We start from the raw sequence: 71142 nt of genomic DNA, 5'->3' as shown, positions 1-71142 counted from the left end.
AAGACAGTTTCTGAGACTTCTTAGGCCTTTTTCTTAGAAGCTAGAAGTCACAGCGTGCCAGCCATAACAAGAGCCAACTTACGATGATAAAAAATACAGTGAGTTAAAAAAAAAAAATACAGTGAGTAATGGCAATAACGTCCTCATAGAGGAAAACAACAGCTCATGATTTGGATATAAACCCAGGGAGTCAGTGAAACTCCCAACCCTGGAGGGGTTACAGGCTGGACTTGGAAATATCCTTACCTGTCTCAGCACTAGTGAGTTCATTTCCTGGTGAAGTTGGTAAAGTAGACACCTCGAAGGAGGTTCAATAATCAAAGAATTAGGGCTTCCCTGGTGGCGCAGTGGTTGAGAGTCCGCCTGCCCATGCAGGACACATGGGTTCGTGCCCCAGTCCAGGAAGATCCCACATGCCACAGAGTGGCTGGGCCCGTGAGCCATGGTCACTGAGCCTGCGCGTCCAGAGCCTGTGCTCCACAACGGGAGAGAACACAACAGTGAGAGGCCCATGTACCACAAAAAAATAATAATAATAATAATCAAAGAATTAGATAATCCCAAGGTTGGAAGGGACTTGGGAGGCCACAGAATCCAAAGCTTGAATTGCGTCTCTAACAGTCCTGCCAAGTAGCTGACCCTCCTCTGCTGTAAGGATTCTGGCGTTCCGAAGCTCTACCTCTTTACATAGACAGTTCCAATTTGGGCAGCCATGAGTTTTGAAAACATTTCCTAATATTGGGCTAAAGGTGTTTCTTTCTACCTTCCGCTGATCAGACCTGCTGTACTCCTTGGAGTTACGTAGAACACGGCTAAGTCCCTCCTGTATATATAACAAGACCACCTATATGATTTGCAGGGCTCAATGCAAATGAAGAGTCGGGCCCCCCTGTTAAAAATTGTTAAGAATTTCAAGGTGGTGCCCACAGAGCATTGAGCCCCGCAGGGCTGGACAGGTGAGCACCCCTGTACGTAACGTCTTGTTTCGATTCTGAACGCTGGATGTGGTAGAGTGAAAAGAGAGGGAACGTTTTTCCTCACTTTGTGTTAAATTCTTTCTCAATTCCTTCTTCCCTCCTGCAGATCCCGTAGAATATTCAGGTCATTTTCAGGTATCAAAAAGTCCAGTGCTGTCTTTTATCAAACTCCAAACTCTCCTCTGATCGCTGCCTTTGCTCCCCTGCCAGGCCTGGGGCTGGGAAGCCTGCAGAGACCCGTCCCCCTCACTGGTCTTTCTGTCCTTCCCACGATTCTTGTTGCATCAGCTTTTTGGGGGCACGAGGTGGTGGCAGAAGGGCCTTCCTTACGTGATGGGTACAGGTGTGATGGGGCAGAAGCCCCCTCTGTGCTGAGGATCCAAGGCTGCCTCTTCCTCTCGTGGGGCTTTTCTAGGTTCTTTGAGCCCCTCCCACTTGGCATGTTCAACTGCTGTTCTCTGGTGTGGGTGTCGCCTGCCTTTGCTGGCTGCTCACAACATCCTCCTAGCCTGTGGCTGGTAGCTCACCTCAGTCCTCTTCTGCTGAGGTCACCCACCCTGCACCCCAACTTCGGTGGCCCCCTTGGATAGAAAGGTTTTCAAGCTGCTTCATGGCTGGTCTCTCCCCTGGGGTTCGTATTTGGACCTTGGGAAACAGGTCTTTTTGTCCCGCCTCTGGTATCGCTGCTCAGGTCAATGCAGCTTTCTCTTCATTCAGCCAACACGGCCCTCAAACCCCCAAGCCAGAGATGGTCTTTTCCCTTCAGACTTTCTTTCACGCTCTTCCCTAATCCAAGGGACGTGTGTCAAAGCCACTGGGAGCTTCTTTAAAGCTCATCTCAGTTGACCTGAGCAGTGAAGAGTTAGGAGGGCACTTGGGCACAAAGCTTTTTTTTTTTAGAGAAACGTCACCTTTATTGCTCCCTCCTAATGGATTCTTAATCTTTCCCATCACCTGGAGGTGGGTGACAGGCTAACGTAAGCAGGAAAAAATCTTGGCCTCACACCTTGCTTTAAATTTGGGGTGCGGACACCCATTGGACAAAGTGTGGGGCTTCAACAGAAACTGAGCCCATAAGAGATGTCCCGCTTTGACATCCTGTTGCACAAGTAATGCCCTGGGAAGCCCTGGGCTGCTGTGGATTGAGGGTGTCCCCCAAATTCACAAGTTGAAGCCCCAAGCTCCAATGTGCCTTATGGAGGTAGGTTTTTTATAGAAGTAATTAGGGTCAAATGAGGTCCTAAAGGTTGGGACCTGATCCAACAGGATTAGTGTCCTTATAAGAAGAGACCAGAGAAACTTCTCTGTCTCTGCCACGTGAGGACACAGCTAGAAGGTGACCATCTGCAGACTAGGAAGGGAGCTCTCACCAGGAACCAATTCAGCCGCCTCAATCTTGGACATCCACCCCTAGAAGTGTGAGAAATCGGTGTCTATTGTTGAGGCCGCCCAGCCTGTGGTGTTCCGTTAAGGCAGCTGATGAGGGCAACGACTCTGCGCTTCCCTGAGTGTAGCCTTTTTATCTTCTATGCTGCGTTTTCTGAATAATGCAGGTGCAGAACCTATATTTACAAATCTTCTGTTTTTCCTTCAGATTCAGCCCTTCATTCCAAATTCATCAATTTATTCCAAACTTCTTACTGTGGCTTCCCTGGTGGCGCAGTGGTTGAGAGTCCGCCTGCCGATGCAGGGGACGCGGGTTCGTGCCCACATGCCGTGGAGCGGCTGGGCCCTGAGCCTGCGCATCCAGAGCCTGTGCTCCGCGACGGGAGAGGCCGCAACAGTGAGAGGCCCGCGTACCGCAAAAAAAACACTTCATACTGATCTTAAAGTACCTCCTCACACAATATTTACTAATGAAAAGGGGAAAACAGTAACAGGGGAGAAACCCGGCAGACACCACTCCATCGAGTGGTCGCAGTGCACACCACAGTGCTAAGTCACGTGAACGTCGCGCGGGCCTGAGGGGCTGCACTGAGGAGGACACGGCCTCACTGCTGTGGTCTTGCTCAAAACGCACAACCTCCATCTTACCTGGAGATCACACCGGGCAGGGCAGACCCAGACCGAGGAACATTCTATAAAATCACTAACTTGAACTCTTCAGAGTTGTCGAAGACAGACTGAGGAGCCATCTCACAGGTTCTTGGAGACTAAGGAGGCGTTACAGCTAAATGTGACGTGGGACACTGGATGGGGTGCTGGGTCAGAAAAAGGACATTCCTGGGTCTGATTCTGACACCGAATCCGATGTGTATGTTTTTTTCACACCACCAAGCAATGAATTCAGTTCTGACCCTGTCTGCCTGGAGACAGCACCAGATCCCACAGGGTAAGGGCTCAGCCCTACGAGGCCCCAGCCCCCAATCGCAAGCCGGATGGAACCCTCCTTCGGTTCCATTAATTTGCCTAAGTGGCTCATAGAACTCAGAGAAACATTTACTTCTGTTTGCTAGGTTATCATAGAAGGACGGAAGAGATGAGTCGGGCAAGATGCGGGGAGAGAGGGAGCAGCCCTCTGAGTGTCCTCTCTCCCCAAATCTCTCCTAACCCTGTCCTTTTGGGCTTTTATGGGGGCTTCATTACAGAGGCGTGGTGGATTAGACCACTGGCCATTGGTGATAAAATTCAATCTCCAGCCCCTCTCCCCTTCCCTGGAGTTAGGGGTGGGGGTGGTCTGAAAGTGACAAACATCTAATCACCATGGTTGGTTCCCCTGGCAACAAGCCCCCGTCTAAGGTGACCTGGGGCTTTCCAAAGTCACCTCATTAACATAACAAAAGACACCTTGATTGCTTTCATAGCAGAAAATTCCAAGGGCTTTAGGAGCCCTGAGCTAGGAATGGGGACCAAGACCAAGTATGTATTTCATATTATAAATTACATTATTATAGTGGAAAAATGGGTGAAGTTCAAATAAGGTCTGTACATTAGTTAAGAGTATTGGATCAATGATAATATCTTCCTTTCAATCATTTTACTATTATTTTATAAGATTTTAACATAAGGGGAGGCTGTGTGAAAGATGTATAGGAACTTTGCGTTATTTTTGCAACTTTTCTTTAAGTCTATCATTATTTCAAACAAGAAGCTTAAAAAACAGCTTCACTGAGCACCTACCTATTCTGGGCTGTTCTCTGGGCTGGGGAGATCTTGGTGAACAAGACAGATGCAGCTCTGAGGCTCGGAGCTCTGTCTGCAGAAGGACAAGTGAGCAGGTATTTTTAGTAGAGACAGTAAGTTAGGACAGGTGTATGGACACCATACAATGGAGAGAATATAAGAGGGTGAGAGCAAGCTGGAAGTGACATCTAAGCTGAACCCTGAAGACTGGGGAGGAGTTTTCCAAATAAAGTAGGGGCTCGTGGGAGTCAGATCTGGGGAGCCGTCCAGGCAGAAGGGACAAACTGTGCACAGGCGTGTCCTTTGGGGAAAGTATGTCCTGCGTGTGCTGGAGGGCAGGAAGGGTGGGTATGTGTGGTCTGGGGACAGGGGGTGAACGAAGGCGGCACGTTTATGAGAGAGAACGTCGAGGGGAGTGGGACCAGTTCGTGAAAGGTTCATCCATCCTGAGGAGGGTGTAGGCCCGGGAAGCCATTGAAGGGTTCCCAACAGGGCTTTGAAACGAGGTTTGCGATCTGGTAAAAGCTCTGGGGCTGCCGAGGAGCTGGCTGATGGGCGGGGGCGAGGGCAGAGGCAGAGGAGCCCGGAGAGGCCGAGAGGTCACGTGGGTGAGAGGCCGCGGCCTGAGGGGCCCCAGAAGTCCGCAGGTGACCAGTGTCTCTGGGTCCACTGCTGTCCCTGTAGGATGGGAAGGGATGGATGTAGTGCCTCCCGTGAGTCGCGTTCCCTGCTGGACACCTGACTCCCATCCTTCACTCTGCGCCTGCAGGAAGTGTGTGTGAGCCGCAGGTCACCCCTGTGTCACCTGCAGGTGACTCTGGTTCTGGGAGGTTCCACGGTTGACCCCCAGTCCCAGGGGAGTAAACATGCCCAGGTCTGTGTGACCCCTGAGCTCATCCTTTCTTTACAGAAAAACATCACACACAACACGACATCCCTTCAGGCGCTGGCTGTGGAGCAGCCTCACTGATGACACCCAAAGAGCGGGGGTCGTGCTCCCCGCGGAGCCTTCGTTTACCTGGCGCCGAGCAGGGCCCACGGGGCACAGAGTCTGTTCTGCCCTTTCACATGCTGTTCTGGTTAGGGGTTTATGCAATGATTTAAAATGATTTCTCTTTCAGATTTGTGTACAGTTCTTTCCCACACTCAGCTGTGTTTCATGCTCAACTTAAATCCAGGTTCAAAGTTTTTCACAAGATGTTCTTGGATTATAAACTAAAGAGACCCAAAAGGCAGAGCTTTCAAAATGAACTAGGTCTCAAATTATGCAATTTCATGTCAGGGTTAAGTCAATAAATGCATTCTTGTGTTGCTCTGGACCATCCTAACATGTCCTTGGTTTTTTAAAGTGAGCTTCTGGGTATTTATTCTCAAGGTCTTTCTCTTTGAACTCTGATGCCTTCCCTCCCCAGCTACAAAGGAGCCCTTCTTTCCCACTGGCCATTTAAACCTCCCCTCTGAGGCTACATTGTTTTCCAGAACTTTCCATTACTTATCTTTCTGCAGGCCCTTAGCTGTCTCTCTCTGTAAAGGTGCCCACCATGGCTCTCAGCTCTCCACGCCACTGAGCCTCAGAAAGGAACACACTTCCCTCAGAACCACCTACATCCAAGCTTAGGGGATCCATTGATCTCCCAGAGCCCGGGATAGACACTGTTGCTGGTAATTTGCGTTCTTCCCAGGACAGCAACAATTCTTAGGACTTAGACTTTGTGAGAAGATGGGATCCTGGCCTTCCCCAACCCCAAACACAAACAATAACAATGAACCCTCTACTCGAGTTCCTTTGGGACCAATCCACTTAAGAGGAGAATGCCTTAGAGAACATTTTCATTTTTACAACTGAGATATTTATCACTGAGAAGCATAGCCATGCCTGTGTCGCCAGGCTCACTGGGTTATTTCAGCCAGACCTCAGTGCTGGGGTGAGGCTAGGAGTTCTCAGGCCGGTCATTTGGAAGCACGACAAAATAAGACGTTACATGATAGTCTGGGCAGGTCCCAGGCAGGAGGAGAACGCCGTCTTAATCCAAGGGAATAGATTTTTAATGGTGAAAACTTCAGGTAACTTGTTAGCAGAGAGTGAAAAACTGTGCAGGAGGCTCCTGTTTTGTCCTTTTGTGATGCAGACCTTCAGAATTTTCTATCACTTCCATGTATTTTGGTACACGTGGGGATATTTCAAGGAATTTATGATGTTTAAATGGTGAATAAAATACGGTTTTCTCAAGTCAAACATTTGTTTACTTGGATACCAGATATTCAAATGTAAGTAAGACAAGAGTCCTGCACCAAGGGGGAAAGTGGGGGCCGGCGGTGGTGGTGGGATGAACTGGGAGATTGGTATTGATACGTATACACTAATATGTATAAAATAGATAACTAATAAGAACCTGCTGTATAAAAAAATAAATAAAATAAAATTTTTTAAAAATGATATGAGTCCTGCATTTGAGTAGTTTAAACTCTATCAGAGAGAAACAGATTTTAGCAGTAAACAAAGGATCACCATACAGCTCATTAACCAAGGTTGTCGCGTTATGTAGACTCGCCATGATGGCACAGAGGAAAGAGCGTGTCTGCTCCAGGGTCATAGGCAGCTTCCTGGAGATTTTTAAAAAGTAGTTTGACACCGTTGCCAAAGGTAAGGTGAGAGGTAAGGCATGGGAGAGGCATTTCACGCAGGGGCGGGTGACCAGCCGTCCTGGGAGAGGGGACTGAGGGGACCCACCGTGCAGGAACTTCTGCAGCCAGAACAGTCCCAGGTCCCAAGCAGGCCCGGTGCTCAGCCCCTGGGGAGGGATGCAAGCAGGGGATGCATCGGCCCCTCCCTTTTTTTTTTTTTTTTAACATCTTTATTGGAGTATAATTGCTTTACAATGGTGTGTTAGTTTCTGATTTATAACAAAGTGAATCAGCTATACATATACATATGTTCCCATATCTCTTCCCTCTTGTGTCTCCCTCCCACCCTCCCTATCCCACCCCTCTCGGTGGTCACAAAGCACCGAGCTGATCTCCCTGTGCTATGCGGCTGCTTCCCACTAGCTATCTATTTTACATTTTGTAGTGTATATAAGTCCATGCCACTCTCTCACTTCATCCCAGCTTACCCTTCCCCCTCCCCATGTCCTCAAGTCCATTCCCTACATCTGCGTTTTTATTCCTGTCCTGCCCCTAGGTTCTTCATAACCATTTATATTTTCTTTTTAGATTCTATATATATGTATTAGCATACGGTATTTATTTTTCTCTTTCTGACTTACTTCACTCTGTATGACAGACTCTAGTCCATCCACCTCACTACAAATAACTCAATTTCGTTTCTTTTTATGGCTGAGTAATATTCCATTGTATATATGTGCCACATCTGCTTTATCCATTCATCTGTTGATGGACAACTAGGTTGCTTCCACGTCCTGGCTATTGTAAATAGAGCTGCAATGAGCACCGTGGTGCATGATTCTTTCTGGATTATGGTTTTCTCAGGGTATATGCCCAGTAGTGGGATTGCTGGGTCGTATGGTAGTTCTGTTTTTAGTTTTTAAGGAACCTCCATACTGTTCTCCATAGTGGCTGTATCAATTTACATTCCCACCAACAGTGCAAGAGGGTTCCCTTTTCTCCACACCCTCTCTGGCATTTATTGTTTGTAGATTTTTTGATGATGGCCATTCTAACTGGTGTGAGATGATATCTCATTGTAGTTTTGATTTGCATTTCTCTAATGATTAGTGATGTTGAGCATTCTTTCTTGTGTTTGTTGGTAATCTGTATATCTTCTTTGGAGAAATGTCTATTTAGGTTTTCTGCCCATTTTTGGATTGGGTTGTTTGTTTTTTTGATATTGAGCTGCATGAGCTGCTTGTATATTTTGGAGATTAATCCTTTGTCAGTTGCTTCATTTGTAAATATTTTCTCCCATTCTGAGAGTGGTCTTTTCATCTTGTTTATGGTTTCCTTTGCTGTGCAAAAGCTTTTAACTTTCATTAGGTCCCATTTGTTTATTTTTGTTTTTATTTCCATTTCTCTAGGAGGTGGGTCAAAAAGGATCTTACTATGATTTATGTCATCGAGTGCTCTGCCTATGTTTTCCTCCAAGAGTTTCATAGTGTCTGGCCTTACATTTAGGTCTTTAGTCCATTTTGAGCTTATTTTTGTGTATGGTGTTAGGGAGTGTTCTAATTTCATTCTTTTACATGTAGCTGTCCAGTTTTCCCAGCACCACTTATTGAAGAGGCTGTCTTTTCTCCATTGTATATTCTTGCCTCCTTTATCAAAAATAAGGTGGCCATATGTGTGTGGGTTTATCTCTGGGCTTTCTATCCTGTTCCATTGATCTGTATTTCTGTTTTTGTGCCAGTACCATACTGTCTTGATGACTGTAGCTTTGTAGTGTAGTCTGAAGTCCAGGAGCCTGATTCCTCCAGCCCTGTTTTTCTTTCTCAAGATTGCTTTGGCTATTCGGGGTCTTTTGTGTTTCCATACAAATTGTGAAATTTTTTGTTCTACTTCTGTGAAAAATGCCATTGGTAGTTTGATAGGGATTGCATTGAATCTGTAGATTGCTTTGGGTAGTATAGTCATTTTCACAATGTTGATTCTTCCAGTCCAAGAGCGTGGTATATCTTTCCATCTGTTTGTATCATCTTTAATTTCTTTCATCTGTGTCTTATAGTTTTCTGCATACAGGTCTTTTGTCTCCCTAGGTAGGTTTATTCACAGGTATTTTATTCTTTTTGTTGCAGTGGTAAATGGGAGTGTTTTCTTAATTTCTCTTTCAGATTTTTCAGCATTAGTGTATAGGAATGCAAGAGATTTCTGTGCATTAATTTTGTATCCTGCTACTTTACCAAATTCATTGATTAGCTCTAGTAGTTTTCTGGGAACATCTTTAGGATTCTCTATGTATAGTATCATGTCATCTGCAAACAGTGACAGCTTTACTTCTTCTTTTCCTATTTGGATTCCTTTTGTTTCTTTTTCTTCTCTAATTGCTGTGGCTAAAACTTCCAAAACTATGTTGAATAATAGTGGTGAGAGTGGGCAGCCTTGTGATGTTCCTGATCTTAGTGGAAATGGTTTCAGTTTTTCACCATTGAGAATGATGTTTGCTGTGGGTTTGTCATATATGGCCTTTATTATGTTGAGGTAAGTTCCCTCTATGCCTACTTTCTGGAGGGTTTTTATCATAAATGGGTGTTGAATTTTGTCGAAAGCTTTCTCTGCATCTATTGAGATGATCATATGGTTTTTATCTTTCAGTTTGTTAATATAGTGTATTGATTTGTGTATACTGAAGAACCCTTGCATCCCTTGGATAAACCCCACTTGATCATGGTGTATGATCCTTTTAATGTACTGTTGGATTCTGTTTGCTAGTATTTTGTTGAGGATTTTTGCATCTATGTTCATCAGTGATATTGGCCTGTAGTTTTCTTTCTTTGTGACATCTTTGTCTGGTTTTGGTATCAGGGTGATGGTGGCCTCATAGAATGAGTTTGGGAGTGTTCCTCCCTCTGCTATATTGTGGAAGAGTTTGAGAAGGATAAGTGTTAACTCTTCACTAAATGTTTGATAGAATTCGTCTGTGAAGCCATCTGGTCCTGGGCTTTTGTTTGTTGGAAGATTTTTAATCCCAGTCTCAATTTCAGTGCTTGTGATTGGTTTGTTTATATTTTCTATTTCTTCTTGGTTCAGTCTTGGAAGGTTGTGCTTTTCTAAGAATTTGTCCATTTCTTCCAGGTTGTCCATTTTATTGGCATATAGTTGCTTGTAGTAATCTCTCATGATCATTTGTATCTGCAGTGTCAGTTGTTACTTCTCCTTTTTCATTTCTCATTCTATTGATTTGAGTCTTCTCCCTTTTTTTCTTGATGAGTCTGGATAATGGTTTATCAATTTTGTTTAGCTTCTCAAAGAACCGGCTTTTAGTTTTATTGATCTTTGCTATTGTTTCCTTCATTTCTTTTTCATTTATTTCTGATCTGATCTTTATGATTTCTTTCCTTCCGCTAACTTTGGGGGTTTTTTGTTCTTCTTTCTCTAATTACTTTAGGTTGTAAGGTTAGGTTGTTTATTTCAGATGTTTCTTGTTTCTTGAGGTAGGATTGTATTGCTATAAACTTCCCTGCAAGAACTGTTTTTGCTGCATCCCATAGGTTTTGGGTCATCGTGTTTTCACTGTCATTTGTGTCTAGGTATTTTTTTTACTTCCTCTTTGATTTCTTCAGTGATGTCTTGGCTATTAAGTAGTGTATTGTTTCGCCGCCATGTGTTTATTTTTTTTTTTTTACAATTTTTTTCTTGTAATTGATACCTAGTCTCATAGCATTATGGTTGGAAAAGATACTTGATAGGATTTCAATTTTCTTAAATTTACCAAGGCTTGATTTGTGACCCAAGATATGATCTTTCCTGGAGAATGTTCCATGAGCACTTGAGAAGAAGGTGTATTCTGTTGTTTTTGGATGGAGTGTCCTATAAATATCAATTAAGTCCATCTTGTTTAATGTATCATTTAAAGTTTGTGTTTCTTTATTTAGTTTCATTTTGGACGATCTGTCCATTGGGGAAAGTGGGGTGTTAAAGTCCCCTACTATGATTCTGTTACTGTCAATTTCCCCTTTTATGGCTGTTAGCATTTGCCTTATGTATTGAGGTGCTCTTCTGTTGGGTGCATAAATATTTACAATTGTTAGATCTTCTTCTTGAACTGATCCCTTGATCATTATATAGTGCCCTTCTTTGTCTGTTGTAATAGTCTTTATTTTAGAGTCTATTTTGTCTGATATGAGAATTGCTACTCCAGCTTTCTTTTGATTTCCATTTGCATGGAATATCTTTTTCCATCCCCTCACTTTCAGTCTGTATGTGTCCTGAGGTCTGAAGTGGCTCTCTTGTAGACAGCATATATACATATGGGTCTTGTTTTTGAATCCATTCAGCCAGTCTATGTCTTTTGGTTGGAGCATTTAGTCCGTTTACATTTAAGGTAATTATCGATATGTACGTTCCTATTACCATTTTCTTAATTGTTTTGGGTTTGTTATTGTGGGTCTTTTCCTTCTCTTGTGTTTCCTGCCTAGAGAAGTTCCTTTAGCATTTGTTGTAAAGCTGGTTTGGTGGTGCTGAATTCTCTTACTTTTGCTTGTCTGTAAAGATTTTAATTTCTCCATCAAATCTGAATGAGATCCTTGCTGGGTAGAGTAATCCTGGTTGTAGGTTTTTCCCTTTCATCACTTTAAATATGTCCTGCCACTCCCGTCTGCCTTGCAGAGTTTCTGCTGAAAGATCAGCTGTTAACCTTAAGGGGATTCCCTTGTATTTTATTTGTTGTTTTTCCCTTGCTGCTTTTAATATTTTTTCTGTGTATTTAATTTTTGATAGTTTGATAATATGTGTCTTGGCATGTTTCTCCTTGGATTTATCCTGTATGGGACTCTCTGTGTTTCCTGGACTTGACTTGACTATTTCCTTTCCCATATTAGGGAAGTTTTCAACTATAATCTCTTCAATATTTTCTCTGTCCCTTTCTTTTTCTCTTCTTCTGGGACCCCTATAATTCAGATGTTAGTGTGTTTAATGTTGTCCCAGAGGTCTCTGAGACTGTCTTTAATTCTTTTCATTCTTTTTTTTTCATTCTGCTCTGCAGCAGTTATTTCCACTATTTTATCTTCCAGGTCACTTATCCATTCTTCTGCCTCAGTTATTCTGCTAATGATTCCTTCTAGAGAATTTTTCATTTCATTTATTGTGTTGTTCATCATTGTTTGTTTGCTCTTTAGTTCTTCTGGGTCCTTGTTAAATGTTTCTTGTATTTTCTCCATTCTATTTCCAAGATTTTGGATCATCTTTACTATCATTACCCTGAATTCTTTTTCAGGTAGACTGCCTATTTCCTCTTCATTTGTTTGGTCTGGTGGGTTTTTACCTTGCTCCTTCATCTGCTGTGTGTTTCTCTGTCTTCTCATTTTGCTTCACTTACTGTGTTTGGGGTCTCCATCAAAGACTGGAGGCTTTGTGGTTTCAGGCTGCAGGTTCGTAGTTGCCATTGTTTATGGTGTCTGCCCGCAGTGGCTACGGTTGGTTCAGTGGGTTGTGTAGGCTTCCTGGTGGAGGGGACTATTGCCTGTGTTCTGGTGGATGAGGCTGGATATTGTCTTTCTGGTGGGCACAACTGTGTCCGGTGGTGTGTTTTGGGGTGTCTGTGACTTTATTATGATTTTAGGCAGCCTCTCTGCTAATGGGTGGGGTTGTGTTCCTGTCTTGCTAGTTGTTTGGCATAGGGTGTCCTGCACTGTAGCTTGCGGGTCGTTGAGTGGAGCTGGGTCTTAGAGTTGAGATGGAGATCTCTGGGAAAGCTTTCGCCATTTGATATTATGTGGACCTGGGAGGTATCTGGTGGACCACTGTCCTGAACTTGGCTCTCCTACCTCAGAGGCACAGGCCTGACACCTGGCTGGAGCACCAAGACCCTGTCTGCTACATGGCTCAGAAGAAAAGGCAGAAAGAAAAGAAAGAAAGAAAAAAGGAAGGAAGGAAGGAAAGGAAGGAAGAAGAAAGAAAGAAAGAAAAGAAAAGAAAAATAATAATTATTAAAAAGTAATGAAGGGGCTTCCCTGGTGGCGCAGTGGTTGAGAATCTGCCTGCCAATGCAGGGGACACGGGTTCGAGCCCTGGTCTGGGAAGATCCCACATGCCGCAGAGCAACTGGACCTGTGAGCCACAATGACTGAGCCTGCGCGTCTGGAGCCTGTGCTCCGCAGCAAGAGAGGCCGCGACAGTGAGAGGCCCGCGCACCGCAATGAAGAGTGGCCCCCGCTTGCCACAACTAGAGAAAGCCCTCACACAGAAACGAAGACCCAACACAGCCATAAATAAATAAATAAATAAATAAGTAATGAAAAAAAGAAATGGACAGAGAGAACCCTAGGACAAATGGTAAAAGCAAAGGTATACAGACAAAATCACACACAGAAGCATACACATACACACTCACAAAAAGAGAAAAAGGGGAAAAAATATATATATATTGTTGGTCCCAATGTCCCCTGCCTCAATTTTGGAATGACTCGTTGTCTATTCAGGTATTCCACCCGATGCAGCATACATCAAGTTGTGGGGAGTTTCTTGCCTTTTGGGAGGTCTGAGGTCTTCTGCCAGCGTTCAGTAGGTGTTCTGTAGGAGGTGTTTCCACGTGTAGATGTATTTCTGATGTATTTGTGGGGGAGGAAGGTGATCTCCACGTCTTACTCTTCCACCAATTTGAAGGTCTCTCCCTCCCATTTTTATAATGGTCTGTTCTATGCATCAGTGTTCTTTTTCTTTTTAGGGTCCCTTTTTTTTCTCTGAGCTAGCAACGATTTTGCTTATTATATGCTATTTATAGTGAGAGCTTCAAGCTCCGCTTTCAGTAACAAATTACACCTCATTTGCTCTTCTAAACAAATGCGATGCTTCGGCAAAGGCCTTAATCGGAAGAAGAGAGAGTTGAGATGCTGTTACTGTCCCTTCTTTCTCTTTCTCCCCTTTTATTGACTCCTCCCCCTCCTGGTCTCCGCCTGCTCCTTGGGCCCCAGGACCTTCATTTTAACACATCTTCCAAAGAAGTAGCAGGGAAGCCCATCTGATCCGGAGAAACTTGTTCCTGGTTCTGGAAGCAGCGATGCAAGAAGCAGCCAAACTGCACTGAGCGAATCCGCTGAGAATCTCAAGAGGGAGGCATCTGACAGAGTCATACTAACAATGATAGTATTTTGCTTCCTTTAGAAGCACTCCAAGTGCTTCACCCGTATTAGCTAATCTCGTGTGGTGAGGAGGTGGGATTACACCTAGCCAGGGGTTTATTGTCAAAGCCATCAGGCCACAGGAATTCCGTTGGTCACAGTATTTATAGTGGCTTCTTTTCCGTGTCTGATTCCCCACCCCTTCCTCTTTTTTTTTTTTTTTTTTGCGGTACGCGGGCCTCTCACTGCTGTGGCCTCTCCCGTCGTGGAGCACAGGCTCCGGACGTGCAGGCTCAGTGGCCACGGCTCATGGGCCCAGCCGCTCTGCAGCATGTGGGAACCTCCCGGACCAGGGCACGAACCCGCATCCCCTGCATCGGCAGGTGGACTCTCAACCACTGCGCCACCAGGGAAGCCCCTCCACCCCCTTCCTCTTAAAGAGCCTCAGTATTGGTGAGAATGCATTTGTATCCTCACTCTTTAAAAACTAAACACGAGGGCTTCCCTGGATTCCCAGGCCCCCAGTGCCCTCCTGACTCCCCAGAGCCGTGGTGCCCTGACAAAGCTTCTGTTTTCCAGGGAATAGCTGGTATTCCCATTGTCCCATTCCTTGTGTATTTAATAAAGATTTGGAAGAGAGAGTAAAAGCAGGTGAAAGTTATGTGTTTGAGCATCAGACACACCTGAGTTCCATTCTTGCCTCTGTCACTTATTAGATGTGTCATCTCAGGAAAATCGTTTAATAACTCAGAGCCTGTTCTTTATCTGCACAACGATGACAGCACAGACCACCTCCAAAGAGTGCTGTGCAGAGACTGGGGACATGGGGCCCCTGCTCCACATGGTCACTCAGGGCCTCAGGCTGAGGTTGCCGGGTGGCTGAACCAAAAGGGAAAGAGAGCTCCCAAGCGTCTCTCGTTAGCATTTTAAATGGGTAACAGGCCCACCTACATCGGATGGGCTAGGACCAGTCACACGGTGCCACCTACCCACCCACAAAGGTTCTGGGAAGTGCAATGCCCACGGGTGCCAGGAAAGCTGAGAGCCAGAAACAGCTGGCACCTCGTGCAGCGTGTAAAGCAGCTGGCACTATGATGGGTGTGCTCTAAGGGCTGCATCCTGGCTAGCTAGATTTTGGTTTGGATCTGTTATATATAAAATGTTGTTTATGTACTGTTTTAGTACATTCAGCAGTGTCCATGGCTGATAATTCATTGACGTATTAAGTTCTCCCTTTCAGAAGTACCCACAGTTGAAGAGAAGATTCGTGGAGATGTGAGAGTAAACCTCGAGGAATGAGTCTCACCAGTAGCTCAGACGGTGGAAGGATTCAGGTTTCCAGAGGAGGCAGCATCTGGCCTGGTTTGGGCGTGTGGGTAGCATCTCAGACACAAGGAGCCAAGGGCGACCTCAGCATGGGGCACAGAGCACCCGAGTTCTCCGCTTCGGGCCTGGGAATTTATCTACAACTTGCTCGTTTGTTTATTCATTGACTGGTTACTGAATGCTCCTGTGTGCCGGGCACCGGGGCTGCGGCCCTGAGAACAGCAGACACTGCCTTCAGACGATGCGTTTTAGGGGAGAAGACGCATGAAGCACAAGTAGGTGGTGGTAACTGCAGAGCCAAGGGTGTCGGATGTGCCGGGGTGCACAGGGTGGGAGGGTGTAGCTGCTTTATCTGGGGTGGTCAGAGAAGGAATGGAGGGAGCAGACCCTTGGGGAGCTGGGTGAAGAGCATCCCTGACAGAGGGGCTGCAGGACCAGGGAAGAGTGCCACGGTGGAGAGAACAGGACCTAGGAGTGGAGTATCAGAGCTTCGTTGGTTCTGCTACTGATTTGCGCTGGTTCTTGGACCCAGTGACAAAGCAACGTGATTGTGAGGATTGGCTAGGAGCTGGACCACGTGGATGTGAATCCCAGCTCTGCCACTTATGACTAGATGAGCCAGCAAGCTACTTAACCTTCCCAAGCTTCCATTTCGCCATCTGAAAATACGGGGAAACCCCCGTCCTCCAGGCCCTCTTTGGGAGGATTAGATGAGTTAATTCACATAGAGCACCGAAACCAGGGCCGGACCTGCGGTGAGCCCAAGCTGAGGGGAGCTATTTCTATGAGAGCAAGTTGTTTGCCCTCTGTGGGATGCAGTACTGTCATCCCAGATTGTGAGCTTCGGAGAGGTGGTCTCTTTAAGGGCTCAACCCAAAGATTCTTGGAAATCTGATGTTAATTTACATGTTATTGTATGGACCATTTCATGTCATTTGTTAACTGCTTTTTCTTTTTTTACGGTCTGCCCCCATCACTGTCCTCTTGCAGGGTTTAGCTTCTTTCCAGTGATGTTGAGTATGGGGTCCTTCACTTGTCTTTGCTAGAATTCCACTTCTCTCTGCCTCACTGGTGGGCTTTATTCCTTCTGGGATCTTTACACAGCACTCAGTGCACTTAGTTGATAAAAAACATTGTCTCTATTAATTTCAATACACTGGCAAGGGATCTCTGTAGCAGAAACTTTAAAAAATGAAATTTCATTAGGTCCCAAATTGAGCTATTTGTAATGAGGTGGATGGATCTGAAGTCTGTCATACAGAGTGAAGTAAGTCAGAAAGAGAAAGACAAATACCGTATGCTAACACATATATATGGAATTTAAGGGAAAAAAATGTCATGAAGAACCTAGGCGTAAGACAGGAATAAAGACACAGACCTACTAGAGAATGGACTTGAGGATATGGGGAGGGGGAAGGGTGAGCTGTGACAAAGCGAGAGGGAGGCATGGACATATATACACTACCAAACGTAAGGTAAATAGCTAGTGGGAAGCAGCCGCATAGCACAGGGAGATCGGGGCTCGGTGCTTTGTGACCGCCTGGAGGGGTGGGATAGGGAGGGTGGGAGACGCAAGAGGGAAGAGATATGGGGACATATGTATATGAATAACTGATTCACTTTGTTATAAAGCAGAAACTAACACACCATTGTAAAGCAATTATACTCCAATAAAGATGTAAAAAAAAAAAAAAAAAAAGAAAAAGACATTTCAGGCCTGTTTTCTGTTTGGAGACCAAGTGTCTGGATCCACAAAATCACAGACACTCATGGATGGCCCTCCCTGCAACACTGTCCTGGATGCCAACAAAGCTTTGTACGGCCCACCTGACTACTGCCCTGGCCACGGTGCCCCATACAGTGGGACACTTGAAAATCCCTCCAGTCTCTCCAGAACTCATGGTGCAGTGCGATCCTCAGTGCTGGGGACCAGCTGGTGCTCATATTGGATGGAGAGGGGGTTTAGAATGAAAACTGAAACCAGGGATCCGATATCTCTGGGTACCAGAGACGCCAGACTTCACTTCCCCAGCTGGGTGATCAGTTCCTTAAGGACCCTGGTGAGGAGGGATCGGAAAGCCCGGATGGGAGTGCCAGTGCCACCATTTATGAGCTCTGTGACCTGAGTCTCACGTTTCTTATCTATAAAATGTGGGTCTGCACCTTTGTTTTGATGAGTAAATGACAATACGTGGCTTTATAAATTCTTTACTTATTATCCTGCATAAATAATGAATGTGCATATCTATCTTGCTAAATAAATATACGGCGGCTCTTCAGTTTTAGATCCTGACAAGTCCACAACCTACTGAGTCTATTGTATTTCTTGGTCGGGTTGGAAGCAGAGAGAACAGTGCCTGGAGAGGGCTCTGGGTCCAGGTGGACCTTGTAAGGGCGTCTCCCCCTTCTCCGTCACCCTGGGGATTGCTTATTTATCAACTAGTGAGTGCAGATTCATGCACCTGTAAATAAATCATGCTCTTAGCGATTCTCCCTTGCCCAGAGCATGTGGACCCTGACACCCGGGGAGGGACATCAGGACCTAGCCTGAAGCCCCCGTCTGGTTCCGCGTCCTCACCCGGCTCCTTTCCTGCCACCTGTCACACACACGCGCCCGCTCAGCCTGCAGGCTGCCTTGGCCGCCTCTGCCCTGGCTGCCCCTCTGCCCACATCGGCTTGCAGACCGTCTAGAATCTCCCCACGTCCCTCCCCATCCTGCCCACCAAGACGCCGTCTAGCACAGGGCTTGTCCTTTTCATTCCTAAGTCGTGAGCCCACCTGGTCCCACAGTATGGCTTTAATTTGTGTTGGGCGAACACATGGAAGGTCCAAGAAGCTGCGGGGAGAGAGGACGAACGGACTTCCTTCCAGGCCTCCCGGCAAAGCAGCTGCGCAGCCAGAACCCCAAACCGAGAATCCAGTTCCTACCTGGAGCTTTCCGTCGAGTCAGGCTAGCTGGGGCCTGGCTGTGCTTCTGGGGCGGGGAAGCCGCGTTTGGCGGGGCCGCGGCGTCATCTCCTTTGGGATCGCCCTCCGCCCGCAGGGGCGCCACCTGCTCGCCACGGGGACGCTGCCCTCGCGCCCAGCTGAGACCGCTCTTCCTGCTTGTGGCTGAGGCAACAGCGCCACCTGCTGGCCTTGAGGCCCCGGCCGCGGCCTGCCTCCGGAGGTCTCGGGCGCCCTCTGGTGGGCATTCAGAAGATGCAGCGCAAAAGTGGCCTGGTTACTCCCAGGGCGCCGAGAACCATGATGTCCCTGGGGCCTTTTCCACCTTTGATGTTTGAGCCATGCTATGGGCCCGCACTGGAACCAAGCCTAGAAAGCAAGGCTTTATAGCAACTTAGGATGCAGACGATCAGAGCCGTATGATGGAACAAGTTTCCAGACACAGATGACATGGCATGCTCTCTGGTGACAGAAGGTCCACACAGCTCCCCCAAGTGGCACATAGAGCCGTGGGAAAGGCGGTGGTGGTGAGAAAGAATTGTGGAGGAATTGGGAAGTAAAAAGAAGTGGAGGGAAAGGAAGGGGTGCTATTCTGATCTCCACACCCCTCCTCCAGGACTGAAATCACCAAGGAGGCCATTTGAGAAGAGCAGGCTGCAGTGTAGACAGCCTCTCCCCAGGAGGAGGTCTGCAGCATGTCCAGTTACCCTTGTCTGAGCCCTTCAGGAACACACCCGGCCCTGAGTGTCCCCTTGTCGCTGTCCTATTACTGCCGATCATTGTTGGCTCTGCTGGAGCTCAGCCGCCCTCGGCTCCTGTGTCAGCCATGTAAGAATCTCAGAGGCTTGGGAACGTGAGCCCAGCTTGAAATATACTTCCCTGAAGGGCTTATTTTGTTTTGGGACAAGTCTCATGCCAGTCTGTTCTGCCAAGAAATGATTGGTGTTGAACCGTTGGTTTCCATTGCTGTCAAACACAATCTTACACGGAGAGTAAGGGGGCAGTCACTCTGGAGGGCCAGCTGGGAAAGAAGGCTTCTGACTGGCTGGGACTTTCTTAGAAGCCCCTGGAGAATTTTTGTTTTAAAGGAACGTCTGGAATGGCTGATGTCCGATGAGCAGGACACTTTTCCAGTGGGTCCTGTCCATCTAAAGTGGCTGCAGTCAGATTCCACTGGTGTCCAGGGAGAAGGGTGAACAGAGGCCCAGAGCCCCAGCTTAGCTTTGGGCACAGGCTTGGATTTCCTCTATTCCAAATGCAGACAGTCCTGCAGGGTCCCGCCTAGCACACAAAGGTCGGGAAGAATGCAGAAGCAATGTCCCAGTGTTTGTGCAGGTCTTAGGTTACTGAAGGGAGTCTGGACAACATTGGTAGAGAAGCTTGCTTTCCATTCATGCCTCTAAGACACCTGAAGGTGTGAGGAGGTGAAATTTGACGCTGCTGGCCTTGTTCTCGTGTTTGTTTTGTTTTTCATCCTCATACAACTTAATTGAATGCAAAACTAGTAGAAAATTCATAGCTCAGAATCTGTTCAGATGAATCGTCCCGTCAGACCCTGTTCTAGGAAGAGCTGACGGTTGGTTAGGAGTCAAAGACACCGACTTTGTGAGTGTTCACTGCATTCATTCTCCCTCCCTGGGCCTCAGTTTCCTACTCTGTACAGTTGGGGGTTGACTGACTCTCAAGGACCTTTACAGTTCCGATGCTCTTTGGTTCTTTAAAATGAAGCCTCATATCATGCCGTGGTTGACTACCCATCACATTACCACGCATAACGGCCCTTACTTTACCAAGCAATGTCCATCTGCTCATGCATTCCCCACCCATTCATTCAGCAAACGGTGAGTGCCTGCAACGTTCTGGCACTGCTGTGGGCACCAAGGACAAGCTGGGAACAAAGCGAGGTCCTGGCTCACCGGGAGCTTGCAGTCTTGTGCGGGTCAGTCACACACAATAAAAGAAAAATCTAAAAATGTGTAGCGTCGTGTACTGTCCTACAGCGTGAGATAACGTAACGACAGTCAGCTGGTAATAAGTGCTAGGAAGACAAAGCAGACAGGGGTCATGGGATGAGGAAAGCTGTTTTCTAGACAGCGTGATCAGGAAAGTCCTCTCTGAGAAGAGAAGGTGGCATTTGGCAAGAGACGACGGATGAGGGCGTGAGAACTGCACGTCCGGGCAGGCACGCGGGCGGGAGGGCCGCACAGAGGCTGGATGCGAGCGTGCTGGGCCTGGCGGGGGCAGATAAGGAGGCTGCATCCCTGGATCCCATCCTGGGTTTTGACACCAAGTGTGATGGATGCCACTGGAGCTGGTGTGTTCTTGAGTCAGTGCTGTGAGCATGCCCCCCGGCACTGGGGGCGCCGAGAGGTGAACTACAGTCTCCACATGCAAGGGCCTCGAAGGCGCCCGGGTGCCCACATGTGGCGGTAACGGGCGGTGGCAGGAACTGTGTGCGGGATGGAAGCAGCGGTGCAGGCTCCCGCCCTCGAGGAGCTCCGCCTAGGGCCTGGAGGCTGGGAGCTCCGTGCTGTGCCCATCAGGAGGCATGGCCCGGACCACCGAGAAGCGGCTCGAGCAGCCGTCTGGAAGGAGTCAGTGGGACAGAGGCAGGAGTGGGAGGGACCCGTGTGGGCAATGGCTGGGCTGCCACAGCGGTTCTCACGGCAGAGGTGGCAGAGTGAGTCAGTGAGCAGGCTGGCCAAGGAGGCCAGGGCCCACCCGCACTCCTCCCCGAGCTGCACGGGAAGGGGCAGATCCCCACCCAGAAGGTCATCACGACTGAGCGGCCAGGCCCTGCTGCCCTCTCTTGTGCACAAGCGGTGCATGGTCCCCCTTGAGGCCTCGGCCCCTCCAAGTGCTGAAAGGGATGGTTCCTCGTAGGCCACCAGGCCCCACCCGCCCTGCGGGTGAAGCCGTCGCCCCCAGGGGCCCAGCTAAGGAAGGATAGCAGCTCAGCGTGGCCGTGAGCCCACGCGTTTCGTCGTGTGACCGGCCGCTCCCTGCATCTGACTGAGCCCTCCAGATGCTCAAGGGCCTCCCGACCAGGGACCGCCTTTCTGCGAACCAATGTGATTGTCCAAAAGTGAGCCTGTCTGCACCTAGGCCTGTGTTTCCCCGTGTCTGCTTCTGGGCGGGAAGAGTTGCAGGACCCCAACTTACTGGGCACAGATCGGAGCCTAGGGCCTCCGGCCGTCTGTCCGCTGAGAGTTGGGACGTGCAACACTCCCGGGACCAGCCGCCTTGAGCCGGGGCTGCCAGCAGCACGCCGGTGCCTGCCCGCTGCCACCGGCCATGAGATAATGTCTCTCCATTTTGGGACTGTGACATAGTTACATCAGACCTCAATGGCCAGTGCGCACATTCCAGGCCTGAGACCAGGGTGGCAGCAGAGAAACCTGAGCCGTGAGGAGACATTCTTAGGCTCAAAAATCACAAACCCGAGAGGGAAAGGCACTTGATCAGAAAACAACACCATTCAGGTTATTTTAATGCCCTGGATTTGCGCTGCCCTTTAAGTGGAGCCCCTTCTGTTGCGGGACTTTGGTGCCGAGTGACCCTGGGGCAGATGACTTTCCCTTGTTGTTAACTGAAGAACAAGGTCACGTCTGGCTGGGTGCGCTCCCCGAGTTGTGGTTCCGTCTGCGTTTTCCGTGCACACACCTTGCTCTCAGACGGTGGCACAGCCCAGGTTCTGAGGCTCAGTGGCAGCCGGCCTGGTGTGAGTATACAGAGAACTAGACAACTCCTGAAACTTCTCCCCTTTTCAAGCACTGTGGTGTTGAACGCCATCTGGGCAAGTTCTCTGACCACCTGAACTTGCAACCAAGGGGTAGGGATGATTGTCACCTACTCGGAGAGTCCACCACCAATCCCTCAGACAGTCAGTCCATTCATGAATTAAGCACTGTTTATGTCCCTGCTGAGTCCTGAGCATTTGCTACATGCAACAGAGAGTACAAAGCCACAAACAACATAGGCTGTACTCGCAAGAGGTACATAATAAAAGTGCAAAAGACAAAACTTGTACGCAGAGAGTCAGAAACCAATGGTCCAGAATCAACTAGTCTGGCACCAACGAAAATGGCAAGAGGAAGGAAGAGAAGAGAGACTTTTCCAGTGGACACTTGGCCTGAGCGAATGCTGGGAGGTAGGAGGGAGAATCACCATAGCAACAAGTCACCCTGAGCCTTGTCTCTAAGACTGAAGGAAGAAGGCCTTTCCCCAGGACAGTGGGAGTCAGTAATACTGTGACGGGAGAGCTTGGTTTATACACTTTTTGAAACTTTAGAGGGTTGACACCTGCCCAGAGCAACGGGAAGCAGCTTTGTTAATGGAGTTCCAGGAGACGTTAGCTCTGGACCCAATAAACGGAGACTTGGATGAGCTTTTCACTGAAACGTGGATGGCCTTAGGTTCTGGTCTGCACGCTGAGGATGACACCAGTGGGGGCAGTGGAAATATCCCTGAGCTGGAAGTTGGGGGACTCGGGTTCTAGTCCTTGGCTTCGGCAATGAAAACGACAAACATTTATTATGCACTGTGTGCTAGAGCTTGTACTAAGGATCCTAAGTATAACCCCTTCTCCCGCCTGTTCTCTGTGAGGAGAGTTCCATGTTATTCCCATTTAATGAATGAAAAAACTAAGGCATGGAGATTTTAAATCACCTACCGAAGGAACACAGAGCTAATCAGTGGTGGAGCTGGTATTCACACCGGGCAGAACTACTTCTTAATCCCTGTGCTGCTGCCTCTTGAAAAAATGGGTGACTGATCTTGGGCAAAAGTTTCTTTTTCAGTAAAATGAAGACACTAGTAACTCCCCCAAATTACCTTAAAAAGTGATTGTCAAGATCTAAATAAAACATTGGATATGAAATACTTCATAATTTAGAAAGTCCTATACATGTGTAAAGTATTACATTCCACAGAGGAATGATGAAAAGATAAAATGGTAGAAGAGCTGATGAAAAAAAACTCTAGAAAAATGAAAACCAAAAGTGTGTACTTTGATTATCAACCTGAGACAGGCTAATTGGGGATGAATAGGTCCTTGGACTCCACGGAAGTCTGGGGGTGTGGCTTATTCCTCAAAGCCGTATGGTAGCCTTAATCCATGTGATTTTGGAAGGCTTCAAGAGGGAGAATGGAGGATAGGGACTTTTACTCTAGGAGCCCAGAGAAAGTCAAGACAGTCCTTCAGAGTCAAAGCTACATTCTTTCCTCCCTCACTTCCATCATGCTTCGTTCCTTCCTTCCTTCTTTCCTCAAACTGAGACCCAAATGAAGTGGAAGAAAATCTCTACTGAGATAAGAGTCAAGATGAAATATAATCATTCATTCGTTTTGATGACAAACATTCAGAAAGCATCATCACTGTTCCAGAAACTGGCCAGGAACTGTAAGGCACAGTCTTTGCTCTCTAACTGATGTGACAGAGCTGGACAGGGTTTCATCCAATATCCAGCCCATCCTCTGTATGGAAAGAAAGAAAGAAAAGTCCAGGGAGGTGAAGAGGTTTGTTCAAGGTCACCATGCCCAGGCAAATGTGTGTTTCCTCCCCGTTTCAGACATTCCCTTCTGGGTGGATTTGGGGTGAGGGAGGGGGAATTTGTTCACAATCCATATACCGCCCTGTGACAACAAATCCAAAGAATGCCAGGTGATTTTTTTAAAGCTCACCTTTGAAATGGTTCTTTCTCTGCCTGTATACGCCTGAAGAGTTAAATAGGAACAATCTACATAGGGGTCTCATGGACTATCGATCACGTGCTTTCCCGTATCAAGGAGTGCTTCCCTGTAAGACTGAGATCAGCACCCATGCACATGGAGTTGTGTGTTCCTGTGAGATGAAACAGTCAGTTACAGCCACTGAACACCTAACCAGTCCCCGTGGAGCTGACTCTCCGCTCCTCTCCCATCTCACCTTCCCTTATCACGTGCTGGTGGCCGAATCTCCCCCACTGACTGCAAGATAATTCACATCCTCTGGTGTTACCGCTCCCTCCCACTTCAGCTCAGCATTATAAACAAGACAAAATGTAATAAAAAGGTAAAAAAGACAAACAAAAATACCTTTCACCAGGGGCTGGGTTGGGGACTAGAGAGTACGTCTGTCATTGGGGGAAAACAACACCCTTCTTTAGTCCAGAATTCATCAGATTCCTCCTATGGTGATAGAGAGGTCCTTTCACCCCAGCAACCAGGAGGCTCCAGCTGGGCATATGCTTCTGAGATGGGTCCTGGCTAAGGGCCACCAGTCTGGGGCCTGCTTCTGGGGACGTCGGCACCTCCGATGAGATGGTCAGCCTGAGAGGCATGGGAGGTGGGGCCCGGTGTTACTGCTGCAGCTATGAAACCTACTCAGACAGCCTCCTCCCACACTGATTCTGAGAAGCTGGCAGATCTTTACAGCGGGGGTGCTGACAGACGTCTAAGGCTTCACCTCTGCTCAGTGGAAGGTTCCTGCTGTCATCTGGCTTTTAAGGGGGGTTGCAGGGGTGTGGCTCCATTGTGGGCAGGAAGATGGAGAGAAAATTGCCAGATGGTGTTGAGGATTCCAAGTCTACCAGAAGAGAAAGAAAGACATTACTCACTGACACAAGAAGGCTGCCAACTCCACTTACAGATCAAGCCTTTGTGTGCAGGCAAAGTCTGTCCCGAGCCCGTGTGAGAGGATGAAGGAACCAGCCATGGCCTTTGAGAATTTGTGAGACGACAGAATATTTAAGGGGAAACTAGGGAGATGCCACGGCGTAGTAGTTGGAGAAATCACAGTACGCAAGACAATCTGCCCCCAAGGGCTCTACAGCTGCTGGAGAGGACAGACGGGCACATCCTCAAGGGCGGGTCAGGACAGACCTACTCCAGGTGCAGCTCCATGAGCACAGCTGGATACAGTCCAAGCAAGGTGTGCTGAGCCCAGCCAATTCAAGGGAAACTTCTGTTTCATTATGTTTCAGTTCTTAAAAAGGAACCTCTTCATTACACATTGCTTCTCAGGGCAGCAGGTAAAAGGCACACAGAACTATGAACAGATACAATCAGCAACCACTTCTGCTTTACATGGCATCTTTCCCACTTGAGCATTAATTATTTGGCATTTTCTCCCTGCTTTTCAGAAAGTTTTCTCTAGGAGGTTGAACTTACAGAGATGATTTAAGGGAGAGGAAAGCTTCAGCAGTATCTCCAGAGGCTGTTTTGCATTTTCTAATGTCTGAAGTCTTTACAACAGGTTTTCCATGGAAAACTCAACAAGTCACTAAACTCTCTGAGTCTCAGAACCCAGACTTAAAGTCAGGGGAAGAGATTCCCATGGCTAACCTTTCTAGTCATCTGTCCTGTCAGTTTGGACTGCCATAACAAAATCCCACAAGCTGGGTGGCTTCAACAGAAATTTATCTCTCGTGGTTCTGGAGGCTGAGAAGTCCAAGATCAAGATGCTGGCAAGGTAGGTTTTCATCCTGAGGCCGTTTCTCTTGGTTTGTAGGTGGCCACCTTCTCACTGGGGGCCCACGTGGCCTCTTCATGTGCGTGAGGAGAGGAAGCTCTGGTGTCTCTTCATGCAAGGGCACTAATTTCATCATGGGGGCTTCCACCCTCATGACCTCATCTAAACCTAACTACCTCCCCCTGGCTCACCTCCTGATACCATCACACTGGGGGCTAGGGCTTCAACATAAAAATTCTGCGGTGGGAGGGACACGAGCATTTTGTCTACAAACATTGTGCGAATAGTTTGGAACGTGTAAAGCATTTATGAAATGTTTAATCTTAGGGTCGATGGTTATTCTGATTTCACAGAAGGGAATACTAGGGCAATCTTCTTCATAGAATATCAAATATGGTGTCAAGTATAAGAAATATCATACGTTTAAGGTTTACCTGTAATCTTAAGTTGATGTCCATATTAATTTATCATAGAGACGATTAGACTAGTGGGACAGCCGAGTCAACCCACAAAGACTGGTAAGCTAATACAGGAGAAAAATTTAAGGAATAAAAAGAGAGCAATTTTTGAGTCACATAAGAAAGGAAAAATGACAGAGCTATGAAGTCTTTATAAAATTTTTTTTTCCTGTTATTATTTACTTAGTTTGGTTTTTAAGAAAAGGGTTTCAGAAAGAAACACAGGAAAGGATTGGGTGAAGCAAACTATTGGTCCAAGGCTGCCTGCTGTGAACAAGACTAGATGAGGAAAATTTCTATCACTTGGGAAACATCTACAGAAACCCTAATCTTATATAGATCTCGGGTCATTCCATTCCAGCAGTGGGCATTCTCCACATCCCAAACCTCAGGACGCGGAGCCTGCTGAAACACAAGCTCTCACTCACCTCAATCCTCTCCAGACTGCTAGAAGGAGGTGCACAGCCCTGCTCTCCAAGCATTGAGGCCATGAGTATTACTGCCGTCTCCACACATGCATACTTATCTCCCCTCTTATCCGTCCAGACAAGCTCTCGCCTTGTAAGCAAATGCCGTATGCCACTCACAAGCCCATATCTGTGCAAGGCACACACCTGTACACGGGGGAAAATTCTGTTTCAAACATTAAAACAACAGCTTCTATCTCATCCAAACGGATCGTTGAAAAGGAAATTTTCTGGGTCCTCACCCATATGCAGGATATACAAAGCTGTCTGGAACAGATCTGGTATTAATTACCTAGTGCTCTACACTGGAATAAGTGCTTAATCCCAAGGAGGTTTACACTGGAGACTGACCAACCTGCCCTGGGGTGGATACACAACCGATCTTGGCTCCAGAGACTATTCCACATCATGTGTTGTGCAAATGTGCACTGGCACAGGAATGGACTTCGTTCCTCAGCAGATGGGATCCTTCTTCCGCGGGCCGACTCTAAGATAATATATGACCCAAGCACTACGTTGCCTAGAGCTTCCTACTTTTCACGAAATGCATCACTGTCTTAATTCTCAGACTGAACTTCCTCCTTTACCTGCACTTGCCCTCTTTCAAGTCATGGCCTGGAGGCTGCTTCTGGGGCCCAGGAACAGCAGGTGACTTTCATGTTGACCTGCAGCTAATTTGGATGTCTTAGATTCCTAAGTTTTCATTCTGATGGCAGCTGCCCAGTTTTGATCTGTGTTTGGGCAAATAGTTGCAGCAGCAAACTTGGTGGGGAAGATAGCAAACACGTGTGAGAGTGAAGCGGCATTTATGCTAGGCTTCCTTTTCTTCATGGTTATTACTGTGTCTTTGAAGAGTTTTCCTTGCCGTATCTTAGACATGACTTAAACTATTAGAGAAGGTGTGAAATAGAGAATTTTGGATCTGGGACCAAAGGATTTCCAGAAAGCAAATGGGAGAGAAAGTTGTCTTTCTCTTCATGGAAACTGCATTCCTTACAAATTTGTGTCTGGGGCAGGAAGAAGTTGAGAATATTTCTTGCAGGCAGATTTTTGTTTTGTCCTCTGATCCCAGTGCGGTAAAGAGTAGGTGAAGGTGGGGGACTTGGAAAGTAAACAGGGCACGCTGGGTGTTTTTGTGGCTGGATCATTTTAGAAACCATTTTCAAATCAGGACCAATTTTCTTTAAAAAGCGTATAGTTTTAGAACCTTACGGCCTACATACTTAGATGGCAAACAGCACTCTTATAAAACCGTGTAGGTTTTGGCGATAGAAAAATGAACTTCTTTCACTTGATATTTGCTTTAGAATAAAGATATAAGCTCCTAAAAAGGAAAACTTGGCTTCGCCTCATCCCTTTCTCCATCTTTTGTCCCCAGCAAATTCTTCTTTCATTCAACTTATTCACATACTTTACCTCCTAAGAGTTGATAAGCATAATAGTCTTTAATTAAATGAGCTTCAGTATTTATTTTGCACTAGGTAGATAAAATGGTTGCGAAGGCACCGGGATATAACGGGAGTAGAACAGATACAGTGTTCGTTGCCCTTGAAGAATTATAACCTCTTGCTGAAGACCCCACATGTATGCACAAGGACCTGAGAGGCAGCGTGTTGATAGGTAACTCTGAGTGGCACAATCAGGTAAAGCTTTAAGGAGAAGGTGGAACTTGAATGGCTCTGACAGATAGAGGGTGCCCACCCACGCACAGCTGGAGGAAGGAAAGGAATCTACCTGGAGAAAGGGCATGGGCCAAAGGACAGAAGCAGGAGAGAGCAGAACACTGGCCCCCAGACTTCTGTGAAACTATCTCATCCAACTTCCTGGCTAAACCAACTCCATAATACATTCTGTCCCCAAGTAAAAGTCCTACTGCCAACCAAGCCCACATGATTCTCCTAGAGACACATGAAGCCTTAATGAACGGTGCCCTCACTGTTCTTGAAAGAATCTGGTTTGCCATCACTTTGTTGAATTTGGACTCTGTGTGTTTGTAAAGGATATAAACTCTAAAGAAAGGGCTGGTTTTTTTCCTCAATAAGGTCTGTCCCCCCTAACGGCAAGATATGAAATGAAACGCAGGCATTTTGCTAAATCATGGTAAATCTTCCTGACAGCTACAGGGGCAGAATGATTCTTTATCAAGGGGCACAGACAAAAGGGCTGATGCCCCAAGCTTATAGATCACCACACAATGCTATACCCAGCACAGAGAAGTCACAGCTTCTGTGGTCACGATAGTGCCTTTATCTGCAATCTCAGACTTTTGTGTTTATCTGTCTTGGTCTTTATCCCCCACTGATTAATCCAAGTGTCTGGAAGTAAGTGTGACCCACTCTCCATTGCTCATAATGATATAGTGCAACAGTAACAGGGAACATATGGAGAAGAAAAAAAGGTCGAAGTGTGCACGTGACCACATGTAAAATAAACAACAAGGATTTCCTGTATAGCACAGGGAACTATATTAAATATCTTGTAATAAACTATAATGAAAATAACCGAAACATAAAAAATGGATATACACATATATACGTATAACCAAATCACTTTGCTGTACACCTGACACTAACACAACATTGTAAATCAACTACACTTCAATTGAGAAAAAGTCAAAGTGTGGATTATTTATATATAAGCCGCAGATTTACCTCCTTAACCTTTATGGCACTTTAATACCAAAATTAGCTTGCATTTCCTAAACGACCATTGGTGAGAAAGAGGCCTATGTGGGATTAAAATGAGTAGATAATGTCACTTGGGAAACGTTTTCTAAGTTTGGATCTTGATTCTATTACTTTTCTTTCATTCCCCTCCAGTCCTCCACACCCAGAAGCAGTGTGCCAGTGGCGCCTAGAGAAGCGCCTGTGGGTGAGGTCTGCAGGATCAAGATGTGCAGGGAAACCAGACTCTGTCCTGCTGGTGAAGACGTCAAAGCCAGGAGTAGTCCTCTGTATCCTATCACTTGCTTGTGTGCACTTCCAGAAAAGCCGAGTTCGCAGGTACTTTCAGACCAGAGACAGGTGGGAGTGCGCGGGACGCGGCAGGAGGGCTCAGCCAATCTGAGAAGAGCGCAGTGCACGTGCCAGGGGGGCTGCTGGCGCCCGAACCTCCTCCGCCGCTTCGTGCTGCCTCTGCTTCAACCCCGCTGCTCCTGGCTCACGGCCGGGAAACGTTATGATGATTTTCACTTGTTTCTTGCTTGACACATTCTTCCGAGTTCGCGTTTTCCTGCCTGTTTTTAAGAAAACCAGACCCTGCCGTCTCTGTGCACTACGAAGTGGCAGACCAGTCTCAGGGTGCGGGAGGGGCTTTGGGGTAGCTGCCAGTGTTCCGTGTGCAGCGGCCTCCTCACCCTTTACGCCACAGAGGAGCGACGGAGGCTTGCTGGCTGGAAACCCTTCCGCCCTCAGCGCTTTGTTCTCTGGCCCACCAAGGCAGTGCAAGCGAGCGCTGCCCTGTGACTTCCGGCTCTCCCGGTGGAAAGGGGACAGAGGAGCCGCGTTATGGCGGGGCCCGTCCAGCGGGGCTTCAAGGAGCGCAGCATCATGCTTTCCCTTCTCCCCCGTTACGGCTCCTGCTCCCGTCCGCAGCGCGCAGGACGGCGAGGAGCAACTGCAGGCTCCCGGGCCGCGGCGGCGGGGTCTGGCCAGAGCGCGGCCGCCGGGGGTCCGGAGCCAGGCTGCTCCACGGCTCCGTCCAGGAGCTGAGGAGGGGCCAGTAATGGCACGGCTGCGTCCCAGCAGGGCGCCGGCGCTTGACAAACCCGCTCTTACACGTGATCTCGATGGACTCTCAAAAGGGTTGTAACGTTTTCGCCCCTTTTTCTAGAGAGACCTGAGTCTCGGTGCAGGTGAGTTACCCAACCACATGGCGTCCTCAGAGCCGACTAGGTGGCAGGGCGAGGACTCCGCCACCTCATATGCAGGCAGCGGCGGGAACAGGCCGGGAGGGAGCAAGGGGGTCAGGAGGGGCTGAGGCAGGAGCCGAGTCCCAGGGGCAGGACCAGGCCAGGCGGTTCGCGCGCGTGTGGTCGAGCCCCCCGTTCCCGGTAGCAGGCCTGCAGATGACAGACGCTCTCAGGGGGGACTCTTCCTTGACCCCCGCCGTGCAGAGGGAACCCACCGAGGTCCCTCACCCGCCGGGCCCTCGTGCCCACAGGCCCCCTCCGCCTGACCCCCCCGGGGCTCCCGCCTCGGCTCTCGCCCCTCCCTCCCCACACACCGGGCTCGCCCTGTGCTGGGCCGCACGCAGCTGTCTTTAAAATGTCAGGATTGCTGTAACATACACCAAAACGTGCCGTCTCAGCCACTTCGAAGTGTGCGGTTAAGCAGGGTTACAGACACTCACACTGGTGTAGACGGGTCTTCAGGACTGCTTCCTCTCTCGTGAGGCGGAACCTCCGCACCCGCTACACGGCCACCCCTGGCCCTCGACCGCCATTCCATCTGTCCTGTGGGCCTGGCCGCTCGGGGCACCTCAGATAAGAGGCCAGACAGGATGTGTATGCCGGGGACTCCCCGTAACTCTACCCACCTGGTTCACCGTGCTCTCCACCTGGACACCTCCCCGTTGCTTCACCGGCTAATTCCCGTTAATCCTTTAGGAGTCAATTCCGATGTTACCACCTCAGGCTCTCCCTGGCTCCCCAGCCTCAATTAAGGGCCCCTCCTGCCATTTAGTGGTGCATTTGCTGCACCCAGTTGGAGGTGGCGACCGAGTCCTAAGCCCCTGATACTTGAGGTGCGCTTGAGGGCCTGCATTCTCACTGGCTACCTCTGGGAGCTTGAGAGAATGCAGTTCGCTAGGCCTTTACCAGGGCGCCAGGTCACTCACGCACACACTCCAGTTCAGTAAGCACAGTTCTCACTGGACGAGGGGGCTGCAAAAACTACTCCTGGGCTAAACCCAACCGGCTGCCCTCTGTGTGAACAAAGCTTTATGCCAACAGCCGGTCATCTGAATACACATTGCCTGTGGCTGCTTTCACACCACAGTGGAAGGGCGGAGCAGCTGCAACAGAGACCGCCATGTGGCCACACAGCCCAAAATATGTGTTCCCTGGCCCTTTACCACAGACGTCTACTAGACCATAGGCTCCTTCAAAGTGCGAACCCGTCTTATTTTGCTTTGTAAGAAGAAAGGGAGATTAGCACAATGGTTATGTGTGTGGGCCTGAGGGCAGACTGACAAGATTTGTATCTCAGCTCTGCCATTTCCCTCAAGTGACTGGCAGGTCACCGTCTCTGTGCCTCGTGTTCCCTTATAAAGTGGGGACAGAGAGTAGAACTACCTCACGGGGCTGATGTGTGGGTTACGTAAGGTAATGGACGTGAAGGGCTTCACATGGCACCTTCTGCAAACCTTACCCTTAGCTGGTTCGCTATTTTTAGAGCACCGGGGACTTTGGTGATGTTGGCAGGATGGCCCCTGCACCTGACACTGTTTATCAACGCCCATTCTCTGCTTCTTCCTTGCTAACATCTAATTATTTTTTCAGGTATCTAATCTTCCGGGAGAGTGACCTCCTCCCTGGGCGACAAACACGACTACGAGCCAGTCGTGGTCATGCATCCTCAATGTCAGTGGACTGGCTTAGGGGCGGGCAGTTCTGGCCAACGAGTCAGAAGAGGAATCTTGGAGGGTTTCTGGAAAACGGTTTCCTCATTCTTTAGAAGAAAACGTGGGAGAGATGCCCCCGTTCTTTCATGGATATCTGTTATATGTGAATGTGATGCCCTGAAGCGCAGCAACTATGAAGGTAGGCAGTCTGAGAACGAGCTAACATGTTTACAAGGGCAAAGCAAAAAGATGGGAAGAATCTGGGCCCTCTATGAGGTCAGAGTTGTTGAATCCATCAACCCCTGGGCCTCACCCACTCAGGTACTGATCTGAGGGAAGACAATAAATGTTTCTAGTAATTTAATTTCAGGCTAAAGCAACCTAACTCATATAGCCAGGGACCATGTTGACACATATTTTTACTCCGCCCAGGACCTAACAACTGTTGTTGGGTGCCATGAGCAAAGGAAGAGTGGAAGTTGGAAATGAATGGGCTGGGTAGGGCAAAAGGAGAATCACGAATGTTCCAGGTTAGTGTAGGTCCACTTCTTCATTCATCACTCTCTCAGCTGGAGTATCTTTTCCTGAGACCTGTGGCTTGCTCCCAAATGCTTATCTCCCTTGTTGTCTGAACCTACTACCTAAACACGGGAGGTCGTTTCAGAGCCAGATGGGGTTTGATTATTTCCTTGACGATATCCATTATTTTCCCTTCTGGGTAGGAGGAGGGTCTGCAGACAGCTGATCTTTTTGGGGCAGAGAGTATGGAGGTGGGGTCTCTTATAGAACACGAAATACAAGGAAGTGTTCTTTGGGCTGGAAGTATCAAAAGATTGCTTAGAATTTACCATTATAGGGGTTTAACGGTGTTGTCAGCTTGTGTACTGGTTTTGTGTCATATCTGAGCCAGAACTGGTAGCAGAGATTCAAAGCAACATAGGTGGCAAGTACACACGAGAGCAAAGCATGGGGAGAGAAGGGCAGCGGAGCACGGGGCCGCCCCCACCTCTCCTGGAGAGCACCCTGGCCCTGGCGGTGGGAGGGAGGGGCAGCACGGTGTCGCTGGGCCCCCTGCAGTCCCTCACCCTGCAGACACTTACCACAGGGAGAAATGCTGAGCGGCTTCTCCTGTGAGTGCCCCGGGTGGGAGACGCTCTGAGAACTCTGGAGCCACAAAGTGAAACAATGAACTTTTTGTTTTCTTTTGTTTTTGTTTTTTTTTTTGCCGTACGCGGGCCTCTCACTGTTGTGGCCTCTCCCGTTGCGGAGCACAGGCTCCGGACGCGCAGGCTCAGCGGCCAAGGCTCACGGGCCCAGCCGCTCTGCGGCATGTGGGATCTTCCCGGACCGGGGCACGAACCCGTGTCCCCTGCATCGGCAGGTGGACTCTCAACCACTGCGCCACCAGGGAAGCCCAACAATCAACTTTTAAGGCAGAAGGAACCAAGTGACATGACCTTATTCATCCGCTTGCCTTTAGGCACTAACAGTTACCACTAAAGCCCCCAATTACCTCACTACATGTTTGATGGTTAAGAGCCTTCCGGGGTGGGGTGCGGGGAAGCAGAAAGATTTCACAGCTTTCTCCCGTGAGCCGTTTTAATCTAAGAGAACTTTGACACTTGTCCTAGACCCACCCTGTTCTCGCCAGTCCAACCCCAAGACCCTCCTCCAAGCGGAAGGGTCCCAGTTCAGTGGCATCAGGCACGCCCCAGCAAGCGCAAGCTAAAGGGACGAGGGTGAGCGAACCCCCCGCGGTGAGACCTACGTGCAGCGCCTACCTCCTGGCTCTCCGTCCCTCCTCTCCTTCCACCAATTTCTACGAACTGTCCGTCTTTCTAATGGACGCCATGCCTTTGCTTTCACCACTGGTGCTCTTCAAGACTAATTAGATCCTGAAGGAACAGGAAGTAAAAAGCTGTTTCTGGGTAAGCTGCTAATGTTCTTGGCTTAGAGTAAAGTTCCCTGCCAGAGACTTGCAGAGAGAGAGCCCTCACTCCTCTGGGCATTCTCAGCCAAGAAGCAAGTGCTTCCCTTCCCTTGGGCAGCTCTGGGCTGAATATGCAACTTGCCATTCGATTGGGTTGAAGAAAGACTGAGAAGGCCACAAAGGTCAAAACTCACTTGCTCTTGGGGAGGGGGTTAGAAAGCTAGTAAAGAAAACCTGCGGTGCAGCTGTCTTTCAGGAGAGGGTACGGAGGGTCGGGTGGATCTACCAGAAGTGTTGTCAGTCTGTGCTGAGGTCTTTGGGACAGGAAGAGTACAGCCACCCAGGGAGAAAGCCTTCAGTGACACCCTCTACGGGGCCGATGTGCTGGAAGCACGCCTTGAGAAAGGTTTCCCTCCCTCTTGCAGGGCTGTTGGGAAGCTAGGTAGGACCAGGGGTCTGGCTTTCAAGAGTGGTCCCAAACAAATTTTCAGTTTCCTGGTGGGAACAGAGAACTCAGAAGATTGTCTTCTCTAAGAAAATCTGGCTATGGTTTTTCTCCTGGTCTACCTAGAGCCTGCACTGGTGAGTGAGGCACACGTGTGCACAGGGCCAGGCTGTCGGCAAACAACCTTAGGGAGGAGGGCAAAGGAGAGGCAAAAGGGGCTCATTCCTCTACCTCACAGCTTCCTTTTCCAAAGGAAGCAGGATCCGCCCACCAGCAACAGTCCAAACACCACCAAAGAGGCATGGAAATGGGTATGCACGCAACTGGTCCATATACCCCCTCATCGCCTGCTACAAATGGAGTATAAGTTGGGGGAGAACTGTGCCACTGAGACCCCAGGCCTTCTGAGCCACAGCCCAGTTCCAGAGGCACAGCCCTCCTGACTGGTCTCTGGGTGGCAGAGTAATGCTCTCTTCCTAACCTTCGAAGAAATGGGTGAAATAACCTCTGGTTAAGGGGAGATGCCCATCTTCTTGGGGCTGCCTGGAGTGTCTGCGGCAGAGCTGGTTATGGCGGACTCCTCAGCAGAGGCACTGAGATCCAAGAATTCCAGGATGATGTCCCAAAGGCAGTAAATCAAATGCCTGAAACAAATGAACAAAACAACTCAGAGGAGGGTCTGGCTCGGTCTAGAGACACCAGATCCTGTTTATGACATTTATCTTCCCTCTCCCTTTCCCCTCTACTGATATCCTTAGTGGACTCCAAACATCAACAGCTGGACAAAGCCTCTGTCACGAAATGAAAGTCTGTTGAACTCATAAAGGCTATGACCCCAGTAAAGGTGGAGATGGTACTCGAGACTAGATGTTAGGAAATTCCACATTGCTTTATAGCTAGCTACATTAGCACATTGGCACTGCTCTGAAGAACTCTAAAGGAGGGGAAAATCCCTGTGATAACAACTTACTAAGAATCTTCAGGTTACCTGTGATGAGGTAAAGCCAGGAGCCTTGAGGTGCGAGTGAGCAGACACGGTGAGCTGCAGGACGGGGGTGAGGGGAGTGGGCGAGCACTCAACACGTGCAGAAGATTCCACCCCAAGGCACCAGCCAGGGAAGCACTGACCTCTCTGCACTATTCAAGGAGGTGCACAGCATTTCTGGTCCCCTTATCAGAGGCCAACTCCTCATCTTGTCTACCTCACATCAGGCAAAGACCCAGGCTGAAAGTACTGCCCAGGCCAAGGGCTGCTCTCGAGATGCTCACAGGGGCAGGCAGGTGTCAGGAAGAACAGGCCTGGGGGTGACAGGGCCTTTTCAGTAGCTCACGTCGGGGCCTGCATCGAGTTCTTCCAAATGCAAACGGTGGCTGGTCCCACCAGCTTCCGACCACCTGACACCTGCTCAGAAGCCAGCACAGTGGGTTTTACCCAGTGTGTGTGGACCTGGTCATCACACTCTGGGGCCAGGGCCCAGGGCAAGGAGAGACTGCGGCACCGTTCCTCTCAGTGAAGCTGTTCACCCAGAAACCCGAGATGCCTCAGACCAGAGACGGCATCAGCCATGCCTACCGGTTGATGAGGGGCTGCTGCAGTGACTCCAAGACAAGACTCCAGCTCAGCCGGCATTTGTTCGCCCCAAGGATTTCTACGACGATATCTGAAGAGGAAAAACAGATGTGGTTTTAGTGTCACCGCTGAAGCTTTAGCTTCTAAGGGGTTTGTCTCCTCAAGATATCTGCTGTCTTTAATCATATTGGGTACTTCTGGCACACCTCTGAACCACACAGCCAAACTAAAATCGTCAGAAAATAGGGAAAAGCCAAGAAAAATGTTTCTTAACTTTAGGTATCTAAATTAGAATGGGCCTCAAGAAACAATCTGGTAACCCGTCACTAAAGTGCAGGTACTTCTGATACAACAGGTTAGGTTGGAGAACAGAGGTAAGTAAGAGTGAATAACACTGTCCAAGGCTAAGAGTTCACTACTGTACCCTGCTTCCCCCAGCACAACCGGAGGCAACAAACTGCCTTCCCCGCCCTCCAAAAACCATATAAAGCAAAGGGGAAAAGCCTTCTTCAGAGTTTGTTTTTATCTACTGCTAAGGACCATGCACTTCACTCACTGGCTCCAAGTTACCAAGCTCAGCTTCTGCAGGACCTGTATCGTTTTCTTCCCTGGTCCAAAGCAGAGACCCAGAAGTCTTCATCTGGTGGGAAAATAAAGAGACCTGCCCTAAAGTGAGCCTTCCCATTCCCTTAGCATCACTGGAAGTCCTGATCATTTTCCTGTTAGCCTCAGAAATGGTGGGTCAACAAATTTTTGCGTTTAGCCACAGTCAAGGCCCTTTTAGAAAGCGGGGAAGGGTGTGGCTAATGGTGGTGAAGCGGAGGGGAAGGAACAGTTATTGGTACAGTCGGGCTCACTGTCCAATCACCTGGCAGGACTCCCATCAGGCTCTGCAAAGCCTGTTTCTCAGCAGCCGCCTTCTGCTCCTGGGTCCTTACGGGTCGAGGATACCCAGGCAAAAGCCCGCCAGGCCAGATGGATTCCTGAAGAAGCCGGAGGTACTGCACCCAGCGCTGAGGACACGTCAGAGTAGCTACCTGCACCTCTAGCCACCTGTGGTCGAAGACAGAAGGGTCAGGTAAACCTGGAGGAAAGGAGGCAGCGAGGTGTGAGTCATGTGAGCAATCAGGACAGAGCAAAGCCAAGTGAGCACCGACTCTCACAGGTAAAACCAAGCCAGTCAACAACTTGGGATCACAGAATTTGGAGACGAGTAATAATACTATCTTAATTATCCACTGAGTGTCTGCTATGAGGCACGTGTAGTATTAGGGGCTTTAGAACAGAACATTAAAGGGGCCTGTGGCTCTGGGGAAGGCTGCACCTTTCCAACTGTCCTCCAGTGGAAAGCACCAGAACTTCTCAGTAACGTGTACACACAGCCTTCAGAGTGCAGGGTTTGGTGATTTTGTACAAATCCCTCTCCCCAGCCACCCTGTCCGTATCCAGTTGCTCTTCAAGCCCCCAGGACCTGTCCTGAGGACTCCCTTCGTCTGCCCCTTGCCCCTTACACACCAGGCCTTCTGCGTTCCAGTAACAGAAATCTGTCCCTCTGGCAAAACCTGTTCAAACTCCACCTCCTCCACGAAATCCTTCCTGAGCATTCCAGCCAGAAATGCTCTCTCTCCTCAGGCCTCCTCTGGCACTCAGTTCTAGAACACAGATTTGGCACCAGAACTCCACTTTGGAACATGAATTCTCTTCTCATGTATGCACAGCTCGACTTTTCCAGCTGAACTGTAAGCTCCACAAGAGTCCCCATAACAGAAACTTCCCAGGTGAAATAGTGGTTGACTGACTGGCAACTGTTCTTATTACAATGACAATTTACCCCTCTGTCTTGCTTTCAAAAACGAGTCAGTAACTCTGAGGGGGCAGGTATACCAAACCTGCAGTTCCTGCAAGGCGTTTCAACGTTAATTCTTTGTCTCTGCATTTCTTCAGAGTGATACGGTCACTAGCTGGGGTTTAAGACTGCAGAGGCCTCCTTAGCAGGTCCCATTTTGAGACTGGCATGGCTGTGGCTGTGGTGAGTGAACCACGAGCCACGTTACTCACGCACAGAAGACTCCATTTGGTACCGCACCACATGCAGCTCATGCCATCACTCTCAACCCGGGCTACTTGTCGCCCGTCCAAGAGCAGAGGGGGCTGCCGACGCAAACTTTATTTAACCTCCACTCTGCCAGACAGTCTGCATTCCACTCGAGCTAGGCATTCCAGCTTTGGAGGCTGCAATCCCCCAAGCCCAGGGCTCACAAATGATTCTAAGAATAGGAAGTCTGAAAGGTAATGGCAGGGCAAGAATGGCAGACGTCGATGGACATCAAGAGAGGCACAAAGCTGCTCCCGCCTAAAATAGCCACCACAATTGTACTGTTATTATTAGGGCCGCATCTCCTTCTTACAGGGCTTTTCATTCAGCGAGTCTGAGACGCCTGACGAAAGGGATCCAGGAGCAAGAATTCCTGTTCCTGTTTATAGAAGAGGGTCACCAAAGGGAGGTGGATGCGATGACCTGATCAGGTTCTCTGCAGGGCATCAAGTGACCCAACTCGTCTTCACCTCAAGTCACATACACTTGCGTGCCTTTAGCTAAGGTGAAGGACCCGCACCAGCGTCTCACCTAAGTGATTTGAGGGAGAGGGGCAAGGACCTGAGAGTCAAAAAATTTAAGTCCTCCAAAGGAGCCAGGAGAATCCTCAACAAGAAGGCTTCAGCCAGCGTTAGTTCTAGCTCAGCTTCTCATGCACAGACGCATACAACAGGCTGGCTTGCCCTGCTGTTTGCCCTTCTCTTTGTCCTCAGGAGCCAGTAGTACCTGTGACTCACCTCTTCAGAGAGATCTTAACATCCACTCAACCCTTCCTCGGCTAAGCATAGCACACGACAGCAAACCGGGGCACCTCGGTCACCTTCAGGGCATGTTTTACAACATATTGAGTCTCACGGTTTTGAATTAATGGTCATTCACTCGATGGGAACAGGACCTCGAGCTGCATTTGGGCAAGCAGGTCCTCTTTGTCCCCTTCCACAGTGACTGAGTGTCTCATGCACCCATGCTTGACGCAAAACAAATGTGTACACGTGGCAAAATATAAACTTATACAAATATACTAGACTGTACCTCATCAAACTCTAAATGGGGGCATTGGGAAGAAGAACCAAAGTGTGAAAAAGTTAAGAGTAAGCTGTTCTTAACCTAGGAGTGGGAAGGTTAAAAAGAAATCTGTGTCTTGAAGCAAAAGGAATGGAACTTATGTGTCTGCAGTCCAGTGTGTCACAACAGTTTTCCAGCATCAGTTTCTGGAATCTGCTGCTATCACTATTAAGCTAACAGACAGCTCAAGTTTCAAGGGGGATATACACACACATATCCCTTGGACTATTTACTATTTACAAATTATTTATAAGAAATCATCTACTAAATACAAATGTTATTGTTTACATAATACAAGACGCATGAGGTAAATACACTAAAATAAATAAGGTAGAGAATAGCCTCAAATAGCACTGGTTTTATTTTCTACTACTATTCTAGTTCTGATATTCGATTTAGATATCTTCTTCCACCATCCTACCTTTTTCCCAAAGAAAAGAAGAAGAAAAAAAGCCAAACCACATCTGTTCCGTCTGGCCATCTCTGAATGATTCAGAGCACAAAGAAGCCTTACTAGGGGGCCCAGAATAGGCAATAAAATGAGAAAAAAACAACAACAGATGTAACTGAGACATGCAAGAGCCTCTATGATGCCAGACGTGGGATGCAGAGATCAGGGCATCCATTCCACTGGGCGCGCATGTCCAGTCCACGCTCAAAGGAACCTGGTCTGAAACAGCTATACGTAGAGGGATGAAGCAGTGGTTATAAAGGAGACAGTTTAATACTAGGGCTTAAGATGGCACTTCAAGGTTAGCAGAAGGTCATTTTCCATCAAAACAGCAGAATCAAATCTCAAGAGTAAGGGGAGAAAGCTTTAAGGGACCACATCTAATTAGCCAAATTCCCCTCACTTCTTTTCTAAGATTGCTGCTGTGGCTGAGTAGGAAGGCCCTGAACAAGTATGGCTTAACGGGGAGGGAGGGCGAGAAGGACAGTGAAATAATAACAGAAAATATTCACAAGAGCAATAAAAATATTCTAACAAAAATGCCTGGTGCAGTCTAAATGAAAGTAACAGACTGCTTCCTGAATCCTCTTCACCCACTGGGCTGTACCTCTGTATCCAACACAAGGGCGATGATGCCTCAGCCACTTACAACCAACCGCAAGTACCAAATACAGGTCAAAGAGAGAGAAAAAGAAGATGACGTTAAGCTTCTGTCACTTTACACAGATCTCCAGATTGCAAGCGTCCGCTCATCCTGTCACCCTTACAGCAGGGCTAGCAGTCATCTGAATGGGTTGCTGGGCACAGGATACTTCTCAGACTGTGGCTGAACAGCATTAGAGGTCATGGCGTCTACTCTGTGGTTTGTGACAACGTTTAAAAGAACACCTAAATGTAAATAGGTAAGAACAGAAAACATAAAAGTGCACCTCAAGTTTTGGGACCCTTTTACTTATGCATGTATATATGGATACAGCAGATCTGTATTTGTGTGTGTGTGTGCGTGTGTGTGTTCAGAGTGGGTCATGATGTAAAACATTTTTTACTGTAAGATGAAGTTTAAAAAAAGTTTGAAAAACATCGCTATGGTACAAGGAATTAAGAGTTCCAAGAGAAGGAGGAAAAAGCTCAAGCCACATCTTTAGCCTCCTGGAGACAGTCCCCACCTCCACCCGCCCCCAAGCGCCCTGTAAAATGTTTACAGTGGCATAAACCCGAACACTGTGTTCTGTACCACAGTCCTAGCACACTGCTCTGAGCATTTGCTTGTGAAATCAGTAGGCCCAATCTACTGGGTGGAGAGAAAGGAGATCTTGAGGATGACGGTGCGGATCCAAGGTATTTCCCATTTTACACAAGCTGTTTTTGCCAACTTCACACCTGATAAAAGTAACAGTTCCCTTCCCTCTGATTCCTTTCCCAGGCCTCTGCCTTCCTGCTACGGCCCCTTCGTGTGTTTACAGACAGCCCCTCCCGGTCTGTGCTCAGCTCTAGGCTTCCCAGTCCTACAGCAGCCAGACCCAGGTTGCTCGGCTGTGCCTGAGAGAGTTCAGGCCCTCTGACTGTGTATCTAGGTCACCATCCTTTCCTGCCCTGTGTGGGGAGAAGAATGAGGAGGAAATGAACTTCAAGGGCAAGAAACTCCTGTTTCTTCCTCCCAGTGACTATTGTGAAATCTGAAGTGGCTTGCAGAGTCTCACACAATTTCTTCTTTGATTTTTGCTTTTTCATGGTTTAAATCATGGATCCACATCTTTAAAACATGTGCTTCAAAGGAAGACTACTGACTGAGCATCACGATTTAGGAATCTGAGTTCTATAGTTCTATAACTAGCCACGAGGTTTTGTTTTTGATTAGTAACATATAATTTGCAGATACAAAATTAATATGCTTTAATAATTGAAGTATTTTTAACCAAGGAGGTTAAAGAAATCCTCTGTTGAACCCTAGAGGTTATCTTTTCCAATCTCACCAATTCACGAATGAAAACACTGCGAAGAAACAAGCATTTCATAGCAAGAGGCTTATAGAAACATACAACTTTAGAGCTGGAAGGAAAGAGGTTACCCTATCTAACCTCCTCCCAAAGTAGAAATCCCCTGTGTGATATCGTGGCAGAGCCAAGGGTTCTGGCCTCTGACTCCAGAAAGTTGGGCTTTTATCTTAGCTTTGCCACCAATGAGGAATGTGACTTTGGGGAAGTTGCTTAACTCCTGAAGAGGGTAATTTCAATTCATTAGGGATGCTTCTTAAATACTGGCACCAAAATCTGCCTCCTTGTAACTTCCAGTCATTGCTCCTATTTATACCCTCAGAAGTTTAACAGGAGGTATTAAAGTTACTTGGTCAAATCTCTTTCAAAGACAACACTATGCATTTTTAAATTCAGCTATTATGCTAAGTCTCCTCCACAAGGTATACATCTTTGATTCTGCCAACGTCAAGGCTGAGCACACAGAACACACGCAACATCAGACGAATGAAGGAGAGAAATGAACCATTCCTCATCCTGGTTCCCTCCTCTGGGTGTGGGCTGCTTTGTTATTCTCTTAAAACAGAGTGCCCAGAACCAAACACAACTTCCAGATGTGCCCTGACCAGTAAAAAATGCAGATTAGTGCCTTGCTTGATCCAGACACCATACTTCTATTAATATAGTCAAAGACTGTGTTGGCTTTTTGGGCACACACATCAAAGCACTGACTCATACTGAGTTTGCAGTCAATTAGAACCCTAAGTCCATGTATGTACTTTAACAAAAAATCACATGCGCCTGTTAAGCCTAGACTTGTCCTTTTGTACTTGTGTAATTTTTAAAAAGATCTAAACTATGATTTATAATATTTATTTCTATTAAATTCCGTCTTGTTTGCTTTAGACTATCATTCTAATTCTTTTAATCCTTTTGAATCTTGACTTCTGTCACCCAGAGTATTAATTATACCTCTAAGATTAGAGTTACTTACAAATTTCTGATGAACAGGATAAGTTCGATGCTCTGTCACTAGAAAATGCCCTCCAGGCTATCCATCTATTAGCTACTTGGGCTGAAGACACTCAGTTAGCCATGGACCACTTAAAAGTACCACAGTCCAGACCATGTGTGTCCATATGGATATTAGGAAAATATGGCATAAGCTTGTGGAAATTCACAGGCAGTATAACAACCAATGCATTCCTTTCATTTAATGGTCTGACAGTCCTGCTAAGCCAAGAAAGAAACCTCGCTCATCAGGCAGGGTGCATTCCCACTGAACGCACACCGGCTTCCAGGGCTTGCTGTTTCTCTTCCCGAGTGTTCACAAAACATCTACTTAATAATCTACTTCAGAAATTTCCAGAGATAAATGTCAGGGTCAGGAGCCTGTATCCATTTTTTATAAGGCCAGATATTTATCCATCTCTAACACAACACATCTCTATATGGAAATTTTCTTAATGATCTTAGGTCTTCAATGATAAATACAAATTCTTTCAGTTCCATGGAACAGAATTCATCTGGGTCAGGTACATGAGTTTTAAAGCAGACTGAATGCTCTCATTATTTTCATTCCTATTTTAGTCTTCAATTCTAGTTTAATCACATTTGCTCAATTCTTCTTGTTAGACCCTTTTTCTTTACAGAAAAAAACAGAAATTAAATACCCTAGGCAAAAAGTATACCAATTCATTGTTGAATAAATGAATAAATGATTTCTCAATGTAACCAGTTAATACTACAGCATCTGTTCCAAACAATTTACCTGTATTTTCTTTATTCTTGTTTTTAACATGTGCCTTTTTTAAAAAAAAATCTTTTCCACTAACATTTATCCACAATGTCAGCTCCTTCTGAGTCAAGCTTTGTGGACGCCATTCCTATCAGTTTTCGTTCCTGTTGTCGGCATTGCTCAGTACGTCTCCTTTCTCTGTCTTTTACATATGCTCAGTTAACTGCTCTGGTTGCATCTGATGCTGATTCTTTTCCTTTCTTACTGGAGTCATGTGTTTGTTTATTCCATTTACTCAGTACATACTGTTTGAGCTTCTTAAAAGTGCCAAAAGAGTAAGACTGCAAAATTTTGAGGGGAGGGATCTCAATTCATTTTGGTATATTCCTCAGCATTTACTGTAAGAGTGCCCTTCACATAATAAGGCATCAAATATATACTGAATGAATCAACCTTATTCCAAAACTCTCAGCGATAACTTCCAGTGTTAAAACTTTAAGTTCACTTGTTATTATGGCATATAAGACAGGATTCTTTGTTATGTTCTTCTGTGAATTCTAGTACCTCTCACCTACCTCTACTTTCCTCTCTCTGTCAGCTGTTTTCCATTACATCCACTTGTAGCTGTATCTGAGTTTTTCTTGCAGCTTCTTCGTCTTTGCTGAGTTGACGGGTCTCCTGTCAAGTATACTCTTCCTACTCCCCTTGAGTTATGTTTTAACTGCAGTCAGGAGTCCACCAGGTGAGCATCATTTGCCAGAGGAAGAAAATTTAAAAACCTTTCCTCTGTACCAGCTACACAATTAACTATTCATTCCACATTTCCCTTTTTCTTCCAAAGACAGAGCTTACGGCTAAAAGAAAGGATGAAAATCTAGGCCTCCAAGTCCTGAAGTTTCCTCCTAAAAATCTCAAAATTGTTAGAGATATAGTCCATGCTTCCTCGTGTGTCACTATTTCTTTTTACACAAAGGTAGGTAATAATCTATTGATTTATTGATTTAATAAGCAACAGGAAACTTTCAGTATCACAAGTCAGACACCCTGTTGAGAGGATACTATGCCGTTCTGTTATGCTTCTCAATCCACAAGGTAGGAGACAGAGTCACCCTAGACTTCTCCTCTCCTCCATCCCTGGTCCATGTGCCCCACGCAAGACCACATAATTATTGCAACAATTACTGAATCTAGTTGAGCGACCTCCTCAGTACTCAGTTTCTCATGAATTCATCACCCCTTTACTATCGCTGTAGCAATCATCTTAGTTTCAGACCCCATCACCTTTCATTTCTGTCAGTGTAACTCTTTCCTAATTTGCCTCCCCGGCTCTAACGTTTCTTCCTTCCATTAACCCTCGACAGCACTATTTAAGTGCTTTTTCTAAGTTACAAAGTGGATCATGTCATCATCTATTTAAATTCTGTACATGGTTTCCTAATAAATGGGGTCAAATCCTATGTTCTTTGAACAGCGCCCAGGGCTCTGTATGGGTCGGTGCCTATTGAACTCTTCGGTGTAATCTCTGGCCACTCTGGTTGCATGTCGTATATTCCCAATCGTACCTGACTTCTCCGAGTACCACAAATAGGCCACACTGCTTCACAACTCTGCCTTCACTGCTCTTTTCTACAATGTCAGCTCTCGATTTCCCTTCATCCTTTAAATCCTATCTCAGATGTCATCTCCTCTATTAAGCCTTCTCTGGGCTTCTCATAATTTACTTAGTCCCTTCTCTTAATCATGTGTAGAGTTCTTTTTAAAGTCCTAACTTTATACTATACCTCTTTATTTATAAGATTGCAGGGTAGGAATTTGGGGTCTTTTTTTGTATTTTAATCACTTAACATAGTGTCTGGCACATAGTAGGTAATCAATAAATATTAGTTACTACGTGAATTAATGATGTAAATGGGACAAACACTGGTCTTAAAGCATGGTGCACAGCTCAACCTAAGCTGTGCAGAAGGCAAACCTCCCAATACTTAAAGCAGGAAAAGAATAGTGAGCTCTTAACTATTTGTGCTTATGGAGGAGGAGAATAATTAAAAAAAAAAATAGACAATCTAGAAATCCTTTGTATTTGGCATTTGAGATGTTTTTACATAAACATTTGGCAGATTTATTTTCCTAAGAACTTTTTGTTTAGGCTAATATTAAAATTGAACTGTGTGCCAATACACTAGCTGTAGGGTGGATATTGTAAGAAGTATACTGGGTAATAAGTCAGCTGAGCTACAATTATGAATTCGTCAGGAATAATCCATGCAATTCACACCTGGTTATGTACTCCCCCGGAAGGGAAGAGAGGTGGAAGGCAAGGGAGTGGGTCAGCTGGGCTTCGTGTCTGGCACACTCTGTAAATCCTAGAGAGGAGAGACAGCTGCCAGCAGTCTGTGTTTTTGTTAGTTTTCCTGGCAAATAGGCCCAGAGGACAGAAGAGACTGAAAGTCAAACAAAAGCAAAGGGGTTATGAGGGCTGTGAGTCACACTTGTATTTTGGGAAGTGCTCCTGATGGATGGGGCAGCATCGGGCTGATTCCAACCCATTACTTGAATCTAGTAAGAAGAATATAAGGTAGCAGAATGTCTGGGTACAAACGGCCAAAAGCAAAGGTGTGTCTACCTTCGTAACAAATACAGAATGAGAGGGAGCCGCTTGGGGGTTCTGTGTTCATGGGATAAATGAGATTGATGGCAAGTGGAAATGTTTAGAAATGTGCTCTAGACTTGAGCAGTGTGACACTTGTAGGATTCCAGTTTTAAAGATGATTACACAAATCTATGCCCCTCTGAAGGCCTTCAGGACAACTTTTCTCAGCCCCACACTATGTGGCCATAAATGTACCATAAACTAGCTCTGAAAAATCGGGACCGACAGACCTCAAAGCTGGGCAAAATCAGTCACACGTTTTGGATATCCGCCCGTTTTTCATCTGACCCAAGTAAAAGCAGCAGCAGGACATCTGCCTCACAATCAGTGACTCCCTCCGAGTCTCTGGAACCACCATGTCTCTCCTCCAAGTCTGAGAGATTCCTGTCCAGAAGAGGCCATCACAGTTTTCACCCCAATACTGCACATAAAACTGGTCCATACCCTTCAGGGCAAAAAACCCTCAGTAGCCAGAAGAGCCACAAAGGCTTCACACAGCGTGTTGTAATGAGTGAAAACAGCACTGAAAAGCCACACAACTCTGGGTTCTGGATTCCTTCTTAAGACTGATTCTTGCCTTGCTTCCTTCACAAAGTTATCGAGATGAAAGGAGAAAAATGACAGCATTTTTGAAAGTGCTTGTGTGTTTGTGTCAGAGAAAGACTCCTTTGGATCCTCTTGAAAAATTCTAGCAGATCCAAGGGACTAAATGATGGCAGGATGCTGAGGGGACTTGGCATTTCATGCTTTAGTTTTCCTTTTGTAAGACTTACTCTCCTCCTGGCAGGTTCAGGGATGTAAATATTAGAAGGGCGAACCATCTTGGTACCGTCTACAAAGGTTGAGGAGGGGCTCCCTGGGGTGATGGGTAACTTGAGGACACCATTTCAGAATCCTTCCTAAAACGAGACCTATCTACACTAAACTATGAAACAATCACCACAGGGATTGCAGGATCCAAAGTGACTCCTCTTCCTTCTTTCCTTGGTCCCGTGTGAACAGCAAGCCTGGCTGGTTCTCAGTCACCAGGTAGTTATCCTGACCCTTTCCTTTCTCAGCACCTACGGTAGGGAGGTGGGTGGGGAAAGGAAAGGCTGATTAAAATGGCCACGCATTCAGGAGAATCCTGTGTCTGGTGGAGGGTAAAGGTCAGGGAGAGGGAGAGAAACACTAGAGCTGGAGCACTGGGAAGAAGGGCAAGACACAAAGGAGGGCGGCAGCGGGAATTTAGTGGTTGTCTTGACAACCAGACCCCTGTTGTTCCCAGTGACTCCACCTCACAGGGAGATCTCCAGGCTCTGCTCTGGGCAAAGACGGTCACTACAGGAGGGGAGAAAGGAGGGGGATTTCTGGAGGACGGAGAGATGATGAGGAAGTGTGTGCCCCACTTGATGCACCAGCTCCCAACGTCCACAAATACTAGAGATCACAGATTTAGAGTATGCTCAGCCATGATTTGGAAGAGAAGAATGAGGGATGTATGTAAACAAGCAGACATGGCAGAGTTTCAAATTATGCTGTGAAAACGGCGAGAGTAAGCTGGAAAAGACTAGCCTTGAAGAGAACAAAGGATGAACGTGAGAAGCAGATGTGGAAGTTAAGAAAGCAGGACAAACACTGGCAGAGGATGGGGAAGAATGAAAGTGAGTATAATGAATAGCATCACCTTGGAGAAGAACTACCCGAAGGTATCTGTTCTAAGTTAAATGTCTACAGGCAGAATTTAAAAACCTTTCCAAACAGGAGGCTATCCATCCTGACACTAAGAATACAGGACACAGCAGTGACAACTCCAGAGTCTCCACACAGCAGATATTTGGGGGGCCCGACTTGTGGTTGGAAAATAAGAGGGAGAGAAGAGGTGGCAGAGGGAATACCTTGAAGCTGCATTTACACAGCAAGCCACTGTGCTTACATAGATTCTACATTTGTGGGGGTTATATCGCCCCAAGAAAACCTTTGGTCCTATAATTATATCAGTGTTAGATAAAAGTATGTTTCCCACCAGTTCACCTCGACTCCCCCCCTGCTCCAGTACCAGACAGGCTGCAGGACACTTGGTGAAGTCTCTGTCTCAAGACAGAGGTAAAGGTCAAAACTGAGGCATTAACATTGGCTCCGTCTCCAAACCAAAGCTGACAGGAAAAAGCCAAACGATCTCCACCCGTGGCTGAAAGCAACAGGCTGGTAAGGTTCCCAGTATCAGTGCAACCTGACAATCTCTACCTCAGTGACATGTGTATCTAGGACTCTGGTATCCTAGAAAGGCCTTCTTGAGCAAAGGAGCAACTAGCTTACAGAGAGTACTGACAAAATTTTTCAACCTCAGATGTCCAGCTGATTTTATCAGCTATAAAAACCCTGGTTCACTCTGGGCTCCTGAGTCAAAACTGTTCTCAACAAAGCAGCTCTGGCACTGAATCCCCAAGGGGCTGCCCCAAGGGGCATCTTCTGGCAGCACACACTGCGCAGATGCTCAAGGACAATCAAAACGGGAGGAGGGGGAAGGATAAAAGAAACAGAGTCAAGGGCACGAAAGAGAGGGCAGATAAGCTGCCTCTGAATCATGGAGTGGGACAACGAGTGGTTTCACTACTGTCACCACCAGGACAAGGACCTAAAATTGCAGAATAAAGAGCTCCCTCAAAGAAGGTAAATAGGTATCGTTTAACCTGTAGCGCCACCTGGTGCCCAGGGAGAAATCCCATCCTAACTCCCCCAAGCAGCAATGGCAGGCGGGCTTTCCATAATGTATTTAACAAAACAAAAGGATCTCTCTCTGCACACAGACACTCAGAAAGGGGCTGGCTGAAAATATTCAAAATATGTTTAAAGGTTACTTTTAATTGTAAAAGTAAAAATAATGTCCCTTTCCCTCTTTAAAAATGTTTCAGTGCCTGGGACATTCTTTACCCTAAACCGGTCTAAATGATTCCTATAATGCAAGGTCTAGCTTTAAACACTTTCCTCTCTAACATTTACCCCCAAGAATCCTTATGATTTTTTTTTAACTGTGTTTATGGTCTATACTGTGTCATTTGGCCTCACACTGTTCAGTATTTCTGATTCTTATGGATTATCTCTTCTCTTAGGCTGAAAGGACCTTAACATAGAAATGATGCCATAGTAGGTCTGAAGAGCTAGCTCCCAACAAGTACTTAAGTAGACACAGGCATCAAATCTTACACAGACTTTTCAAAAATTATCTGTAAAGAGATCACCATACAAGAACCAAATGAAGTGAGTTTCCTAGAAAGTAAAGGAAGAGGGCTGGGAGTACCTGGGTTAAGGGGCAGCTCCCTGGTTCTGAAGCTCTGAGTTTCTGCTCTGGGTGTGACTTGGGGAGATGTTAAGCAAGTATGTGAGGAGGACAGGATGGCGTTCAGAGATAGCTAACATGAGGGAAGAGACCCTGATCTGAAGGATGCAGAAAAGGCCATCTGTCTCACGGGGTCTTTGCTACTAACAGATCACAAAGCAAGCTCACTATAAAGACCTCGCCAAAAAAACCACTGCAATGTAAACACATTATGTCCTACATCAGACGTGTGACTGCCCTAGCAAATAAGAGTCCCAAGGAAATGCAGAGCTGAATTGAAAGAGAAATTTATGGAGCAAAGGAAGAAACCATAATCCATGTTTCCTGAGAAACTCTGAATCATAACTCTGATAATCTTTTTCTGACGGGGTGAAGGATTTAGAAAAGAGATACCAAAGGGAGACTATATAATTTCTGATCCAGAAGTGCTTTAAGAATACAGATGGAAATGAATTTATATGCTACCATCAAATACACGTGTATCTGAGGCCGGTCAGATGGAAAGTAAGAGAGATTAGACGGAAGTAGTGCACAGGGACTTTCAGGTGAGGGCAATTCTAGTGGCCACTGCTTCGTGAGAAAGCCTGCTCAGTGGGGAGGCCCGTATGCAGTGGTAGGAAGGGCACAGGCTTGCAGGCCAGGATGACTTAAGTGGAATCTCAGATGTGGCCCTTACTAGCTCTATGATTCTGGGAAGCTTATTTAATCTGAGTATTATTTTCCTCACTTATAAAATACATGTCTACCTCAGAGAATTGAACTGCACCTTAGTATATAAAGTACACAGCTGCTTACCTGATATAGTTAGTATTTAATAAATGTCAGTTCCTTTTCTGTTGTAATTGCTCATGACCTTTTAGTGGTGGGCCCGGAGCTTCCCGTAAAATATAACCATCGTCAGAAAGACCATTTAACTATCTGCTACTTAGACATGCCCACCGAGAAAGAGGCCCTTGAACGGACTCCACTCAGAGAACATCTAAGATTCTGGAGTGACCGAAGAGAATGGCAGAGGCAGAAGAGCTCACGGTCATCCGTTCATAATTGCCCTTAAGGAAAACGAATGTTCCCACCTGCGAACACAGCCCTCTCCAATGGTCCCATACACTGTCCATAAACCTTCTCCTGACCTTTCCTGAGAGATGGTTTGTAGAGACCTCTTTTCTAAGAGAACGATTCCATGGCCTGGCACAAGGTCCAGAGCTTGCCATTTAATTTTCTCCTGGACCCACTGCTTGCTGAACAACTTAACCTGACATATTCTTTATTTTTCTTCTTCCTCTCTGTCTGCTTCCTGACTTCATGTACTTTTCTACTCTCCTATACCCATAGATCGCAGAACTTTCTCTTTTTTCCCAACTCTTCTGCCATGCTACTCCAATCCCACGTGCCCTCAACACACACACATGCTCACTCACCCACACTCACTCTTTAAGAAATCCTCACACAGATGCCAGGAATGTGTCTGCTGTCCTTTTGACACAGAGTCTGATGCCATCTTCGGGGCCATGGGGAGGGCAGAGCCACAGGACGTGGCATTCGTGTACTCTGCTGCTAACCTGGCTCGTATTTTTACCGTGGCTTTGCTCTGGGCATCCAGGCAGGGAACCGGGCCAGCTTCTTCTCATTCCTTCACTCTACATCAGGACTCCATAATAATCTCACCCCTCACCTTGGCTGGGACTTCCTGCCCCAAACCTTCTACCGTCAATGGAGCACAGTACATCTCTCCTCTTTCCCTCCAACCCAGTCAACGTCTGAGTACTTGTCCAGTTCCCTAAACCTGATTCTCACGCATGCAGGGATACTGTCAGTTTCTCCTGTTTTCGGACATGAGCAGTGTACACTAGCTGCACTCACTCCTTGGCTTAGACTGCTACCCCCACGCCTCTCCCCTCCCTTAGACTCTAAGTCCAAATAAAGAGTGCTCCTTCTTACATAATCAGACGTTCCCAGCACAGAAGCTGACACACGAGGTCAGGCGCGCGTGTGTGCAAGACTTCCCTTTGACTTAACGATGCCTTTTTTGGGCATCAAACTTCTCTTCAGCTCCCTGCCCCCTCTCTCTCCACACCACCAACAATCAAGGGAGATTTATGGAGCCTGGCTCAAATCAGAACTCTTCCAACCTTGGCTTGGAACGAGGGGTCAGAAGGTTGAATTTACTCTCTCTTCTTTTTCCCTCGCAGGCCAGAGATAGAGAAGGAGGGGGGAGGGGAGGGGAGCGAGGGAGAGAGAGAGAGACTGAGCCTGTGCAGGAGAGAGAACAAGTGAGAGCGCGCATGCTTCTGATCTGGCAGCAGTCCCTGGCGTCCCAGGCAGTTAGTTATGCATACAGGTCTGTTAAGGGAGCAGGGAGAATAAGGAAAGCTGGAAGCAGAAGAAATTAACTTATCTTCTTGGAGATGATAATGCTGGAGGTCGGAAAATGATGACATTTTTAAAAGGAGATGCGCCTAAGTCTAGATGCCATCAGGGATGGCAGTGTGTTCAGGATAACCAGAGAAGTGGCGGTAGCTACCTGGGGCATCAACACCAACTCTCCTTCTCTTTAGAACTTAAAGAAAGAGAATCCAAGAATTCTGCGAAAGGATATGGCTCAAACACAAGTGGTTTCAGGGAGAGAACAAACATGCTGCCTCCCGAGGAGCCGTTAGGGGACAGTCTTGGAGGCCAGCACTGAACCGGCTGCGACCACCCACACCTCTCTGGCGTAGTGAGGACAGGTGGGGCAGGAGGTGCTTCGGCTTTGGGGAGGTGCCACGTTCCAGCATATTTGCTTACCAAAGCAAATAACGCCCAAGAATGTTCACTGCATGAACCTCTTTTTAAAAATAAAAATGCAAGCTGTCCAGGGGACAAGCAACGTGGGCTGACTTCAGGGTGCTGCCGAGTCCTCTGTGTTATATGTGAGTGGGCGCATGTGGAAATGCAGTTTTTGTTTTACAAACTGACTGGCAGTCTCCTTTTGGGGAATGTATACTGCTTTGGGTCAAAGATTTTGGGGCTGGCTTTTATCCTTCCAAATCGTAGGGCAAACATCTGATCCTGAGAGACAGTCACTACAGCTGAACATCAGACAAACCTGGGTTCAGACTGTGCCTGTCGTATACTGATTAGCTCTGTGATCTTGAGCGAGCACGCACAGTTCTTCGTGAGCCTGCGCGTCTCTGAGCTGGGATCACAGTGGGTCCTTCACGCGGCTTTTGAGGCATTCAGTGATATGCTTGTAGTGCTCAGCACAGTGTCTGCACAAAGTAAACGCTCAATAAAAGCTTGTGGCGTGCTAAATCCTGCAGCTGATAAGACTACTGATGTCTACACTCTGAACCCTGAACTAAGCCCTGTCTCTTCCGTGTGTACCATGCACATGGAACTTGCTGGTGTAGACCATGGGCCACGGGCATCAGATCCTCGGAGCCTCTGGAGGGGGCACTGGGATTCCTTCTCCGATGTCCATGACTTCTTGACTGCTATCTTAAGGAAGCTTCAAGAACAATACGAACCCAGCACAAGACAGTTGAGAAGAGGGCCAAGTATATCCTTAAAAGAGCTGGGAGTAATGATTTATAGAGAAAGGTGAAAGGCCTTGAACAGGGAGGAGTGAGACTCTTCATTTAACTCTAGTTTGTAGAGGCTCAGGGCAAGGAGGGTGTCAACAGCTGTGTTCCTATTTCTGTTGCAGCTCATACAAAACAAAATGGACTTAAGGATAAAGTTTTATTAGCTATAAGAACTTTCTGACAGGAAGAAATATGGGGCAAGTCAACAAGTACAAAACATCATCACTTGGAAATACTAGGATGAACAGAGGTTAACAGACCACAGCTACAGAGTTTTCCAGAAGTAACTAGCCACACAATTCTGTTCCCGCACAGTATTCATTTTGGCTTCATTCAAATTCACTATAAACATTCAGAATTTTCTCCCTTTAACAACGAAAAAAGATGCCGCCCAGTTAAAAAAAAAGTGAAAGGAGAAGAAAGTCAAGGGAAATTCAGCCACAAGCCCTCTCCCTGATTTTGTTTATGGCATGAGCTACATTCACCAGACAGCCATCTACCCAGCTAACCAGGTGTGGTTCCAGTGGAACTGTCAGGGTATGGGGACGGAAACGGGAGGAACTTAGCCTGACTCCAAGTTCTTCTCGTGAGGAAAGGTGCGACTTGGTTCCAGCAGCACCAGTAAACCTGGAGAACAGTGCCGCACCCTGTAGAGAACCTGTGCTTGTCTGTGCTGCAGGGAGACCAGTAGTCTGCCGCCTACTGTCAGCCGCGGGGATGCTCTGGCTGTCGCCTTTGCAAGTGAGTCCATGGGTATAAAGTCACCTTGACAGGCCTCACACGCGGTGCTGCTTAGAACAGGGGCTGTGTGCAATCGCAGAGACAGATGCAGTAGGAGCAGGGATGCTGCAGCAGGAGACCGATCTGGGTGGGGCATCCTGAACAGGGGAGAGAATTCGGGGCCACTAGCTGGAGGAATCAGAAACGGAATGCACTCTTTACCCTTCTTTCCTTTTCCTGAAGCGCAAATATGAAGAGCTAACATTTACTGGACATGTTCTATGCACCTAGATACCTACCGATAGACATCACTACTATTCCGAAGCCCAGAGACATTAAAGACAGCAGAGTCGTAGTATACTGAAGTGGATAAGAACTTGGGCTTTGGAATACCTGGGTTTGATTTCTACCCTCACCAAGCATTCATTTTGTGATCACGGATAAGGTCCCCAGTTCTCACCCCTGCTAAACCGTAAAATATGTAAAAGTAGGCATCATGTCTTATACTGACCAGCTCTTAATATTTTTTCAGTGAATAAAGGAATAAGACCAAAACAATCACCCAGCTGGAGAGAGAGAGGAGTATTTTAAGGTAAAGTGGGATGTTTGCCACAATGCAGGCTCACCCATGTCTACGGTCGGGTCAAGTCAGTGCTTACACCAGAGAGCACCGTCTATTTACTTCACACCCCACCCTCCACCTTACTGTCTCCTCCCTATCACGAGGCAATTTATGATCATCGCCCACTGAGGTAATGCAGCCCGGCCTGGAATTCTCACAGCCTGCAATTCCCCCGGATTTAATTCTTGTATTAAAGCTCCCTAGCTACATAAAATACCATTTCTTCAATGACCTTCCTATAATTCCCCAAATACACTTCTCTCTCCTTTCTGGCCCAAGCTCTTTAATATTCTGAGTCATTCAAACGTCAGGTAACCTTCCTACCTTTTTTATATATGAATCTCAATCCTTTTTGAATTTCTCCAGATTCATCTGTACTTTTCTGTTACTACTGAGTAATTTCTTGTGTTCTGAAACCAATTTATCATGTAAATGACTTCAGGAGGTGGGGAGTCAACGACGACACACTAGCTCGTTTAGGATGTTCCCATTTTGGGGGAAGGTGAGCAAAGATAAGCCTAACAAAGGAAGAGAAATGAAGCCTCAATCAGCAACATTCACACGTGACTGAACAAAACATACGAAGACTCTACTTTCCAGTATAAAGGTATTGAGAAGGGAAATATTTATTCTTTTGTCCAATATTTAATGAGCATCTTCTATGTCCCAGGCCCTGTGGAAGCTGCTGGGGACATAAGCCAGTTCTGGCCCTTAAAGAACCACTGGTCTAGGGCAAGGTTTCTCAACCTCTGCACTACTGAGGGTGTAGATACATCCTCTTCAGGGTAGGATAATTCGTTGTTGCTTTGGGGCGGAGAGTGTGCTCTCTTGTGTGCAGGATGTTTAGCAGCATCCCTGGCCTCTAGCCACGTCCTGCCTCCCTTCCCAGTTGTGACAACCAAAAATATTTCCAGATATCGCCAAATACCGTGGGGGAAAACTGATACGCTGGGTGGATCACTAGTTTTGGGAAAGTAGACCATTTCTCCAATATACTGTGTTAAGTATTATTATCAAAACTTTGACTTGAGAAGAAGACTCCTTAGATCCAGGGAAAAATGGGAGAGGATGCCATAAAAAGTTTCACAGAATAAATGACACTGAATGTTGATTTTTAAAAAATATTTAGCAGTAGGCCAGGAAGACAAGAAGACGGGAAGTTTAGGACACAGGGAGAGAGCAGGAAAAGAACGAGTAGAGAAGACAATCAGGCAGAGACAAGAGGATGAAGAGAGGCCTGAAGGAACAGCATCCACAGAGTACTGAGGCCACGGTGGATGGTGTGCATGGGGAGAACTGGAAGTGAGGCTGGGGCCAGATCACGTAAGAAAGGAGTTGGAATTTTACTATAATAAATGAATATATATTTTAAACACGGTGGAGCCCTTTTTCAAACAAAACCTTATCTAGACCCCCAGTCTATTTAACTGATCAAAACGGTCCACTCGGGTTTCCCCGTGGCTTCCAAGTTGGCTTCTGAAGCGCCTCTGTGGAACCCTAGAACTCTGGAAAGCATGTTGGGAAAATCACTCTTGTAGGCAACAGAGCACCCTGATGGATATTAAGTGCAGGATATATGTTCATATTTGCTTTTCAGAAAAAGCAGCCTTGAGGCAGAGCTGAGTATGGAGGAGGGACAAGGGTGAAAGCGGGGCACAGAGACCAGTCAGCATTTTATACGTGGGCTTCACACGGAGACCGGTCTTCAGGCTGCGATACATAGGAAGCAGCACATTGGCTTTGGAGTTTTGCACATCCAGTTTCAAATTCCACTGTGTCATTAACTATGACCTTGGGTATGTTGCCCGACCTTGCCAAGCTCTACTTTCTTATTCTGTGAAATGGGGCTACCTACCTCACTTGGCTGCTGTAAGAAAATATATGCCAACAGAGGTCAGGTGCTGGAAATGATACACACTCAGCAAATATAAACGTGCATCCTCTTCTTTCACTTAGTTTCCTAACGATGAAACCTTACTGAGACCCCCTGATCCTGTGTAACTTTAAGTGTGGAAGGGGCAATTTCACTGCTTGCTGTTAAGGGCTTTCCTACCTGTTGCAGGATAGATACATAATTCTGAAGTTTTTATTTTTATTTTTTGAGTGGCCTATTAGCATGAGCCACATGCTAACAGAAGAGTTCAGGATTTGGCTTCTTCTTACTCTGGGATCTGCCAGGATGTCTCATGCAACAGTGGCCAAAGCTCAAGCACTACTGTGTCTGTCTGGTTCAGAGACAGTGTCTCTGGCCTTCAGTTCAGCAAAGCTTGCATCAGTTTCACGGTTAGGAAGTCAGTAGCTAAAAACTCCATCTATGTACAAATCTTTCAGGAGATTCAAGTGGTGTTAGGATCACAAAGCCTGAATTATAAAATCTAAGTTTTAAATCTAAGTATCTTTCTATTCCTTACCATCCTGTGTCAGTAAGTGCTTCTTCAGTAGTGAATATGTACACCCCTCCCGGAGAAAATTGTCTTTATTTTGAGCACTGACCAGTTTTCTCCTTGTCTTTCTTGTTGCTTATCGTCACAGTGACTGAACACTGTTTGTTAAGAGACACAGCCACTGTAACAAGGTGAAAGGTATAGGGCCCGGGGGTAAAGCTGGGTGGAGAACTGATCCTAGAGGAGGAAGAGTTCAGCTGAAGTATCTGAGATCACAGGTAGTGCCTGTCATTCAGTGGATGATGCCAGAAGTCTTACAGAAGCAGACCCATTCACACTTTAGACAACAAGGTGATACTCTCCAGGCACTCTTCATCCCTGTACCCCTAGAACAGAGATTTTATCTTCTCTTATGGCCCCAGGTCTCCTGTACTCTATACTTTCCCTTTCTAGTGGGGAATTGGGCATCACATCCAAGCCCTGTCCAACCTGAGACTCTAATGTACAGCGGTCCTACCTCTGAATCAGGGTCCCAAAGATGAGACGAAGAACTTTCTGCACGTTCTCCGTACACAGCCATCTCCACTGCTCCATCAGCAGCAAGAGAAGCAGATCCAGGGCCGTGTCAGCCAGCTCTGTCTCTGTTCCTGGGGAATGAAAAGGCATCGAGAGTAACTCAGAAGAGACCCATACTTGAGGAACACATTTCAGTGCACTGGGTCTTCTCCATCTTTATATCAGTCGTCTTAAATTTTTGTAATCTATCTGTTTTCAAGAGATGTTTACTTCATTTCTACCAAGTTCAGTAATAGGCTCTGTATTTCTTTACAATTCTTTTATGTTCCTTAGTCACTTAGTAAGTATTGTTTATCTTTAAAAAGATTTTGCATATAATTATTTTGCCTCCCAACTTCTGTTTCTTTTGTACTTCCCCCAGGAAGCTGAACACATTTTGTTCCAAGGAAGTGCTCACAACTGGTGACTAACAGGAACCGGCAAGGTCCACTCCCTTCCATCCTTGTATTCCACCAGCCTCCACAAAGTAGCAAGGAAATGTTGTGAGCAGATCTGGGATTCACTTTTCTGTAAAAAAAGTTGCTTTGAAAGCATCTCCATTACACAGAGCTGACGGGTTAGGATCCAGGAGACTTCAGTTCCATTTTGAGATAATATGTGGTTGTAGGAAAAACACTATACCTTTGGTAAAATGCTATGACAATTACTCATTTCTTTCCTGTTTCAAAGATTGGAAGGACCACAAATACGCTCATACCCATGCTGAGATGAACTCTCTTAAATAGATGTATTTTATGGATGCAAGCACTGTTCCCTAACCCTGTTCATGGGGTCCCATGTCACTTCTGATTTGCTTCACAGGAAACTGCCCCAGAAATACATACTGTTCCTGAATAAACCTCAGCTATAACCACAGCTACAGCTGTGATTAATGTTATAATTAATCACCAACAATCATTTTATTAGCCTAGGACCAAAGGGTATTCTCTGCACCAGCTTGCCCCAGCATTCCTTGCTTAAGGGTTCTTTAGAACATGAATGATTTCAAATTTGGATAAATCTGCTAGAACTGAACCTTACTTTCTTCTTAATCCCATCCATTATATCTTTTCTTTTTTCTGTGCTGTATTTCAAGGGGGCATGGGAGCTCATGTGTCTGCTTTCTAGTCATTTGCTCAAAATGGGATATTCAGTTCCTTGGAAAATAGCATTCCTTATTCACTCTCTTCAATTCTATCATTTTCTCAGGTTTAGCATTTACCCAGAGCTGCCATCACGTGGTGACAATTAGTCATAGCAGTAAAAAAATAAGCGAAAGCAAACAAGGCACCAGGTCCTCTTGATAAAAGTGGTAAATTATCTACCACGTGAGCATGTTGAGTCTCTCAGGCTGGTAGAAGGGCTCAGGCATAAATTATCCCTTTAGAGATATAACGTTCAAAATTTAAAGACTTGATTTTGGCTAGAATTATATTATTTTACCCATCCCATCTTATTTATAATTTCTTAGAGCTCTCTGATGATTCTGCTGTCGTAACACTTCATTTACTTAACCAGTGAGATGTAAGCTCTGTGAACAGAGATGGGGTTGTAAACTCCATTTTTCACAGAGTTAAGCTGAGGTCCGTAGAGCAGAGGTCAGGTGACTGTGGGCACCTGAGAAACAATGGTGAAATCAGTCCTTTTTCCTTTTCTGAACCCAAGATTTTGTGATCTTTTATTTTCAGCGGGAGCCTTTGTTTTGGGGGATTTGAAAAACTTTCTTCTTATAAAAAGTTCTAGTTCTGCAAACCTACTAATATCCAGGGCTCCCAATTTTTCCTCTGTAGAAAACATCTGCACTGCTGGGAAGTAAACCTGCCCTGCCTCAAATGCTTATGAGGCGAGAGTGGTGTCCTCACCTCCTCCTCTCTGCTCTACCTTGGGTAATTTGGTGGTGTCATTTGCCACAGCAGTAAGTAAACCAGAAGGAACAGATCCAGGGGAAAAGATAAATTCCATTCTGTGAATGCTGTATTTCAGCTGCCCTATAGTACATCTACGTGTAGACTTCTAGTAGGCAGTTGGAAATACACCTCCAGTATTGAGGCATCACCAGCATATGTGTTAGGGCTGAAACCAACCAACAGATGAGATCACCCAGGAATGCAGAGAGTAAGAACAGAGAGCCAAAAATAAAGCTCTGGAAGGCTGAGGAGCCAGCAAAGGGGACTGAGGCAGGGCCACAAGAGGGGCAGAAAGAGAACCAGGGAAGTGGCACCACAGACATCAAGGGAAGAAAATTTCTAAATAAAGGGAGTCGTCCAAAGATATGCCAAAGCATGCCAAAAATAAATAAAGATGGTATTATAACCGTAGATCTGATCTTGCTGGAACTCCCTGTTTACGAGCCACGCTCCTCTGCTCGACTCAGCTCTGGGACTGTGTCGTATTCCTCTCCGTATCCCAGCAGAGTACCTCAAACGTTGGTGTTTAACACCTGGCTTGCTTAGCTGAACAGATGAGAAACTGAAGCAATGAATCCCAACAGTCCCAGGTCCCAGGTGGACTGTACCCTGGCTCCCTTCTCTGTCACTTACCTGGATCACTGTTGCTGAGGTCTTGGGCTGGCACGGCTGCACCTGACACGCAGTCATCCACACATCCCTTGGAGATTTGTTCAGAATCTTTTCCTGGGGCTTCTGCTGGCTGCGTTTCTAGTAACTTTGTCTGCTTTTCAATAAAGGATTCCATCCCAGACATGGAGAGGATCTCTGACTCCTGAAGAAAGAGCCAGTGGCATGTCACATGAAGAATGCAGAAAGCATGAGGCCAACTGCAGCACTTGTGGTTCCTCTGTTCCTTCCCTGCAAGTGTCATAAGTAGAGGACCCACTGACTCTGTGACCACCTAAGTTATTTTTTTTTAACCTAAATTGCAAGGAAAACCATGCCTCTGTAGTCTCACTTGCCACAAAAACTTTGGGTTTTCTTCCAGGAACTGGCTTTCTCATTCTCTCATCCATTATTCCAAGCCCACAGCTCTTGAGAAGCCAACCTGCCAACCCAGAACTAGTAGGAATTCCAAACCACTCTGAGAAAATACTCCTAGAATAAAAATCAGAGACCCAGATGTTGGTTAAGTCCTTTAGGAAGGCACCTAAGTCCTTTCTGATTTTGGAGACTGTCTCAGCTGCCTATAACTGCAGGTTCAACATCCCAGCTATTAAGTCCAAGAATTCTCCAGCGACTTCTTACCACACTGCCTTCCCGGAGACAATAGAGAATCTTCTCGTGTGCCTCAGTTATATTCAGTGCTGGAGCAATTTTACTGGATGAGAACCTCAGTCTGGACCTGGTATAGAAACGAAGAGCAGAAACAGTATGTAATTCATGGTCTTGATCCCCATACAAAAGGGCCGACAGGTATAAATACCTCAAGACAAGAACACCCATACTTATTCTTAGGAGCTTACTATGGTTCAGGGCCAGAGAGGCCTAGCCCTGAAAGCCCCCAAACACTATATACTCTTGCAATTCCTAATATACAGTGCAACACTTGCACTAAGCTATGCCTACCCTGCATTTGTGAAAGGACTTTTGCTAATGTAAAATAAGGACCAGTCTGTCACGGTTGTATTCCCATAGGCTAGAAGAGTGGCTAGCACATACTATGCACTCATTAAAAATTTGTTGAAGATTAAACAGACAAGTGGCACGGACCAAGGTTGTCCTTGTTGTTCACACCTTTTTGCACATCCACTATTCCCCTTGTGTTCCAAATAAAACCAGCGAAAGAACCACAAGTGCTAACCTCAATGTTTCAAGGAACAGTGTTCTTATAAGCATAGGCACCATGGTTACCCTTCAAATATGGGCCCAGTAAAAACAAAAGGCTAAGAATTGTGAGTGTTATTGCCAGCCCACGAAACATGACACATGACAGACAGACAGACACACACACATTCTACAACCCCCCACCCCCCATTCTCTCTCTCCCTTCGTAATGGCCCAGATACAGATACGAAGTGTCCAGGAAGGAAGGTGTGGTGCCCTTCCCCTCCACGTGCCGGCTCTGAGTGCTGCCAGAGAGCACCTGGGACCCTAGTGCAGGAGGAAGCAGCAATGGCCATGGACTGAAATCGGCCCTGTAGTGTCCACTCTAGCCCATTTCTGTTTACCGCTAGTGCACTCAACTTCTGAGCCAAGATTTCCAGAAACGAAGACAAACAGAGATCAGCCATAAGCCTTAATCCTTAAAGGGAAAGACACATCTCAATTCTCCAGGGAATAAAAAAGGAGAATATCCATATTCCAGAATTTTCCTTCTAATCAAAATTCCCTGGTCAGTTGGGGCCCTGGGTTCTCATGGCAAGACAAGCATTCAGCAAGTGTGCCTGTGCAGGACCTCAGGCTCAGGCTGTGGTCTGGCTTTGTATAAAAATTGGTAGGTATGACCCATCTCCTCTCTTCTAGGGCCTAAGTGTGGGAATGGGCTTTGGCTGAAAACTGGGGATCAACCTGAGAACTGGGAATGGTTTCTCACTTGGTAGCCTTCTTGCCTTCTGGCTGGGGCTTGCTTTCTGTCTCGGCCTCACTCAGCTCCTCTGTGGGGCTCTGGGGCTCAGAGCGAGGAAATGCTGTCTTCAAGGTGTCCACGATAGCGCTCACCACCACCTGCAGGAGTCAGAGATGCAGGGTCAGACAGAAACCACAAAGGTGCTTTCTGCACCCAGGACAAGTAGACGGCTGGCCTATCTAGCAGAGCCTTATCTATCCACACAGACACTAGCTAATGACTTAGTGGAAACTCTCTCCCCTTTTCTCTCTGGCCATAAAAATCTTCTTCCTCACAGTTAAGACAAACAATGTCATGGGAAAAGAAGCCAAAACAATGGGATAAATAATAATCTGGAAGTTCTACAGGCTGGTGAAATACTTTTCATTTTCAATTTTTTTCTTTTCATACAGAAGAATTTTTTTTTTTTTTTTGCCACGTTGGGTCTTTGTTGCTGCGCGTGGGCTTTCTCTAGTTGCGGCGAGCAGGGGCTACTCTTCGTTGTGGTGCACGGGCTTCTCATTGTGGTGGCTTCTCTTGTCACGGAGTACGGGCTCTAGGCGTGCAGGCTTCAGCAGTTGCAGCACGAGGGTTCAGTAGTTGTGGCTCGCGGGCTCTAGAGCGGAGGCTCAGTAGTTGTGGCACACGGGATTAGTTGCTCCCCGGCATGTGGGATCTTCCCAGACCAGGGCTGGAACCTGTGTCCCCTGCAATGGCAGGTGGATTCTCAACCACTGACCCACCAGGGAAGTCCTCATACAGAAGAATGATTTTTCATTTCCAAACTGATAATACTTTCACCAAGATGTGACTAAGTGGAAGGAATGCAGACAGGAATATACGGAGAAAAGAAAGAGTGATAAAGATTAAGAAATACCCTCTAGAAACATATGTGATATAAAAATGCTCAGAGCAATTCACACAGAGTAAAAAGTCTGGTTTTTCAATTAATTTGAACAATTCCTCTTCTTTAACTAGAGAAAGAATAACAAAAATCACTCAGGTTAAAGTTAAGGAATCTGGAATTGATATAAACTTCTCTACTCATAAGGACGAAATGAAACAATCCTCACTGAAGAGTAAGAATTATTTCTATTTCTCAGAATGGGAAAATGACATACAGACATTTGCTAAAAAGAAAAAAGAACAAACAAATGAAACCCTAAAATATCCAAATGGAAGGAGACGTTTACTTTTCCTTTGGTGCCTCTGGCTCATTAATGAACACTGCTGGCTCAGAGCAGCGCAGCACCTGCTTGACCTTCTTCTGTGCTAGTCCTCCACGAGCACAGCCAGCACAGCCGAGGCAAGGCTGAAATGGTCAAGCAGGACCACAGTAAAGACCGGGGGACAGCAACCCAGGGAAAGAACAGAGAGAACCGCATGAATGCGGATAACGTAGCTGAGAAAATACAACTCGCTCTCTCGGCTCACAGGACGAGTCTGTGGTGAGGGTGCATACCTGTCTTGTTCACTCCTGTATCATCAGCAATGCATACAGTACATGGCTTTAAGTAGGCATGCAGGGGGCAGATGTTGAAAAAATCAATGAAGGAACACGTCAGCATGGATGAACACACCTGCAGGGAACTCTGGGGATTTTACCTCGTCTATCCCTTTCTGATTTGCAGTTTTTTCCTCACAGCAGTGAATGTCTCCTAACTCCCACCACGTGAAGTTCCACTGTGTCACTTTATCCCCTGAAGTCTAGATGAGAAGAGGGAGAGGCCTCTTCTGCCACAAAAGTCAGTGTTTTCTAACCTCTTAAAACATATGCATTTTTTGATAAGCAGAAACCTCAGCCTTCTGCCCTGGAGGTGCTAAAATCAGTTGGCAACCTCTGCTCACAGGCTCCAGTGTGGTGCTCAAATGTCCTTCTCCTACCGTCTCCAAAGGTTCTGAGTTACCATCTTGAAGAAGGTACAGTTCTCTCACACACTGTTCTCCAGCAGAGAATCACTACACAAACCTAAGTCCAGCTCGGTGTCCTGTCTTAGGGCTCTTTCCTGAGTGACCGACCCTGGGAATGACCTCCGTCTCTGGGAGAGACCTTGCTGCCCCACCTATCTGTGGAGATGCAGAAGCACCCTTACATCCCTCCCCTGGAATCGCAACGCCATGACATCCCTGGGAGACGTGCGTACACCGACTGTGGCGGGGTATCGTATCCTCATTAGCTGTTCACTGTCGTCCGGCAAGTAGACGACCTAACCAATATTGGCAACAGGTCTTGAAAATCCCAGTGCGTGTTCCACTTACTGTTGGGTGCTGCGTCTCCCACCCCCACCTCCACACTGATGAGAAACTAGGGCTGAGCACGGCGGCCCCGCTCGTACCTTGTCTATTCTGGAGACCATGAACGGTTTCTTGACAAAGGCAATACGAGCATCTGTGTTCAGAGCAAGGAACTCCTGCATCTCCTCACTGTTAGCGATCTCAGGAATGGCACAGAGTTGCTGCAAGAGACACAAGAAGGACTTCAAAGAGAAATTCTGGTCCCCAGCTCTCTCCACCTTGGCTTGGGTGTCTGCCTCGTGGCTAGAACGAGAGCAGAGGGTGCTGACCTTCAGGAATGATTCCAAGAGGCTCTTGCGGGCTTCCACTCTGTCACTATCCATGTTTCCAAATGGAAGATCTGGAAAGAGCTTCTTAGGACCCTTCACATCTTAAAAAAAACGTGAAGTTAATTCATTAACATTCACTACGAGCCATTCCATATAAAAAGCGTCCTGTAGGTAAAGGAAATAGAACTGTTGAATGCAGTTCCGGGGGATTTGTGTTCCCTCACCTGCCGGCTGGAGCTGAGAGGCGGCCCGAGGCTGGCGAGGGGGCTGGGTCCCAAGGCCTGGGGCTCATCCCTTCAGAGTCCCTCCCCTGGGTCCTCCCCTCCTTCGGATTTTTTTTTACTTCAGGAGTTCCAAATATACCCCAGGGATATAATACAGACAACCTACTTTCCTTATTAATGATAATATTAAGGTATAAGAGGCCAAACACTATAGTGGTTATGAATAAGGGCCCGGAAGTTTAAATTTTGGCTCCAAGCCCTACTATAATAATGACCTTAGGCAACTTGCTTAATCTTTCTTTGTTTCTTTTCTGTAAAATGGGGATAATGATAGTATCTATCTTATAGACTGTTATGAGAACTAAAAGAGCTAATAAGTATAAAGTGCTTAGTAGAGAACTGGGCATATATTTTCGGTATCAATTATTGTTATTAAGAAAGAAAATGTGCAACTGAAATACACAATTTATGCCAAAACTTATTAAAATGTTTGAGTGATCGCTGGCATTTTTTTAAAAAACAAAGCAGCTGCTTACTAGCTTATTTTTCAAGTAAAACTTTATGTTTTCTTACCGTTCCTGTGCCTCACAAGTACCAAACAGCACACCAAAAAGCCTGTTGTTAAAGGAAAGCTGGCAAGGATTTCTAGATGACATTTTAGTATCTAAGAGCAATCGACCTATGAATTTGGAACAGTTAACACCTCACACTACCTCACAGGCACAGGTGGACTGTGGAAGTTTCCTTCCTAAGCTTAAACTAGATGGGGCCCCAGAACAAAGCATTCGGTGGCAAAGAAGCACCTCGGAAAGAATGTCATTAGCACCGTCCAGCACTAAAACCCAAAATACCCAAAAGCAAACTGGGGGAGCACAGGATCCCTGAGGCTGCAGTCTCCCCCTCCACCCTCCCCACAAACCAACAGGCCTCCAGCCTCTCAGATCAGGGTGGCTCGATGTGAACAGCAAGCAGGCATTCTGGGGCTGGGGTAACTCCTGACTTTTGATGAACTTTCGTAGATCGGGTTTCTCCTCCAGACGGGTCTGCAGATTCAGGAACTCACGGTAACGGCGGTTCACGGTGTGGTAGGCCAGCTGCTGCAGGCCACTGCTGCTCTCGCAGTCAAGGGCGGTCTCATACTGTCGGGTGAACAAATTTGTTTACTGTATCAGCTTACTGGCCACACAATAAGAGTAGCGTAGGTGTAAAGGGAGCAAGATGCTCCTATTCTGTTCCTGAACGTATTAGGTCTGACCGTTGCTCTAAGTTGTAATGAGTAACTCCAACTGAGTGAATTACGGAACGAGATGCATTTCCCAACAGACGTGGCCTAGGAAGTGAAAAATGAGTTTTACTGCCCTCCACTCCTTCTTCCATCTCAAAGCTCTCCCTGCAAACACTCTCTTTACTTATAACTATTTTCAAATCCCAAAGACACAGGATAAAAAAGAAGGTACAACACTGATAAAAATGACACTGCCTCTTTCATCCCTAATTATGGGGTTGGATGGTATAAGGGGATAACCATCTTGTCATTACACGCAAGCACTGATTATCTATATTAGTTGGGGGAAGAACAAACAATCCCAAACAGCCGATGAACAAAAATCATTTGTTTGCCTGGAATGCATTAAAGGAACATGTGTTTTTGTTTTGCTTTGGGCAAATTAATTATCATTCTTGGGAGTGACGCTGAGTTTTTCTTCCCGAGCACAGGTCATCTGTATGATGAGAAGTCATGTGGAGACTAGAGATGTTTTAAGGGGTCAGAGTCTGCTGTCTTCATAGGCTTGGAGAGCTGGTATGTGGGAAATGACAACAGTGCTGAAAGTTCCCCCAGAGCGAGCACCCCGAACAGCATGAAAGCTGCAACTTCATACCTACAGGGGGAGACTTTTTGACAGAGTAGTTAAGATATGATAAATTCTGTGCAAGAACAATATATGTGCTTGTTCTCATTAAGAGTAGGTTACTGTTATTGTTTGGTTAAGGTATTATACTGTGGCAAGTGATGGAAGAAACGATCTCCTTGTTGGTGGGACTTGAGGCTGGTGTTTAAAATTTTTCTAGAGGCAGAGAGAGGTATTCCTTATGAGCTGAAATGAGCAAAGTAGTCCCTGAGACCAGTGCTGAGAAGAAAGGGTCTAGGTAAGACATGCAGGTGGAATTCAGGTTAGAGCTCTCAGACTTGGAGCACCTGGGAGTTACGACGCTCTCTGTGGAACAGTCTGCTCCTTGAGGGACACTATTTGATACTGACACGGTCCCAAGCTTGGCTGCACCTCAAAATCACTTGGGCTACAAACTCTGCTGTCAGAATACGGATTCTGATAGGCGCTGATGGATTCTGAATGAGAATTTCCCAAGAATGGGCCCCAAGATTCGTATTTTTTAAAAATATAACTCTCCAGTTGACTTGGAGGCAGCTTATCCCCAAACCAGCTTTAGGGAGCTGCTGCTCTAATCAAACCAGCCACCCGATCCATGAACCCCCTTCATATCATTTCTGCCAAGCAGTTCCTACTACTGCTCTTAAACATCTCTAGGAATGAAGAACTTGCTACCTTTCGATGTATATATAGGTAAATAACCTTCCTTCCTAAAACAAAAAGTATGAAAGATACCAGTACTTAAAAAAAGAAAGAAATTAGCAGGGAAGAAGTTTGAAAAGAATCTCTGGACAAGACTGTATCCATTGGGAACCACTGAAAAATATGACTCTCAGTATACCAAGATTCTAGGATTGTTTGTGAGGGTATCAGATAGAGGCCTACTCTGCTTCACAAGTGAGCTTCAGACCATTCACATATAGATGCTGGCTGAATTAACCATAGCAAACTAAGTAAGAGTAGCCTCTCCCTCTCAAAACACTGACTCTGCTTTCCGACTCATTCCCAGACCAGAGTGGATGACCACAGTTCTAACCCTGTTACCTTCACCGTGTAGAGCGTGTATGGGTGGAATCCGGTGCCACTGTGCTCTCGAGCAGTAATGGTGCCGGTAATACGAAGGTTCTGGATGATAACGGGGCCATCTGGACTGCTCAGGGGCTCAAAGCTGAAGGTGGCTGAGCTGAAGGGACCAGGTGGAGAGGAGGAGAGCAGTACCTGTGGGAGACTAGGATCTAGGGAGCTCACACCATTGGTGAGATCTTTCTCTAAGCATGAGGGTCGTGGGGGACACATCCTTTCTGGACTGGCCAGCAAAGCTGTAAGAGAGGTGACATCTCCCTGCTCTACGTCCTTGTCTGCTGTGTCAATCTGGATCTCTGGGCAGGAATTCAGCATGGAGACAAGCAGGCCGGTCTCTGTTTCTGTTCCTGGGCCCTCCTCAGCTTCTGCCCCTTCAATTCCTTCAGATCCCTCTTCATCCTTAGACTCCAGAGCCTGGGAACCCCCTAGGGCACACAGGGAGTCCTGCATCCTGGCAGAGAGGAAGGTGCCTGGGTTCACGAGCACGATGGTTTCTTTGCCCAGTTCAGACAACGGAGACTCCAGCTCTGCATCTTCGGACAAGAACAGAGGCTGCAGGAAGTGAGAAGAGTTGTCTCCTACTTCTCTCTCTTCTAGCACTCCCCCCAAATCTCCCTCCAGTGCTTCACGGCCTTCTTCGACTTCTGGGGAGGGGTGTGAAGGCTCACTATAGTTTAGGAGCACTGGGGCTGGAGAAGGGGCTCTCGCATCTGCTAGACTCTGGACCTCCACAATCAGTGGCAGAGATGTGGGCACTGAGGGCTGTTCCAGGGCACTGGCTGGGCAGAGTGGTTTACCCACTCCTGCTGGGCCAGTTCTGGCCTTGGAAAAGATGCCCACTAGCACAAGGTGGATCCAGTCCGGATCTGAGAGCTTGCTGATCAGTGGTAACATGACATTGCAAGTAATGAGTTCCACCACTACATGGCGGCCGGTCCGGGTCTCCAAGTGGGGCTTTGGCACTAGGCCTTGAAGCAACACGTTCACAATGCCACGTGTGTAGGCGACCTCAGCCCTGGGACTCTGTACTGCGGGATGTGGGGCGGTGGCCTGGCAGTAAGCCTCCCAGAGCTGGGAGGGCTCATCTGTGCCACTCTGCTTCCCCGTCGTGGTCTCCTTTGCCTGAAGATAGCTCTGCAAGTGACACCCACAGAGAGTGAGAACCCTCTGGGCAAGAGCATGGCTGTCCGCCCTGGCCATTCTCCTCCGGAGCTCCTGGACCAACCCTCGCATGGCTGCCTCCATTTCCTCCTCGAAGGCGGGCTCCTGGCTCACCGTGCGATACCAGGACGACACGAAGTCCCGCATGACCATCCGGATGGTGCGGTCGATCTCCTGCTCCAGCTGCCTCTCGGCCTCGGGGTTTGGGGGGCAGTCAGCCATGGGGATGAAGCGCTCCAGGTGCAGCCGACCCGAAGGCCCCACGATGGCGTCGGCGCCCAGCCATCCTCCCAGCACCAGCAGCAGCGCAGACAGAAGGCACAGGAGCCACACGTTGACCAGGAGGTGGATGACCAGAAGCCAGCCGAGCACGGCCCCCAGGGCCACCAGCTTCCGGCTACTCATCAGGTGACTGAGGCTGGGCCCGGCCGGGGGCTCCTGCGCCGCGGTCGCGGTCTCTGCCTTCATGGCGGGCGGGAGGGGGCTCCCCGGACCAGCTGCCCCCTCCTCCATGTCAGAGCCGGCGATGGGGCGCCTACTGCGGCGCGGACACGAGAGCCGGGCGGCGGGCCCCGACGTCCTACAGGCAGGGCCCGGCGACAGGCGTGGCTCAGCGGCTCGGCCTCTCCGCAGCCCCCTCCGGCCGGGGCGCGGCCCTCGAGGAAAACCCTTCGGCCTTCATGGTGCCAGGGAGGCGGCCCGCGGCCTCAGAGGGTGGGCAGGGCCGTGGGCCCACAGAACACTCACGGACGCCGAGGACCGGGGCGCCCGGGAACGGCTCGCGCTGCGCCCCGCCCCGCTGAGTCCCACCTGCAGTGAACTTAGCGGCGTCTCCTCCGCGGCCTCACAGGGTCCCTCGCCGTGCTGGAACCGCCGGGCACCTGCGCTCCGCAGCCCGTCTCCTGTCTAAGCGGCCGCCTGGTCCGGCACCGGCGACCACTTCCGGGTCGGCGGGAGCGAGGCATGTCGGGAGAGCGCCGCGCGCCCCGCGGCCCGGCGCGGCCCGGCGCGGCCCGGCTCCCCCTGGTGGTGAGGAGCCTCCGTGACCGCACAGCGCGAGCCAGCCAAGCGTGCGCCCACTTCCCAGAGATGGGGACCTGCGAGCAGGCTTGCAGGTAAGGACCCTCCGAGACTCACTTCCCGCTCCAGGGATTAAATGAAGTTTGCAAACACCGGGTACCGTTTAAGCAAACTCAGTAGTCCAATTACTTTAATCTCATTCGGGCATATTTTAGTTGGCCTGGTGATACATTTTAACATTCACCCCCCACTCCCCAGCGCCCCTCTCCCAACTCCCAGCTCAGCTCAGCGAACTTGTGCTCAGGAATTGCTGAATACAAGGCATAAAACATTAACACAGAGATAGATTTATTCCTAAAATTTCATAATACCGTATAATAAAATCTTTTTTTGTGATTTGGGGTTATTTGCTGGTGGCATTGCCCGAGCAATTAAATCTTTTGAGCATCTGCTAGGTTCAATCCCTGTGATAGGTAGTGTGGAGGAGTAAAAGCGGTCCTTGTCCTCAAGGACCTTGCAGATAATTGCGGAGACGAGTTCTTGGGTCATGAGTGCATATTTAATAATGCACGTCAGTATGGGATATGGTCAAATGCAAATTATTATATGTATGAGGGGAAGGAAAGGTCACTGTGGGTTGTAGTGGTTAAGGGAGACCTCAAAGAGAAGGGAGCCTTTCTGCTGCCTTTCTATTCCCCTCCATCTCTTCTTCCCTTTTCCTCCCCAAATATATAGGAAAAGAAAGCAGAGATAGAGATGTATGTTCAGACAGTCTTCTGATAGATTTGCTTGGGAATGTGCTCTGTTTGATTGGTTTTGGGTTTTTTGCCTTCAGTTGTCCACACAGACGGAATTACCTGTAGGAAAATTAAGTATTCGACAGTAGCACTGACCAGGTGTAAGAGTGTTGGTGCCAGTTTCATGTGAAGCCGGCTTCCTTCTGCGTTTTGGCCCCCGGGAGCTCTGTGTGCATGTGGCTTTCCTTTTTATTTTGGCACGGGACGTGTATCATTTGTACAGGGCTGTTCATGGTTGTCTTCAGCACTCTCTGTGCTGTTAGCAGCTTTTCATCATGATGGCCTTAGTCCCCACATATTTAGAGGAATCTTCAGGCAAACTCCAACCCAAAATTGTGCCAACAGGAAGCATATCGTGGCTTCTCCTCTCATCTCCTTTTCAGCTATTGGGGTAAAGATCTCATTTGAATGCAAAGGGAACCATTGTTTAGATGTGGGGCATAGTTCATGACTCTCACTTCTAAAGCAAAAGTTGGATTTAGCATCAAAGTGTCCACAAAGCGAACTGGGCACATTCCTGAGCTCCCAGAACGCTGGCCACTTCACTGGTGCTCTGCTTCTCACAGAAAAGGAGCCTCAGAAGTGAGTGCTGCTGTCTTTGTCCTCCCAGACCATTCCATTGTCCTCAGGGGCAGTTAGAAGATCACAGAGAAATGTCCCTGCCACCGAGCCAAGAACTAAAATAAGAACTGGATGACGAGGACTTCCCTGTTGGTGCAGTGGTTAAGAATCCGCCTGCCTGTGCAGGGGACATGGGTTTGGGCCCTGCGCCGGGAAGATCCCACATGCC

At 47.2% G+C, this 71142-nt stretch overlaps 1 protein-coding gene across 15 annotated transcripts; it reads right to left on the bottom strand.

Moving 5' to 3' along the window:
• Window positions 1-24557: 24557 nt before the first annotated feature.
• SNX19 (sorting nexin 19) lies at window positions 24558-69473 on the bottom strand. 15 transcript variants are annotated; one of them, XR_004351009.1, is made up of 14 exons: window positions 67336-69466; window positions 65403-65541; window positions 64179-64279; window positions 63951-64070; window positions 61603-61733; window positions 60315-60411; window positions 59658-59838; window positions 57080-57209; window positions 36851-37035; window positions 35986-36073; window positions 34894-35056; window positions 33819-33932; window positions 33138-33433; window positions 32383-32678 (listed from the first exon to the last, which is right to left on the bottom strand). XR_004351009.1 is itself a non-coding variant. In XM_032639485.1 (12 exons), the coding sequence occupies exons 1-11, from the start codon at window positions 69046-69048 to the stop codon at window positions 34924-34926; spliced, it is 3099 nt and encodes a 1032-aa protein (XP_032495376.1). In that variant the 5' UTR covers window positions 69049-69444; the 3' UTR covers window positions 24558-24665; window positions 34894-34923. The 15 variants fall into 15 exon arrangements, 9 of the variants coding, with proteins under 9 accessions (XP_032495376.1, XP_032495373.1, XP_032495375.1 ...); XR_004351008.1 differs by having other exon boundaries at window positions 32383-33201; window positions 65322-65541; window positions 67336-69444; XM_032639485.1 differs by lacking the exons at window positions 32383-32678; window positions 33138-33433; window positions 33819-33932 and adding an exon at window positions 24558-24665 and having other exon boundaries at window positions 65322-65541; window positions 67336-69444.
• Window positions 69474-71142: the final 1669 nt, after the last annotated feature.

Source organism: Phocoena sinus, chromosome 8 (assembly GCF_008692025.1).
Source record: "Phocoena sinus isolate mPhoSin1 chromosome 8, mPhoSin1.pri, whole genome shotgun sequence".
Lineage (NCBI taxonomy): Eukaryota > Metazoa > Chordata > Mammalia > Artiodactyla > Phocoenidae > Phocoena > Phocoena sinus.
The sequence above is the reverse complement of the archived record's forward strand: the minus strand, read 5'-3'. Positions and strand labels throughout refer to the sequence as shown.

Bases quoted from the DNA above. Each gene is read 5' to 3' on its own strand.
- SNX19 (XM_032639482.1), bottom strand. From the start codon at position 69,048: ATGGAGGAGGGGGCAGCTGGTCCGGGGAGCCCCCTCCCGCCCGCCATG. The intron at 61,734-63,950 runs GTACGAGCGGGG...TGACTCCTGCAG, and splicing joins TGGTCTCCAGAATAGACAAG to GTGGTGGTGAGCGCTATCGT. The intron at 35,057-35,985 runs GTAGGCATGGCT...CATTTGTTTCAG, and splicing joins CAGCAGCCCCTCATCAACCG to GCATTTGATTTACTGCCTTT.